At 39.9% G+C, this 72,089-nt stretch overlaps 2 protein-coding genes across 13 annotated transcripts; both read left to right on the top strand.

The window, feature by feature from the left end:
• Positions 1-688: 688 nt before the first annotated feature.
• Positions 689-3,519, top strand: LOC107761733 (uncharacterized). 5 transcript variants are annotated; one of them, XM_016579998.2, is made up of 4 exons: positions 689-862; positions 2,257-2,556; positions 2,876-3,160; positions 3,292-3,519. In XM_016579998.2, exons 1-4 carry the CDS (start codon positions 767-769, stop codon positions 3,298-3,300), a joined length of 690 nt encoding a protein of 229 aa, XP_016435484.2. In that variant the 5' UTR covers positions 689-766; the 3' UTR covers positions 3,301-3,519. The 5 variants fall into 5 exon arrangements, with proteins under 5 accessions (XP_016435484.2, XP_075073478.1, XP_075073477.1 ...); XM_075217377.1 differs by having other exon boundaries at positions 2,257-2,532; XM_075217376.1 differs by having other exon boundaries at positions 2,260-2,556.
• Positions 3,520-4,231: 712 nt separating this feature from the next.
• LOC107761734 (uncharacterized) lies at positions 4,232-26,881 on the top strand. 8 transcript variants are annotated; one of them, XR_012693441.1, is made up of 6 exons: positions 4,232-4,623; positions 15,196-15,612; positions 15,697-16,377; positions 16,452-17,028; positions 17,111-17,200; positions 17,286-17,558. XR_012693441.1 is itself a non-coding variant. In XM_016579999.2 (6 exons), exons 1-5 carry the CDS (start codon positions 4,561-4,563, stop codon positions 25,526-25,528), a joined length of 786 nt encoding a protein of 261 aa, XP_016435485.2. In that variant the 5' UTR covers positions 4,234-4,560; the 3' UTR covers positions 25,529-25,535; positions 26,415-26,881. The 8 variants fall into 8 exon arrangements, 4 of the variants coding, with proteins under 4 accessions (XP_016435485.2, XP_016435487.2, XP_075073476.1 ...); XM_016579999.2 differs by lacking the exons at positions 15,196-15,612; positions 15,697-16,377; positions 16,452-17,028; positions 17,111-17,200; positions 17,286-17,558 and adding exons at positions 23,570-23,695; positions 24,569-24,835; positions 25,047-25,325; positions 25,478-25,535; positions 26,415-26,881 and having other exon boundaries at positions 4,234-4,623; XM_016580001.2 differs by lacking the exons at positions 15,196-15,612; positions 15,697-16,377; positions 16,452-17,028; positions 17,111-17,200; positions 17,286-17,558 and adding exons at positions 23,570-23,695; positions 24,569-24,835; positions 25,050-25,325; positions 25,478-25,535; positions 26,415-26,880 and having other exon boundaries at positions 4,234-4,623.
• The last annotated feature ends 45,208 nt before the right edge of the window (positions 26,882-72,089 follow it).

Raw genomic sequence — 72,089 nt, forward strand, 5'->3', positions numbered from 1 at the left:
GTATGTTGATTTTGCGCCTCTATATCAATTTTAGAGATCAATTCTAAGACATTTTTCCTTTAACATAACATTATGGCTTCCTGTGATCTAACTACTTCCAATTCCTAAAGTATCTCATCTCACCAAGATTTTTAATCATGAAATTATTTTGTAATGTTTTGTTTGCTTTTGTTTGCCATCTGAGGGCTTCCACTCATCATTAATAGATCATCCACATAAATAAGAATAATCACAATGTCACTTCTCTTTTTCTTAATTAGCGAACAATGGGTAATCACAAATTGCAAAATTAAAGTTCTTAAATTATCACAAAACTACGTTAGTATAATTTCATCAATTTCTTTATTTCTTTTTCTGATTATTTCCTCTTCACTAGCACATATAGTAGCAATTATCAATATAACAAATATGTATATAGTATATGAACAGTACGTCATAGTTTTCCGTGCTTTCTTTAATCCTTTCGGAAAATGCTTTTCTAAAACAAGCAATTAGACATAAAATAAAATTTCTCTACTAAAGGATTCTATTATATATCCAGAGATCTGAAATAGGAAAACGCGCCATAGCCTGTCAGTAAATTTTTGAATTAATCAATTTTTTTTTCCTAAACACGATTTCTACACATGCTTGTAGAAATTATATACCGAGTATACAATATGTCAAAGTTGTTAAAATTAAACTATCACTTAAAAAGTGTATATAATAGTGGGGGATTACTAGCTAGATAGCTAGTTATTTAAACACAAGCTTAGAGAGAGAAAATATGGCGACGGCGAAAATGAGCAGAGGGTTGGTGATGCTCACCTTTACGGTGGTCGCAATCGTACTTTGCAGTCACCGGCTGGCGACGGCTGAAGAGGTAAACTCATGATATAATTAGCTACTCCAATTTTTTTTTTTGGTAATTAGTTACTCCTAATTTTGTTACTGTGTAAAGTTTCTTTTCTTTTCGGTGTGTTATAAAGTTTCGTTCCATGTTATAAGCTTCACCCCAAATTGTTCCCTCCCTTAAAACTAAACAATATCGATGGTTTTTCTTCTCTGCTAAAACCATGCCAAATAGATGCAAGAAATATGAGATAGCAACTCACTACATTTTCCCCTCTTGCCAAAAATACGGATCAATTTATTTTCTATAGAGAAAAAAGTAGAAACTAATTGCAGTACTTGATAAATCAGCCTTTATTAATTGCTAAAAGAAAGTTGTAATTGGAATGAAGAGTATCTAAAGTTCTAGTCAAATATAAATCAGTTTGCGGAAAATACTTATTCGCATCCATTGTTTATAACAAATCAAATTAACTTAGTATAGTTAAGTGATAGATTGAGCTGAGAATCATGGGTGTCCGGGCCAACTTGTGTGCACCTCGACTATTTAACTAGGTATCTTATACCTCCATACGACCAGCGCCGAAGCCACATGTAATCAAGCTATGAGATAGCAACTATCCCTTCATAAGAAAATTACTGTGTCGCTAGGTAAATTTTATATATATATATATATTGACATCCCTTGGCTTCTTTACGGATTTACTTATTTATGTTTTGACCCCCTTAGTGAATCTTAGCTCCGGCACTCCTTCCCACCAATGTAGTTATCGTGTAATATTTCCTATCAAGAATTACGCACCTAGCATTTTTGATATTGACTGGAATTTAAACTATGATTTCTACTTTTTGCACTCATGGCTTCTGCCTGAGAATGTATATTTATTAACCATTATCAAGTGAAAAGAAAAAATGTATGTACAAATACATGTCATGTCATGTTCTTGTATGTATGTGCGAATGTTCCTTTTCTTATTACTCCGTATTTGAAACTTTGGACTGTATGTCAACCATGCATGCTCCGTGAATGGCACAAAAAAGCCCAAAATCTTGTTATTGGCATCTGGTGTATAGCTCATAATTTGTTTTTTTAGCTAAAGCAATTGGCAGCCTATAGCCATTATCAATTCCCCATCATCCTCGTTGCATATCAGCCTCCATTGCAATTAATCCGTTTTCTTCCTCTAGCTTTTGAGTTCAAAGTTGTGTGAATATTTGCTGGAATTTGAATCCTTGTCTCCAAGTTTTCACCAATTTCTGCCTGAGAGGTGAGAATGTATATTATTAACTGTTGTCAATTGAAAGAAAAATATCTATATAGTATAAAATACATGTCATGCATTTACTAATTTAATGTATATGTTTGAATGCGGATAAGTTTTTTTTCTCGGTGATGCTAAAAACTGCTACGGACATGTAAAGCAGCAGGTGCAATTAGCAGATGTCAACAAGGGCGCCAATAGCACCACATCACCATGGACATTATTTGTACCTAGTGCAACTGATAATTGCTTGAAAATCTACAATTGCGCGAGGTACGCAACTACCAGTTGCATAACCGAATGCTGCGCGTTATTCCCCTTCAGTACTATGCCTATACGAAATTGCATTTGCTGGCGTTTGGCCGAGCATGTGAATAAAGAAGCGTTTACTGCTCTTCAAAAATATTGTGGCTTCAAGAATCCTTGTCCACATAAGCAAGTTAGTTTTCCGCCTTCTTTGCTTGTACGTATTCTTTATATCATATTGTTGATCACTCTTTTATGATAAAATGGGTTTAATTTCTATAGAGCGATATTTATATAATCATGTCATATATAAGGTAATTATAATTTCACGTAAATCTTTCTATGATAAGCTTTAATTGATAATTTAGTAAAATGTAGAACCAATCTACCACCATAGGTTAAATTATACTGAGAACGTAAAACGGAAACACTGATAAAAATGCTCAGAAAATTCTCTTTTAGATTTTTTTCCCTCAACTTTTCCCCCTAAAATTGAAAAGAAATTAATAACTCATCCCTAGTTGTTATTGATGCAGGAAATGAAGCAGCTGGAAGAGGTGGTTGAAACTAGCAAGGCCATGGACAACAAGAGTAGTTGCAACCAACAACTGCAAGAACAGCCAACTTGTTGTGCAAAGGATAAAGAAAAGATAAAGAATTGCATGTTGAACACTGCTTCCATAGACCAATGTTGCCCAACATTCAGTATTATGCTTGGCCGTAACTGCGACTGCTATAATTACGCCAAGGATTTAGACAATCAAGCTCTCATCACACTTGAGAGTTACTGTGATGTCACCAATCCATGCAGGAGTGCTCAAGTAATTACTCCTCTTTCTTCTTAATTAATTCTTTTCATATTTGAGTGAGTCCTCCATCATATATGCCTCTATATCATTTTGCAAATTTCCTTGCGTATTGACTAATGCATGTGTGTTTTTGTTGGTTTCAGGTGATGTAGAATTCTGATATGGGGATGGAAGTAATCTTAAAAAATGTTTAATTTGTTCTATTCTATGATGAACAATTGTCCCTCTCTGTAGCATAGTTTCGTCATGTTTGTTTAGTGCTCCATATATGATGTTGAACATAGTTGTTTCTTTATAAGCGAAAATGTGTTTTTCTGTTTGGCACTTGAGCAATGATGAGGTTAACATGTGATTGTTTTCCCAAGCCCAAATTAATTTATTTCAAAATAGGATTATGATTGGCCAAATTCTTTTAAGGAAAATTATACAGTGTAGCCGCTCAAAAAAAATAATAATCGCAAAATATATAAACAAGTTTTTACTGCTATTCAACAATATTGTGGCTTCAAGCAGTATACTGTTTGTCCACATATGCAAGTTAGTTTTCTCCCTTCTTTACATAATACTAAATATTGATCACCCATTTTATATATGTATGATAAAATAGTTCTATATAATGGTATAATGTGTAATATTCTACCAATTTATAGAATCAATTGATACGAAAATGGAAGTTTTATTGATCACTCAAATGGAATTACAATTCACTAATCAACTGTTACAAGATTAGAAAAGAAAACAATTGGTAAGAACTCCACTCATCTCGATCATCACCTTTAATGGAGATGGAACTGAATTAGGTCAAACGACTATAAATGAAGAAGGAAGAAGGAGAGTGAAAGGAGAGAATGAGAGAATAACGGAGGAAGAGAGAGAAATTACCGATCAAAAGTTGAATTCTCTTTCCCAACCCAATTATGTTATAACGGCTAAGCCCACCAATTGAACGACTGAGCCCACTAACTAATTAGCTGGAGTGAATCTGGGCCTTTAATTTGTATTAAGCTAGATTTGATCTTGGCCGTTGATTTGCATTGCACATGCCCTTCTTCTCTAGTCATGTGGCCTTCAATTTAAAGCCCTAATATACTACTTTCCTAATTCATTTCTTCTCCGACAAAGAATTCGACCAACTCCTAGAACATTACAATACCCCTCCTAAGAAAAAGACCTGTCCCGAAGGTCATAGTTGTGCGACGAACTCCAAAAATTGACGCATCACATGCCCCTAGTCTTCCCAAGTAGCTTCTTCTTGGCCTAGATTCGCCCGTTGAACCAAAACCTTGACCCCCAACGACATTATTAACCTTTACCATCTTCCTATGTAAAATGGCGATGGGTTGCACTAAGACTCGGCCATCTGAGTCACAAATCAGAGTCTGGAGCTGAGGAGTGATATGTAGATCTACACGATGCTTCAGCTGAGAGATGTGAAAGATATGATGGATCTGCGAGCCTGTAGGCAGTTCAAGCCAGTAAGCCACTTCTCCTATCTTCTGTAGAATCTTGTAAGGCCCGTAGAACTTTGCACTTAGCTTTATATTTTTTCTGATTGCTAAGGAGGACTTTTTGCAAAGGTTGGAGTTTGAGGTAGACATAGTCACCCATTTCTAGAACTCGGTCAGGTCTATTCCGATCTGCATAGAATTTCATCATGGCCTGAGCCTGTGTGAGATTCTTCTTAAGTATCTGTAGCATTTGTTATTTTTATGCAATGCATGTGCCTGCTTGAGTCTGGTTCGAGTGGGGAAGAGACCCTAGAGGGGCCTGGGGTGGGTAAAACCAATACAAGACTTGAAAGGGTGTAGTGTTTAAGGAATAGTAGTGGTTGGTGTTAAACCCCACTCAGCGAGTGGTAACCACTTGACCCATTGTTTGGGGTTGGTAAACATCATAGCCTTGAGGTAGGACTCCAGGCACTTATTCAGTCTTTCAGTTTGCACATCGTTTTGTGGATGGTAGGCTGGTGACATTTTGAGCTTAGTACCTGTAAATTTGAACAGTCTTTGCCAGAACTAGCTAGTGAATACTGAGTCACTGTTAGTGACAATTGATTTAGGTATGCCATGAATCTTGTAGATTTCCTTTAGAAACAAATCAGCAACATCCTGAGCATTAAAAGGGTGCTTTAGTGATAGGAAATGGCCATACTTAGTTAATCCATCTACAACAACTAAGATGACATTCTTGTGTCTGGACGAAGGCAGACCTTCTATAAAGTCCATGGCTATATCTTGCCAAGGAAGGTCGGGAATGGGCAGTGGTTGTAGGAGGCCAGTAGGGTGTGAGTTGGTAGTTTTGACCCTCTAACAAGTGTCACATGCTCAGATACCCACTTGAAAACATCGTGTTTCATGTTAATCCAATAAAATATCATCTTTATCCTTTTGAGAGTGCCTTGCTATCCTGGGTGTCCTCCAGAGGGGAATGATGCAGCAGATCAAACATTTTAGTTCTTAGATCAGAACTTCTGCCCATATAGATCTTCTGTTCATACCTCAAATTCCTTGTGTAAGAGAATACTTAGGGTTGCTGCTAGGAGTGATTATCAGCGCAGTGATAAGTTAAAGAGCAGTAGGATCATGCTCATAGCTGAGCTCAATTTCTGACATCCAGGTTAGTAGGCTAGGTTCAATTTCTTGTACTTTAGATAAGGCATCTGTCACCCTAATTTCAGTGCCCTTCTTGTATTGTACTTCATAATCCAACCCCATCAATTTAGCTTAACCCTTTCTGCTGCAAAGTTGTGGTAACTCTCTGCTCCAACAAGTATTTTAGGCTTTGTGGTCTGTTTTGATTATAAAATGTCCCTCTTGTTAGTAGTGTCTCCATTTTTTCACAGCTGACAAAATAGCCATGTACTCCTTCTCATATGTTGACAAGCTCATGTGGCTTGGTGCTAGTGCTTTACTGCAGAAGGCTGTAGGTCTTTCTTCTTGCATTAATACAACTCCTATGCCACTGGAGCATGCATCAGTCTCAACTATGAAAGGTTAAGTGAAATCAGCCAAAGCCAGTATTGGGGCAATTGTCATGATTGTCTTCAATGATTAGAAGGTTATGGCAGCTTCTGTGTTCCCCTGGAATCCTTTCTTCTTGAGTAAATTTGTGAGGGGTTTGTTGATTACCCCATATGACCTAAAATAATTCTGTAGTATCTCATCAACCCAGAAATCCCCTAAGTGCTTTCATTGTTATGGGAGTTGGTGAGTTGGCCATTACTTCAATCTTTGAGGGGTATGTGGCTACTCCTTCTTCAGTAATGATGTGTTCCAAGTATTCCACTATATACTTCCCAAATGAGTACTTAGAAAGTTTGGCAAAAAGCTGCTTCTTCCTTAGTATATTCAGCACCACCTAAATGTGTGTGACATGATCTTCCAAAGATGCATTATTGATAAGAATGTCATCAAAGAACACTAGCACAATCTTCCTCAAATATGCCTTAAATACATTATTCATAAGTGATTGATAGGTTGCAGGTGTGTTTGTCAAGTCAAAGGGCATGATTTTGAACTCATAATGTCCCAAATGAGTTCTAAAGGTATTTTTATAGATGTCTTCTTCTCCTATTCTAATCTGGTGGTAACCAATCTTTAAATCAATCTTAGAGTATATACAAGAGCCATGTAACTCGTTCATCAGTCATCTACTAAAGAATTTTGAAATTTATCCTTAATAGTCATGTTGTTGAGGGCTCTATAATCAATACAAAACCTCCCGCTACCATCTTTTTTCTTAACTACTAATACAGGAGAAGAGAAAGGGGAGTGACTATGTTGAATTATGCCATTACTAAGTGTCACGATTCGAAATCCACTATAGACCGTGATGGCACCCAATGTCGCCGTTAGACAAACCAACAGTGAACTATCTAAGCTGTCACGACCAATATACTATAGACCATGATGGCGCCCAATGTTGCCGTTAGGCAAGCCAGCGGTGAACTATCTACATAATTATCCATTTTAATTTTTAAAAATCAAGAGTTTCATTAAATAAATAGAATAAAATCTAGCACTCATAGAAGCCTATGCTTTTCTTTACAAAATTTCAAATATAAATAAAACATAAAGAGAAACGATAATAACAACGTAAACTACAATATTGAACATCAACTAGGAACCCCCAAAACCCGGTGTCACAAATGCATGAGCATCTACTAGAAGGTACAATAACAATACAACATATGTCTGAAATGCAAGATATATAGGATAATGTAAATGATTATGATGGAGATTTTATACTGCGGATCGTAACATGGGATGCAGTTCACCGTAAAGTCCTCGCAATAGTTGCGCCCTAGCGCCCAAAAGACCACAAAAATGTATATACCTGCACAATAAGTGTAGAAGTATATCATGAGTACATAAATCAATGTGTACCAAGTAAGTATCTAGCCTAACCCCAGAGAAGTAGTGACGAGGGGTCAACATCGACACTTACTAGTTGTCCAATAAATCAAGTGCAGTAAAAGTAAACAAGTATGAAGCATGGTAATTAAACAGCAAAACAAATATAGGTACATGATACAATCCTCCTCTAAATAGTAAACACAAGTCCTCAAATATCGGTTACCTCCTCAAATGGAGTACATATAATATGGTCCCCACCAGATAGGTCATCACAACTCAAGTCAGGAAAAATCACGGATACAATGGCTTTTTGTAAGATATTACGCACGATTCTGCCGAGGCGAACAACCCGATCCCAAAGGAGTATTTCATGAAGTTGCCGAGGCAGACGGCCCGATCCCATAAGAGTGTAATACATGACATTGCCGAGGTGAATGACCCGATCCCATAAGTATGTTTTATAGAAATGCCAAGACAAACAACCCGATCCCATAAGAATATGATACAATATCCTGCCAAGGTGAACGACCTGATCCCATAAGAGTGTGTTACAATATCCTATCAAGGCAAACAATCCCATAAGAATGTGTTACAATATCCTGTCGAGGCAAACGGTCCGATCCCACAAGAATGTGATACATAATCCTGCCGACGCGAACAACCTGATCCCATAAGAGTGTGATACATAATCTTGTAGAGGCGAATAGCCCGATCCCATTAGAATAAGAAGCTTTAACTGGTCCTTTACCCCACTCACGAACATACGTGTGAGTTATAAAGTTTAAGAAAACTTTTCGACGAACATGCAAAACGTGGGAGAAATTCGTAAGAGAAGCATAATTTCCATGTCTAATCAAGTGGCTCATCGAATATCTAAAATAGGGAGTCCATTACTCTATGCATGTCTAATCTCGGGCCGTAATGCGAAATAAAGAAATTAAACAGGGAAGGATGACTCAAATAGTACATTTAAAGCATGGCGTGAATCTAAGTCTACCTGGACATAACGAGGAATTCTAGCATACGCACGGACACGTCCCATCTCATACATGCATAGCTCCCACAACATGTAACGGATAAGACATATAACACATACGGGTTAAATTTTCCCCTCACAAGGTTAGACAAGAGACTTACCTCGCTCCGAAGTTCCATAACTAGCTCCAACGCCTCTCTAACACCTTAAACTGATGCTCATCGATCCGAACTAGTCAAACAATTGGAAAACATAAAAATATGCCCCGACATCATAATTAATTAATTTATAACAATTCCCAACTCAGCTCAAAAAGTCAACCAGGTCAACCCTCGAGCCCACATGCCTGGATTCTAAAAATTTTCAAAGATGAACATTACCCATGACACCACGAACTCAAATACATAATTTATTCCTAATTTCATTCCCAATTTCGTGGTGAAAATCCAAAAATATCAATTCTAGGTTTTTCTTCAAAAACCCACAATTTTTTACAAATTTTCATGTTAAATCCTTATGAAATTCATGAAATTAACTTACAATATGCAGGAATTACTTACCTTGCAATAGATGAGGAAAATATCCTCTTCAGTAGATCCAAAGATCTCCCAACCAAGAGAAAATGAGAGAAGACTGAGCCAAATCTCGTACTTAACAAAGCATTCTACCTAGTGATCATTGCACCTAAGACCAAACAGTCGCACCGGCAGAAATTCCATCGCAGGTGCGGCTTCTACTTAAGCCTAGGCAAATCCGCTTTTGCGTACCAAATCTGCTCCTATAGTCATGCTTCTGCGGAGCACTGACCGCATATGCAGTGCTTTCTCCGCTTATGCGGATGTGCATCTGTGTGCCAAACTCCGCACATGCAACCCTTCCCATGGATGGTCCTCTTCGCTTCTGCGATGACCCCCCTTGCACCTGCGTGTACGCACCTGCAACCAACCCCACCGCAGGTGCGATGACACCAGACTTCAGCAGTCTTCATCAACCAACAAGCCCAAAAATGATCCTAATTTCAATCGGATTCAAACCCGGAGCCCTCGGGACCTCGTACGAACATACTAACAAGTTCCAAAACACATAGCAAACCTACTCGAGGCCTAATATCACATCAAACAACATCAAATTTTACGAATCGACGGCCAAAACCTTTCTTTCAACTTTCCAACTTTCAAACTTTGCTGAACACGTGTGAATTATACTTAAACATCCCGAAACAATGCCAAACTTTACGTTCAGGTCATAAATTACAATGCAAACCTATTCCAAGGCTCAAAATGCCAAACAAACATCGATAATACCAAATTCCACTTCAAGCCAAACTTAGGAATTTCTAAAACTTTCAAAATGCCAACCTTCCACAATAAGCGCTGAAATGCTCTCGGGCGACTCGATATTCAACCCGAACATATGCCCAAGTCTAAAACTATCATACAAATATATTGGAACCTTCAAATCCTGATTTCGTGATCATTTATTTAAAAGTAAAACCCTAGTCAACTCTTCTAACTTAAAACTTCTAAACTGAGAATTTCCTTCTGAATCAACTCCGAACTTCCTGAAATTCAATTCCGACCACACGTAAAATTCATAATACATGAAGTGAAACTACTCAATGCCTCAAACCGCCAAACAATGCGCTAAAGCTCAAAATAACCAGTCGGATTGTTACGCTAAGCATCTCATTCACTTGTTTCCCAATTTTATTCATTTGAAAATAAATGTACCTGTATGGTCTTATGCTAACTGGTGTGGCTTAAAGTTTCATGGGAATAAAGTAGGCATGATTTCTCCTTGGTATAAGTGTCTTTGGATAAGAGAATATATCTGAAAATTGCTCCAAGACCTTGCTGGAGACAAGTATCCTTTCCGTTGTCTGTAATTCTGTGGTTGGAATTGTAAAGAGGTGAGCCTAGATAGCTTGACACTTTTTGAGGAGGTGTTTGACTCCAGAAGTGGTCATGCTCTTCAGCTCAGCTTGATTGTAAATACCCCTAAGTTCTACTCTCTTACCTTTATGTGTCACCTAAACTTTATATTCCACAAAGTCCAAGAGGACAGGATTGTATCCCTTCATCCAATCTCCCCCTAAAACCATGTCATTACCCCCTAACCTGAAGAGTCTCACTGAATTTCAAAAACCATCCCTTGTATGCTCCAGTTGAAATAAGGACAAGTGTGCAGACTGATGAGATGGTTCCCATTTGCCACAGTAACCCTCATTGGTGCTACTTTTTTGATTAGACATCCCATTTTCCCGGCAGTTTCTAAATATAAGAAGTTGTGCATGCTCCTTGAGTCTATAAAAATGGTCATGGTATTCCTCTTAGATTTCTCTCTGAGCTTGATAATGTTAGGCACCTCAGTCCCTGATAAGGCATTTAGACTTATGGCTTCATCCATAATCTATTCTTCTGGTATCTCCATATCCCTTTCCCACACTTCTTCTGTGTTGGTGTTAGGATCCTCATCAGTCTGTTCTGTGGAGCAGTCATAGCATTCAATTGTTTATTTTTGCATTGGTGTCCTGGATAGTAACTCTCGCCACACTTATAGCAAAGACCTTGAACTCTTCTTGACTCAAACAACTTATTACCTTGACTAGCACTCCATGCACTCCTAAAAGCTGGGTAGAACCTTGTAGGTTGGTCTGTGTGGCATTGCTAGGATGAAACCCCTTCCCACATTGTTTTCCTTTTTTCTGTTCCAAGTCTCTATCACCTTCTCTTGCATGGCCTTTCCAAGTGCTTGGCTCAATTTGTAAGGATTGAGCATTTTGATAGTATGCGTTATTTCTTCTTTCACTCTTTCCACAAAGAATTCCAAGAAAAAATCCTCCGGTATGGTAGGACTTCTAATCTCAACCCAGGCCTTCAACTCTTCAAACTTCTCTAGGTACTCATTGACTGTACCTTTCTGCTTAATATTTTTAAATTCACCAGTAACGTTGAACTTACTATTTTCAGCATCTTGAAATCTCCTGCACAGTTCCTCACAAAATTCTTGCCAACTAACATGCTCTTTACTTAATTGATAGGAGAAGTACCATGCCTCAGCCCTACCTTGAAGATGAAGAGCAACTTCTTCCATCTTCTGGCCTTGATCAACTATGTGGTTGTAGTCTCAACCATGAGCATGGATCTCCCTCCTCCCTCAATGCCTTCAAAATATGAAAACTCCAATAGAGAATTGGAGCTATGGCTTGGAATTCTTTCCCCTGTTCTAGGAGAAGCCATTTGATACAAAAATGGAAGTTTTATTGATCACTCAAAGGGAATTACAATTCACTAATTAACCAACTGTTACATGATTAGAAAAGGAAACAATTGGTAAGAACTCCACTCAGCTCGATCATCACATGTAATGGAGATGGAATTGAATTAGGTCAAACGAGTAGAAATGAAGAAGAAGGAGAGTGAAAGGAGAGAATGAGAGAATAACAAAGGAAGAGAGAGAAACTACCGATCGAAAACTGAATTCTCTTTCCCAGCCCAATTCTATTATAACGACTGAGCCCACCAACTGAACGACTGAGCCCACTAACTAATTAGCTAGAGTGAATCTGAGCATTTAATTTGTACTAAGCTAGACTTGATTTTGGCCGTTGATTTGCACTACACGTGCCTTTCTTCTATAGTCACGTGGTCTTCTATTTACATCCCTAATATGCTACTTTCCCAATCTACAAAGAATTCGACCAACTCCCAGAACATTACATAATGGAGTTTAGATAGCTTGGAAAACAAATGAGCAGTATTGTCAAATTTGCCATCTAATGTTTGATACATACCAACCAAAAAAATAAAGTCATGTTTTTCATTTAAATTTAAAATTACAAATATATAAATAATAAAGCAAAAAGGGGGGAAAAATGATATGGGGGGGGTGGGGTTGATGCGGGAGAAGGTAGGGGGTTGAAACTACTTAAAAATGTTATGGTGCAGAACAGGGTGGGTTGAAATTTTTGTGGATTATCAAACCTGTCCTCCAGCCCGCCCCGCTGTTGCCAGGAATATACCACACCTCACGCAATGAGCTCAATGTGCGAGAGGCTTCAATCAACAAGAGTTGGGCTAGTAGAGTTTGGTCAATCGAGAGCTTATCGCGAGAAGGAAGCTTGAGCAGGCTTCTCGTGATGGCTTTTGAAGGAGGGGAAAGTTAGGCAAAATCTTTAACGCCCGGCAAGCACGCGCCACAAACTTATTATTTCAAAACAAGCTGATGAACTAGAAGTCCTAACAGGAAGGGCCTTCTTGCTTGCATAGCTAATGAATAAATTGAACACAACTGTGCATTATTCCTATTTACATGGCTTTTAGTTTCAGTATCTTCCCTCTTAATAACTTCCATTAGAGCATGACCAAGTCTCCTGCACAACCTGTCACAAATTATGTAAAATTCTCATTCTTTTTCATTCATTCCTTTTTGTTGGATATCTTGTTTTTCTTTTTTTCTTTTTTTGTGATAGAAAAATTATTCCTCTTTCACTTGATTGAATTACGAGTATCCCTTCAGCAAACAAGATAGTTCAAATGTAAACACTGTATCTTTTTTCAATGGGAATACAAAAGTTCATAATTTATCACAAAATTACATAAGTATAATTCATCAATTTCCTTATTTCTTTTTCTGATTTCCGAATTAGTAACCAAAATGTGATTCTTTTGGACTCAAAGAACAAAAATATGTGAGAAAAATATAGTTACCAAAATATATATAGCATTTTTTTGAAATACGCTATACTTAAAATGGCCGTTTGGCCAGTTAATTATAGCGTCTTTCAAAAAAATGCTATAGTTGAATTAAAAAAGCGGAAAAATATAGCGTCTTTTGTTAATATGTTATATATAACAAAAGATGCTATATATATATATATATATATATATATATATATATATATATATATATATATATATATAATATAGACCATCTTCTATCTTAGTGGTTCCAATCGACATCGAACCCCCTCCCCCCCCCCCCCCCAAAAAAAAAATTAAAAAATCAAAACGATCCTCCCCCTCCATTTTTAATCAAAAAAAGCTTGAGTGGAGCTCACTTGTCCCACAAAAAGTAAAGATTCTCGGTCCCACGTGCTAGCTAAGTCATTATCTCGGACATTGTTGCTTGTTTCGGCTCCAAATCATAAATCTTCGACTTTCTAAAAATCTTAAATCGAGGTATTCCTACTTAGTTTTTTTTTTAAAAAAAAACTTATATAAAAAATGCATATTAGTTGTTTTTTATGTGCTCTATGTTATTTTGTGATTGTTTTGCGATTTAACTAATTTGTTATTTTCTGTCCGGACTATAGTATTAGTTTGCTAATATATATATATATATATATATATATATATATATATATATATATATATATATATATATATATATATATATTCGTAAAATAGAGAAATTGTTATTAGTTGTTAAAAAAATGTTAATTAGTTACTTTTTACTGTGGTCTATGTAATTTTGTGATTAAATTATTTTGTTTTTATCCAGTTTAGATTATTTATTTGCTAAAAGACTAGTAAACTAGATACATTATTACTTTAGTTCCCTGTAGTGGTATATTGTGTCGTGTGCAGTGCTCGTATTTGTAATGTAGTGACCTTTTAGTGTAGTAAAATGTAGTGTCCTTTAGCGTAGTATCCTTGTATTTATAGAAATTAATCATTTAAGTATCTCTTATTCCCAAAAATACGTCAAAAAGCTAATAGTTCAAACACAAACTATCTCCAATTATAGTCAACAAATGTAAGAACATAAGAATTCAGGATACATTGGTCCTACTGTGTCTCAAATATTGTGTCCGAAACCAAAATATGAATATTTAATAATTAAATCATGTATAGTTATGAAAATTAATTATTTAATTTTAATATAGTAAAAAATAATTTAGTAAGGAAACAATAAACATATAAAATAATAAAACTAACATATTAAATAAATAAAACTAACATATAAAATAATAAACTAACATATAAAATAACAGACCTGTTGAGTGAAAAATCACAAAAAATTTCTCATCTTGAACATAAGAATTCAGGATACATTGGTGCTACTGGTCCTCAAATATTGTGTCCGAAACCAAAATATAAATATTTAATAATTAAATCAGGTATAGTAAAAAATAGGTGAATAACTAACAAAAATATAAAATAATAAAACTAACATATTAAATATAAAATTATACTATTAAAAATGTATCAACCTAATAAACAATATAGTAAAAATATCGAATAAAATTTAATATTCAAGGTATTGCAATATATTTAAGCAGTGGAAAAGAAAAATAATGTAATTAATTTAGTTCATTTACAGTAGTTGTCATGGAGGTTCCACCTTTGCATCTGCGACCTGCCTCCCTAAAGCTATTATTGCTATAGGCCGAGCATAGGTCCTCTTACATATGGGAGGGGAAGTTATTGGCCCAGACTATACGTTCTAGGAGAATAGACGATATGTGGGACTTTCTTAAGGATCGCCAGCTCCATCCTCGTATAGTCAGACGCCTGCAGGATATGGGTTTTATAGGATTATTGAGATCGGCTGGCTGCAACTAGATTGGTCGTTGATCACGACTTTGACAGAGCGGTAGCGACCAAAGATGCACACATTCCATTTGCCCATTGGCGAGGCCACTATCACGCTGCAGAATGTGGAGGTTCTGTATGGATTGCCGGTTGATGGACTTCTTGTTGCTTTGGTGCAAGGCATGAGAGATTATACGGGAGATCAGTACCTGGAGACATTGCAGCGGCTCACCGATTTCCGACCAAAGGATGAGGGTGTATTGGTTGGGGCTAGTCGTCTTGCATTTGGAGGCCATGTTGATTGAGGCTAGTCGTCTTGCATTTGGAGGTCATGCATGATGACATTACTCATGATACACCGGATGTTCATATTAACCGATACACGAGGTCGTTATTGTTGCTTATGTTTGAAGGCGTATTGTTCCCGAGCACTTCAGGAAACTTAGTCAGCTTGAGATTTCTTCATCATCTTGAGCGGCTAGTTGATTTACATCAGTACAACTGGGGGCTGCTGTTCTTGGTTACTTGTACCGGCAGATGTGCCAGGCATGCATGGGCATCCAGTGAGACGTTGCAAGATTTATGCCGCTACTGCAGGTGAAAACATAGTCAAATACTCTCTTTATTATAACATACATCTTAAAAATATACCTTAAATTTTACGTCTAAATTGTTTATTAGGTTTGGGCCTAGAAGCGGTTCTTGCAGTTTCAACCACGTCTACCACCAATTGCCCAGGATGCACTACCTCCGTCGTTTCTCCCTTTGGCTAGGTGGTGGGTTGATAGGCAGGGATACGGACGTGAGTACGAGGCTCGACATAATCTCCCCTATTGTAGAGATTTGTTGGATTTGCTGGAAGATGCGCAAATAATTCTATACTTAAGTTTACTTGGCCTGGATTTATATGTGTTGCGTGTACTCATGGTTCCTATTTTTACGTAATAGTTCATTTAGAGTCCATACAGTGACGAGCTAATTACGGGTTTACCCAATTATTGCTCGACCGGGCGACTTATCTGGATCGCTTCCGATATTGTTGAGCATCATGCCACCGAGCAAGTCCTTCGCCAGTTTGGTCGACCGCAGCTTGTACCTCCACCGCCCGCTTGGGTTAGGACACATTACCAGCGGGATGATCGTTTGAGAGCTGACTAGGCATAAGAGGCATAACTAAAGGAGCAGATCGAGACTTGGTACCAGCGGCGTGACCTGATTCTGTCACCCCCTCCACCCGATCTTATGGATGGTGAGCATGCGTATATGGGCTGGTACCGCAACATTACCCGGTTTATCATCGGGAATCCCATTCATCACGTTGGCAGTCGGTTCATTCCATACGCCGAAAGGCATGAGGCGCTGGTATGTTATTTGGTATACTTAGTTATAATGTTAACATTACTGTTTCACAATTAATATTTTATATGTTGTGTAAGTTATTGGACTACATATATTCCACAAGTTGGGACTGCAGATGCAGCAACATACCGGCGAGGGAGCGACCGCTTTGCACGACTATGGCCAGTAGGTTACAGATTTGGCTACCCGGACATGGCAGCGAGCCCGTGATAATGAGCGCTTAGGACACGAGGCTGATTATATGGCGCCAGAGCAGTACCATCGTGGGCCAGCAATGCAGCCTGAATGTGATCGACGTGGTAAAGGTGCGCCGCGAGGCGGGGGTGTGCCATGAGGTAGGGGTGTCCCGCGAGGTAGGGTGTCCCACGAGGTCATGGGGTCCGCGAGGAGGTGTTCCCCAGCAAGGAGGCGTTGAGGCACCTGTTGAGGATGTTGGAGTTGATCAGCCGTGTGACCATCCTGATCCTAGTGATATCCCGTCATTTAGTCCGGGGCTTACTCTAGGGACTTCGCAGGTGACCCCATCAGCTCCATTGTCAATTGCGGGCACGGCCTTTACCTCACATTATTTGTCCAGTACGAAATGTAGATATTGGACGCCGACTTAGTTATGGCTCACCATTGAGGGATGCTGAGGATCTTCCACAGGATTTGGTTAGTTTGTATTACTATTACTTATATTTTATGTTTATATCATTGATTAGTCATAAATATCTAAAGCATATTTTTTTTGAAGCCATCATCCTCGCCCATCGCGGAGGCCACTAGGTGCGTCACTCACATGCCTGAGACGGATGAGTATATTTAGGAGCCCACTGTGACCATGGTAAGATATTTTAATTATTTTTAGCAGTCAACCCCCACATTACTATTATATATTTTATATACTAAAATATGTCATTATTCTGTAGGTCACTACTGCACCGACGACCCCTTCTACCGACATGCTAGCCTTACTGACGATCATGTTGTAGCTCATCCTCCGATAAAGAGGCGTCATGATAAGGATGATCCTGATAGTGTAGTTAGGCGGCATGGGATGCGCCTGAGGCCAGTGGCTGGTTTAAAGCATAAAGGTTGTGGGACACATTGATTTTTTGATTTTATGTACATATGACAATCAGTAAATAATAACAACTTTATCTATGGTTTAGCATTATATGTGCATTACGTTTTTATTTCAATATGTCATTGTTATTTTAATAGTAAAAATGGGCAAAACAAACATAACAACTTAACATAATTTAAAATCGATATAACTAATGAAAATACAACACTCAACACATACATGTGTTTGTTTAGTCACTACCGCCCATTATTTTCTGCTCCAACTACTTAAATTTCTCTTCCATTTTATTTTTTTATTCTTCCTCCTCTTTTAGTTTCTCCTGCAGTGTCGCAATTTGTTATCGCATCTCAGAGATCTAACATTGGTATTCAGCGTTCATATTCCAAACATACTGCAAAATTGATTTGTAGTATTCCTGGTTAATGAGTTTATCATACCATTCCTCAAACATACAATGATTTCTGTCATTGTCTCCAAACCTGTATAGACACATCCAGTATTTGTACCAACATTACCATCGGACCAACATACCTTCATAATCGCACGTTTTCCATAATAGCACTGTGGTGCGTCATTGCGTCCAGACATTTGTTAATGCAAGAAAAATGAAAAAATTATGGAAAGTTTTGCTATTTGTTTTGGTTAAGTGCAGAAAATAATTAAAATGCTCTAGTCATTTATAGGCAAGAAAAAAACACATAACATGGTATGTAACCGCACTATGCTTCGCGTGCTAACAATTCTTTACGGTATAATACAGCTTTTCGAGAAGACAACTTTTTTAGAACGATAGCTTTATCAAGTCGACAAGACAATACACATAACGTGGTATGTAACCACGCTATGTTTCACATGCTAACGATTCTTTACGGTACAATACAGCTTTTCCAGAAGACAACTTTTTTTCAAAACGGCAACTTTATCAAGTCGACGAGACAATACATATAATGTGGTATGTAACCACGCTATACTTCGCGTGCTAACAATTCTTTACAGTACAATACAACTTTTTCCAGAAGATAACTTTTGCAGAACGATAGCTTTATCAGATTGTAAAAATCAGGTAAGTGGTCTACTTGATGATAGCGATGAAATGCGAGAAATGTGTGTCAACTGGGGCCTAGATTACGATGCCCTCGGTCCCGAAGGGTACATACACGATGTTGACGAAGAAGTTAAAGACAGTGACAATGAAATAGTGCCAGCGACGATAATGGCGAATGACAATTTTTTGGTTGTTTAAATGGGTTTATGTTAGATTGTTGTACTAAAGTATTAATGTTAAATATCAAAAAGATATAACAGTAATGGAAACATAATTTTATTTTATATATTCTGCAAGATAAACAAATACATATACTTATTACAACCACATTACAGAAATAAAACACTACGTGCATCCTTGATAGTTGGGCACATTAGATGAACTTCCACCAGAAGCTGGATTACCACCGCCACCCAAACCAGCTGAAGGACATTTACGACGGTCGTGTCCTGTTTAGGAGCATATGCCATATTTGCGTGCATAAATTGTATCATCAACATCCATTTGATTTCGTATACGCGTTCTTTTTTGCACGTATAGCTTACGCAAATACTCCTTGTTACACACAATTTTAAATGGTTCCGGTGGTTAATAATGCTCAGCACCCACTAGCTGCAACTACCCACTATATGTATTTAAATATGCAGCAACACTATATTCCTTAACAACGTATCGGGTTGCCGCTAAACCTGTATGTTGAAAGCACTTCATGGCATGCGAGCACGACATGTGGTAGATGGACCATTTCCCACTAGAACACAACCTGCTGCCTTCATTTACGGTGTGTGTATTATTTTCCCGATTTTGATAGATAGCGGTGAGAACTTCAAAAATATTTTGCTCGTTACAATACTGTAAAAATGAATGTCATTGAGCTCGCCTCCTGTATTTCTCAAATCTTTTCATTGGTATTGGCATAAATTCAACACCCCTCTCCATCAATTACGATGCACCTTTATGCCTTTCAACAAACCTCTCCGTCATATGTTTGAATGACATCCGCACTATGGCAGTGATAGGCAATCCACGTGCAGACTTCAATAATCTGTTGAAAGATTCTTACACATTTGTAGTTAGGGTTCCCCATCGTCTGCCACCGTCCGCATGCAATGTCCACTTGTCAAGCTCATGTTGCATCAACCAATCATAGGCTCTTTCATCTTCCTGCCTGATTGATTCCATGCACCTCCTGAATTTGCACTCCTGGTGATCAGTTACAACCATCCACATTAAATCATGTAAGTCCTTGTTGAGATGTGTCTTCTGTAAATTGGCCTTCATGTGCCTCACACAGTAACGATGGTATGCATAAGGTTCCCGCCATTCAGGCAAATGCTGTATATAATTTAAAACACCACCATACCGATCAGATATTAGATAAATACCTGAACGTTGTTTGACAACGTGCTCCTTCAAGTGGTTCAAAAATAGTGTCCACGTCTCTTGGCTTTAATTGGCACAAATAACAAAATCTAAGGGAAATATTTGTCCAGTACCATCTACTGCAACGACGATCAACAACTTAATATTATAATTACCATAGACATGAATGTCGTCTATAGATATTACCGGCCGACAATGCACAAAACCATCAATTGTTGGTTTGAATGCCCAGAACACGTATCTAAATATATATTTTGGTATTCCCGCACTCGCTCAAACTTCCATTCAACAACAGTCCCGGGGTTAAATTGTTGCAATACGGCCATGTACCTGGGTAGAGATGCAAATGATTTATCCTAGTCACCATAAACAATTTCAAACATATGTTTGCGCTTGAAAAATATCTTTCTTTTGGTAATGGTATACCCATATTCCTGGTGGACAGATGTAATACACTCTCTGATCTTGTACCTTATGGAGGCTTAAATTTGTAGAATCAAAACAAGAGAAATCAAGTCAACATCCAAGTTAAAGTGATTCCCACTCAATGTGTTCATTTCACAATTGTGAGTGCCAAAGTATTTACCCACAACCCATATAAATCTTCGTCCTCGCATGCAGCATCCAATTACAACCCGTAAATAGGGGTGGGCGTTCGGTCGGTTCGGTTCGATTTGAAGAAATTCAGTTCAGTTATTCGGTTTTCGGTTTTGTAAAAGTAGTAACCGAAACCGAACTGAAATAAGTTCGGTTCCGTTCGATTTTTCTAATTTCGGTTCAGTTATTTCGGTTCGATTTTCGGTTTGAGCATTATCATATTGAACTCCTTCTATGTAATAATATGACCGATGAATTTGTTGATTTTTCTCAAAACTTCGAAATTGTTGGAATATAGTGTTTATAGAAGAAAAAAATAGACTAAACTTTGCACACTATTATGGATTATAAAATTTAAAAATAGTGTAAATTACAACTCTGTGTGAAATCCTCCCGGTATCTATCATATATGCTATGGAAGTTCTAATAGACTGAAAGTCTTTAAGATTGAAAAATTGATGGACTTAATTAATTGGGTTGAGTCTTTGATAGACTGGACCTAATAGTATTAATTTATTACATATGAGCTTAGCCTATATATGACTTAAAGAACATATATGCTAATAATTCGGTTTTTCGGTTAACCGAACTAAAAAAATTAATAACCGAAAAACGAACCGAAAAATCGAAATTTTAAAATTTTAAACCGAAACCGACCAAACAAACAGAATAACAGAAACCGAAATAAAAAAAATTCGGTTCAGTCGATTTATTCGGTTCCGGCCGAAATATGCCCACCCCTACCCGTAAACCATTTACGACAAACAACCTTGTATACATTCGGAGATGACTCTCATACCATCATCTCACGGCACTCTTTTACGTTGTACATTTTTACCGCCCTGATTAGGCACATCTTATCAGGAAAAAGCATGCCCTTTGACAACATCGTTGGTCTAGATTTATCCCACATTACTGTCCGAATTTTGTCAATATTCCTTGTGAGGGCATCCACATCCGGCGTACTTGGCAAATGATCAAGGTAGGGAATATGCCTTGAATGAAACGGCACGTGGGACTCGTACACTCTTGGTATAACGGGAGGTGGAGCATGCTCCCTCGTCAATTCAGGTTTGGCATTCTCTTCCTCCTCGTCATCACCCTCGTCAAGGAAGGGTGTGTCATCTCCAGACTCATCAACATTGTTATCATAATCACTATTCTCTTCCTGACTCTACGCATCTGACGGATCCCGAGTAAATATGTCGTCTTTGGGCAATTGAGTGAGGACAGGACCATCAAGTTGCTCGTTTTTACTGTACATCTAAAGAAATAATGAGTTATTGAAATTGGTCCAAACAATACATATAACTTTATATATTCATTTATAAATCATAATGTGTTGATATCCCATGATGCAGATTATCTTGTTAATGCTGACTCCCGGATGGACCACCATGATCCAACACACCAAAACTAGGCATATTTCAACTGGCCGTTGGTTCATAACTTGTAAAATTCATATCTGGCGATAACCCATGCAGAATATATGAGTGTTAATACAAATACAACACACAAAAATATACATCGTAACACAAGGAAAAATTAAAGTTTACCACCCAACTTGTGTATTATGTATACTAGGGGAAAAATAAATTCCCCGCTCCTCATTCGTTCGTGGAGATAGATTTAGATCTGGCCAAACTCTTTCAGCCAGAACCTATTCGGCTAAAACTGCTCCAAAAAAATCACTCGATGATTGAGGGATTTTCTTACTTTGCACAACCTCATTATTGCGAACGTCTTCAGCCTTGACGTACATTTCCAACAGTTTTATCACAATAAATTTTCGGTATTCATCCGGAGTCCCCAAAAAATCTCTCAGAGTTTCATCGTCTTCGATGTTGAACTCAGCATAACAAGCAACCTTTGCAAAGTCATAGAATATGAATATCTTCCGGTTATTTTAAGATTCACCGAATGTTTGCTCACACTCATTTTTTTATATATCTACGATACCAATTTATCGTACTCTATTGTAAGTGACGACTTAACATAAGACTGTGGAGATAAACTATAGCTTACTACAACCTCATCCCCCTCCTCCCCAATATAATGAAACCCTAATTCTTCGCTCTTCAGACATTATGACAAAATGCAAAACAACTTAACAAAGAAAAATTTCAGAAAACTTGAAAATGTTTATGAATGGATTTTTACAAAATCCTCCACCTCTTTAAATAAGGCAAAAACCAGTCCCGAGGTTCAATTATTTGAGGTATAACGTCTTAGCTTAAAACACTATACCCAATTGAGTTATTATTATGTCAGTTAAGCACAGAAGAATTATTTGTAGGCCCACTTAATATGAATAGCGTTTTAGTAAAGAGTGTTATATATATAGCATCTTTTAAAAAGACGTTATACTTAACTGGCCAAACAGCCGTTAAAGTATAGCGTCTTTCAAAAAAACGCTATATATATATTGATATTGGTTACTATATTTTTTTCCACATATTTTTATTCTTTGAGTCCAAAAGAATCACATTTTGGTTCTGGGCTCTCCGATTTCCTCCTCCTTAGCACATATACCAACATTATAAATATGTATAATCGTACATGAACAATCGTTTATCTGTGCTTTTTTATCCTTTAGTAGTTAAGGAGAAGTTTTATTTTGTGTCTCATACAATTCACACTAGTTATATGAGGCTCCTTTTTGTCTCACAAATTTGTGGACTCCAATCTTACAATTCTGGGTCTACAGAAATCTGGGTCCACAAAACTGTGAGACAAAAAAATTATCTCATACAACTAGTTTCAGTTGCATGAGACATAAAATGAAATTTTACCGAGTTAAGTATCTCGATTAGGACAATGCTAGTAGCATTTTGAATTGCCTTTCTCTGCTTTTGTATAAAAAGCAAGTAGACATAATATAAAATTTCTCAGCAGGAATCTCTTATCTGCAATTCCTTGGCTTAGATATATCCAGATCTGTAATAGGGAAACGCGCCATTTCCTGTCATTGAATTTTTCAATTAATAAATTTTTTTTTCCCTCAACACGATTTCTGCGTATGCTTATAGAAATTGTATAATATGTAAATTAAATTAAAAGTATCACTTAAAAAGTTTATATAATTGTGGGTGTACTACTAGCTAGCTAGTCATTTTAACACAAGCTTAGAGAGAGGAAAGATGAAAATGAGGAGAGGGTTGATGATGCTCACCTTTACGGTAGCCGCAATCGTACTTTGCAGTCATCGGCCGGCGACGGCAGAAGAGGTAAACTCATGATATAATTAGTTACTCCTAATTTTGTTGTAAAATTTCATTGTTTCCTGTTATGAGCTTCACCGCCAAGTTGTTCGTTCCCTTACTACTGAAGAAGATTGATTATTTTTCTTCTCTTGAGTCAGCGCACTCACTACATTTCCCCCTCGCCATAAAGCAAAGATCGATTTATCTTTTTAATATTCCAGTAGTTGGGAAACATACGTTTATTAATTGTTAAAAGAAAATTATAATTGGAATATAAAATTTTCAAAAGTTCTGGTCCGATGTAAATTTGTTGACGGAAATGCTTACTCCTATTTGCAATAGTATTTTCATCATACCAAGCTTTTTCAAATCTAGAAACATTTTTTTTCTAAAGTTGAGTGTTTGTCAAGTTTTTTGAAGAAAAAAAAAATTATTTTGAGGAGAAATTGAAGCAATTTTGGAGAAGCTTAAAAAATTAGATTTTTCCTAAAATTGTTTTTTTGAAAAACAGTTTTGAGAAAAATACACTTAGAAATACTTTTTAATAGTTTGGTTAAATATTAATTGCTGTTCAAAAATACTTTTTAAATTAATTAGTTAAATATAAACTAACTCTTATTAAAAGTACTTTCGAAAAAAATACTTTTAAAAAAAAAAATACTTTTTAGAATTAGTGATTTTAAAAGGTTAGCCAAATAGGCTATTAATATTGGGTATGAGATACATTGAGGTGGGAATCGTAATGTTCCGTCGGTCAACTACCTTTTACCTTCCACCACTGCCATTGCTATTGAGTAACTTTGTCCACCAAAATTTTGAATTTGTTGGAATACGAACTCCCATCAAATTTCTTTAATTTCCTCGGCACTAAAAACTTGCTATGGACATGTAAAGCAGCAAGTGGAATTAGCAGAGGGCGCCAATAGCACCACGTCGCCGTGGACACTATCTGTAGCAGAGGATAAATTTGGTTGCTTGAAGTTGTTCAATTGCGCCAAGTACGCAACGACCAGCTGCATAACTGAATGCTGCACTTTATTCCCCTTCACTACTAACCCTACACGAAATTGCATCTGCTGGCATCTGGCCGAGCATGTCAATAAAGAAGCTTTTACTGCTCTTCAGAAATATTGTGGCTTCAAGAATCCTTGTCAACATAAGCAAGTTAGTGTTCTGCCCTTCTTTGTCTTCTCTATTAATCACTCTTTTATGATAAAATAGGTTTAAGTTAGTTCGTATATATACAATGATATGATATTCTTTAATCGGGTCACTTATAAGTCTTTCTATGATATTCTTTACTCAATACTAGCTACCGACAAAGTATATAAAATATAGTTTTAACCTCACAAAATCATCTAATGCGAAAATCTAGCAGGAGGAAATAAACCAGCAAGAGGTGGTCAAAACTAGCAAGGCCATAGACAACAGGAATAGTAGAAACCAAGGTGTGGCAACTTGTTGTGCAAAGGATAAAGAAAAGATAAAGAATTGCATGTTGAACACTGCTTCCATAGACCAATGTTGCCCAACATTCAGTATTATGCTTGGCCGTAACTGCGACTGCTATAATTACGCCAAGAATTTAGACAATCAAGCTCTCATCACACTTGAGAGTTACTGTGATGTCACCAATCCATGCAGGAGTGCTCAAGTAATTACTCCTCTTTCTTCTTAATTAATTCTTTTCATATTTGAGTGAGTCCTCCATCATATATGCATATATATATATATTGAGGCCTAATTCAATTATTTTACCCTTTCGATGCCTAACTCATTGAAGAAATTATATAATTTGAATTGCAGAGAGATTGTACCAATAACATTTTCAGCAGGATGGAACTTTTTGCTAATTAAATTAAGAGTAAGAAATTTTGCAAATTTCCTTGCGTATTGACTAATGCATGTGTTTTTTAATGGTTTTATCAGGTGATGTAGGATTCTGAGACGGGGATGGAAGTAATCTTAGAAAAAAATCTGTGGTTCTACTTTGTATGATTTAATTGAATGCGACAGTCTCGCGTGAAATTGTTCACTTCAATATTATCATGCATGAAATGAATTTTCCTTTTTTTTTTCTTTCGTATATTTCCTCTTTCCGTAATAACTACTCTTTCTTTTTCAATTTAGATGACACACTTAACTTATTAGTCTGTTCCAAAAAAAATACATTTTTATAATTGGAAATAGTTCAACTTCAAACTTTTCATTTACACATTTTATCCTTAATGATAAGCTTTCATAACCACACAAATGTTATGGCCCCACAAAGTCTTTATCCCTTTAAGATTTTAAAACTACAAGTTTTAAAAGTTCTTTTTTCCCTTAAATTTGGTGTCGAGTCAAATGACCTCGCCTAAATTGAAACGGAGGGAGTAGTTCTTAGTAATAATTAGTAATACTCTTGCTCCGTCTTAATTTGTATGGCGCGAAATTATGGGAGATCCTAAATTGACACCATTCCACTAATAATTTATTTTGTGCAACTAACTTCAAAACGTATGTAGAAAATTTATTTCTTAATCAAATCTAAGTGTTGAAGTAAATAATATAATTTCTCTTTAATCAACTTCACCGTATGGTCCTGATCCTGCATTGCGAAAGCGATTACAGAAAACCAATTGATGTTTAACTTAAAGTATATATATTTGTATGTATATCACCTCATATTTTACTTTTGTTTCATGGATTTAGGATGTGAAATGTATTGATTTATGTTAATTTGATGTGTTTTTATGTGTAGGAATAATCCGGGAGAATCGGGGGCGATATGTGCGAAATTAGAGCCAAAACGGACGAAAACAGGGAAATGACATATTTCAGCGCCACAGGTTGCGTCCAACCCTACATATGGCGCCAAAAACAGAAGCTAAAACATTGGAGCGTCGTGGAGGGCGCCTGGCGCTAGCCAGGGCGCCAATGACGTGAATTTTCTCCAATTTTGCTTGGGACAAGGTTATTTCGGCCCTAGACATACCCAACATGTATAAAAGCAAGACTAAATATATTTTTAGAGGGGGAGGACGTTTTTTGAGAGTAAAACACAAGCACAAAGCCGCCGTGGAGGCCGAAATTCATCAAGTTCCATCTTTCTTCCTCCAAACTTAGTAATTTTTATGTTTCTTTGTATGATTTGTTGTTTTGCTACCATGTCTATGTGGAGCTAAACTTCACGTTCTAGGGTTGTGGTTCTTTCATGACTATTATTATTCGGATATTGATTTTGATTTCTTAGTTAATCATATTGGTTTATTTATTCAATCCTGCACTTAATTATATGATTGTTTGATCACCAATTGAATATTTTCTACGAATCTAGAGTTGAACTCGAAAGTGGGAATTCTAGATTGCATATAGGATTAAGTAGAGCAAGTTCTTGAACCTGGCATCGGGGAACGGATTCGCGGTTAGGATAGACATATACCTAATTGCCTTACTTGGTTGATTTACAGGAATTATAAACGTGTTCTTGTTAGTTCTAATTTCATAGACATATAGGCGTTAGGCTAGCTTGAATAGGCGAGTAAGAACTCGATAGATTCTTATGAGCAATATTAACCATGTCAACCAATAAACCAGATAAATTAATTAGTCAATTCAATTGAAGAATACAATAGGAATGTTAGATAGCCCATAACCCTAGATCGTCTTCATTACATTGATATCATAAAAATTTGCTCTTTCTCTATTCAAAGTTCATTGTTTATATTTTTTTACTTAATTAGTTTAGAATTAAATACTTCTAGGTTTAATTCTTGTTTAGATAATTAGGATAGTCTAATTTAGTTAATAGTTAATCACAAGTCCTCGTGGGATCGACATCCGACTTTTAGTCACTTTATTACTTGACGACCGCGTATACTTGCGTGTGCGTTTGGCCGCAACAAGTTTTTAGTGTCGTTGTCGGAGACTTAGAAATTAACTAGTCTACTAGATTAGATTTTTACTTTTCTTATACTCAAGTTTTTTTTCTTCTTATTTTTATCTTAGTTTAATATTTACTATCTTTGTTGATATGACATCTTCGAATGATAATTGGTCGAATATTGGTTATTCTTATTTTAGTGATCCATGTCCATATTGTGGAGAACCACACTTCTGGTAAAATTGTGAATCTCAATCTTATGGGTGAAATATTTGTAATATGTGTGGTGGTCAAGGTGGCCATTGGGATGGTTGTCCTAATTCTTCTCATCCTTTTCTGAGCCCTTTTTATGATCTTTCTAACAGTGTTTGTGAGTTTGACAGGGGCAATGAAGTGCAGGATATCGAACGTGATGCATATATTAGGGATATTCTGAGGCAAATAGCCGAGCAACAAGATGAAAATCGAAAGGCTATACAAAAAATTAGTGCAACAATCATGAGAATGAAGGCCGAGGCGGAGGAAGTGGCTGAAGAGAGCGAGTTCCCACCAGAAGATAATTTAAAAGAAGCAGATATAATGAGCCAATGTTGGCTAGAGGAACAAGCTCAACTGATAAAATCTTAAGAGTTTCTCTGTGATGATCTTTCAAATATGACAGAACAACTCATAGAAGGAAGAACTGAGCTCAAGCAAGAGATAGACCAATTTGGCTTAGATATCCATGACCTGCAGGCTCAATTGAATAAAAAGGTTGAGGTGTCTGATGCCCTACAATCAATTGTCGTAGATACTGGCCAACTTATGGAGCGGAAAGAGGAATTTCAACAATTCAACCAAAATAATATTAATGATGTCTAGGTTGACGAAGAGTGCAAAATTGAGGATGTCAAAAATAATGCAATTTTGGAGTTGGAGAGTACTAGACCTCATTCTAAACACTTTTCAATATTGTGTTTGGTTGATGACATGGGAATTGATTCAGTTGAGCATATAGAGGAGTCAATGGATGAGGAACAAAGTGTTTATATTCTGAAATTTGTCATACCAAGGAGGCAAAATGACATTCCTCACTTAAGGGCCAAGAAGTGCAAGATGTGATATCTATTGCTTGGTTCCTTTATTTTCACACCACAACCCCAGGAACGTGACAGAAAAATTGATGCAAAATTGGGGGCGCAATTCATATCCTCAAAGTGGAAGGAAAAGTGGTGAAAGTGATGAAGTCGTGCCACGACTATAAATAAGGCATTTGTTGGGAGGCAACCCAGCTTGTATTTTAATTTTTTATTTTTTATATAGTGTCAAGTTTCGTGTTGTTTTTGTTTTGCAGAGTAGGAAAAGTCTGAGTACCCGAAGTTGAAGCTGAGGAGCATGTTTGAGCTTAAGTGTGGGGCGCCCCGCCCCTTAATATTGAGGATCATGTTCGAGCTAGGCCCGAAGGGGCCTCAGGGAGTATTTCTCACCCTTGTTTTAATATTTTTCTCTATGATCATGCATCGAGGACTATGCATAATATAAGTGTGGGGTGGGGAAACTACTTTCTGAAGTGTAATTGTATAAAACTATTTTTTTAATTTAATTTTTCTTTTAGAACTCGTAGTAGACATAGTCTAGGTAAATAAAAATAAAAATTGAAAAAAAAAATTAGAAAAAGTTCGGACTTTTCCCAACGATGAATCTTTTAGACAATTTTCTTGAGGGATAAAGTCTGATTGAAAACACCAAAAAGTTTTTTTTAGGATAGTTAAGTAGTATTCTTTGGTTTTTCTTCGGGCGCCGGTTCTTTTCCAAGGATGTAGCTCGAACCGGGTAGTTTATTTATTTATTTTTAGGAGTAGTTTAGGAAGAAACTGAGTCACTCTGAGATACTCATTGACATGGTTGATGCTGGCACATTAGGCTATGACATACATTCTATTTTCCCATGTATTTGGTTTGAATTGTGAAGCCTAAGTAAAGTAAATAGCCTATTTTGTGACGCATTTTCTCATTTGTTTGACTCGTATGCCACATGGTGCAATATTGCTTAAATTTCTCTATTATGTGTGCTTGCTAGACTTGAGAGTTGAACAGAACTGTTTTGATTGAGTCATGTGCAATGTGTGTATGAGGATTTGTGATTTTCTGTGCTATCCTGTGTAGTCTAGAACTTGCCCCGTGTGTTAATTGAAGCAAAATTATAAGTTGTGCTAATCTAGGAAATGACGTAGGCATTTTCGTGCTTGATCATGGATGTGCTTGTCACATAAAAATAAAATTTTCCGCTGCTAGCCCCTTTGAGCCTATAGACCTTTCTTTTGTTACCCACATTACAAGCCATACCCCTATTTTGTTCTTAATTTGAAATTGATTGAACCTTTACCTCCTAAGGCACTTAGTCGCTAAAAGAAGTAAGGTGAGATATTGGGGAGTAGTTTTCGAGTGGAACCATGGAAGGGCCCGTTGGTGCACTAAGGTTGAAATTAAAAGTCACTAGCCGATGAATTTTAATGTATGGAGTGTGTGAAGAAAAGAAAAAAAAGAGAGAAAGGAAAAGAAAAATTGCAAGAAAAGAGAAAAAAATATGATAGTTCAAATAATGGAGAAAATACACACCTCCAATTCTTAATGATTTGTGCTAGTGGAAATATAAGTGCTTTATTGAAAGAGAGCTATGTTGTATATGGCAAGTAAATTGGTTGAGAAGAATATGTGCTTGAATCATGAATGTAGTGCATTAAAGTGCTTAGGAGGGTTAGCCACTATTTCTAAATGTATTATACCCGTCCCTTAGCTTATATTATAACCTTAAAGTCCTAATTGATCCTAGATTTGGCTAGCTTAAATTAGCAGAGATATACACTACGGGCAAGCTTATGGTACGACCACGGGATGCATATGAATTCTTTGTGAGAGTGAGCAAATTTTGTTCAATTGTGTGATGTCCTTAATCTATATTCAAAAGTATATTTGTGTGTGGACTAATCTATCTTCACTCTTTGTTTGTTGGTAAGGGCACATGATCTCATGAATGATTGGTAATGTTGTAAACTTTCTTGTTGGGTGAGTATATGAATTGAGGGTGCTTAGTGGTTACAAGTCGGCTTTTGAGGTTGGGTGGTGACAAATAGGTTGTTGGAATTGATTGAATTGAAATGTTATACTTGGGTGTGTTTAAACAGGAAGAATGTGAAATTTTGTGTGTTCATGCTTGTGTGCCGGTATTGATAATAGTCAAGGGTATAGTGTGCGGTTAAAAGTTAAGGTGCTCCTCTATAATTGAGACTTGTACGTAGTTGAGGGTTTATTTGATAGTCCCATTGCTCGAGGACGAGCAAGAGTTTAAGTGTGGGGTGTTGATGTTTAGCTTAAAGCATATATATTTGTATGTATATCGCCTTATATTTTACTTTTGTTTCATGGATTTAGGATGTGAAATGTATTGATTTATGTTAATTTGATGTATTTTTATGTGTAGGAATGATTCGGGAGTAATCGGGGGCGATATATGCGAAATTAGAGCCAAAACGGACGAAAACAGGGAAAGGGCATATTTCAGCGCCACAGGTGGCGCCAAGCCCTACCTGTGGCGCCAAAAACAGAAGCTAAAATATTGGAGCGTCGTGGGGGGCGCCTGGCACTAGCCAGGGCGCCAATGATGTGAATTTTCTCCAATTTCGCCCGGGACAAGGTTATTTCGGCCCTAGACCTACCCAACGTGTATAAAAGCAAGACTAAACATATTTTTAGAGGGGGGAGGACGTTTTTTGAGAGTAAAACACAAGCACAGAGCCGCCGTGGAGGCCGGAATTCATCAAGTTCCATCTTTTTTCCTCCAAACTTAGTAATTTTTATGTTTTGCTACCATGTCTATGTGGAGCTAAACTTTACGTTATAGGGTTGTGGTTCTTTCATGACTATTGTTATTCGGATATTGATTTTGATTTCTTAGTTTATCATATCGGTTTATTTATTCAATCCTGCACTTAATTATTTGATTGTTTGATCACCAATTGAATATTATCTACGAAGCTAGAGTTGAACTCGAAAGTGGGAATTCTAGATTGCATATAGGATTGAGTAGAGCAAGTTCTTGAACCTGGGCATCGGGGAACGGATTCGCGGTTAGGATAGACATATACCTAATTGCCTTACTTGGTTGATTTACAGGAATTATAAATGCGTTCTTGTTAGTTCTAATTTCATAGACATGTAGGCGTTAGGCTAGCTTGAATAGGCGAGTAAGAACTCAACAGATTCTTATGAGCAATATTAACCCTGCCAATCAATAAACCAAATAAATTAATAAGTCAATTCAATTGAAGAATACAATAGGAATATTAGATAGCTCATAACACTACATCGTTTTCATTACATTGATATCATAAAAATCTGCTCTTTCTCTATTCAAAGTTCATTATTTATATTTCTTTATTTAATTAGTTTAGAATTAAATACTTCTAGGTTTAATTCTTGTATAGATAATTAGGATAGTCTAATTTAGTTAATAGTTAATCACAAGTCCTCGTGGGATCGATATCCGACTTTTAGTCACTTTATTACTTGACGACCGCGTATACTTACGTGTGCGTATGGACGCAACTCCAAGTAATTGAATTATTCCGCCAACAAAGATTCTTTTGATAAAGAATAAATACATTACGGTAAATCTTAGATTGTAAAGGGCAAAACTGTTAAGTTACAAACTACTTAATGCATTATAAGCAGAATTCATGCAGGTAAAAATTTTAGTAAGGAACAAGGAGCCAATGGTCTTAAAACATACTCCTTTGTCTCATACGGTTACTAAAAATATTTGTTTCAAATTATTTCCCATTTTAGAAATTCAAGACAAAGTTAATTACTTTTTTTTCTTTGTTACCCTTAGTAATAATTATTCTTGAAGATTACAAAAATCTCAATTATGAATAACATTCTTCAAATACCAATAAATCAACCTTGTTTTCTTAAATACTTTATGATGTTTTGCACAAATACAATCAATAACCACCCGAAACCTAACAACTTCCACCATTGTATTATAAAATCTATTCTTAAACCAAAATTCTGCTACTATATATATATATGTTAATGAAAGAATGTGGTTGATTATAAATTTGATTTAACTAAATTTGATTTGAATGTCGAAGATTCAATTAAAAGTGTCCGACACGAGTTTGCTTTGAATGTGGTTGGTTATGAATTTGATTTAAACAAATTTCTGGACGAAGGAGATGAGGCATTCGAGGACGAAGAATTACAACGAACGTTCCGGACTATGTTAAAAATTTTATTGCCCAAATTTTATTAATGAATCTCTTTTAGTTGGATATTGTTTGACTCAAAAGATATTGAAAACTTTTTTAACAAATCAATCAAAGATGAAGAGATAAATCTTAGCTGAGAATAATAATCTCTAGAAAGAATGATAGATAAAGAGAAGACGGATCACAAGACTTCTTTTACATCTATTTTTCTCCAAACCTTTTAGAAATCTTTTCATTCACAAATAGTAATGTAGCCAATATTCGGAATTCCCCCCTTCCCTACAAGGTTATTGTCCTCTATATATATAAAGAACAAGACTCTTCTAAGCAGTAAAAGACAAATTATAAGGAATATTCTTAATGTCCTATAATGGGCCTACATTATTACAAGGGTCGTCCAGTCTCTTGTTTGTCTTAAGGTCGTCTCCCTAAGAACATCGATTCAAGGAAACCTTGTCAATTGTCGTGCTCGTCGTCGGTCGTGGTTGGTCAAATTTGGACCCATACAGTTAGTCCCTCCGCTTGTCGGGGTCGCAATTGGATGCGTCCTCGATGAGCAGACATCATGCGTTCCTATGGAGAAATTTGAGCTGTTGAGACATTATGACGCGGCCAATGGGGGACGGTCAGCATGCTTAGCAACACATCAGGTAATACACTTTACCGGGAAATGACGTGATCTTCACGTGTATCTTCATTACGCATGTTTTCGAGGCAGGAGTTGATGGCTTGATGCTTCGATTCCAGCGCTACTCTGTGACCCTCCGCTTCGGTTCTGGCGCCACCCAACCCGATAAATAGGTGAAGGGTTTGTTTTTTCGAAAGTTCTTGGCCATTTCACTCCTAATAACCTCTTTTATTCCTCTGAGCTTGCTCTCATACCTTCCTGCTTCTTCTTCTTGCGTTCTTCATTCGTAGCTTCTTCCTCCTCCTTTTTTGCATTGATACTCCTTTGAACGACATCATGTTAAGATCTCATTGTTCTCGTGAAGGGGTTCCTGAGGCCACCCCATTGTCCACGGCGCCCCCTTCAGGCGGTGAAGATACGGTGTTAGAAGAGGGTGATAGTCCCCCCACGGTGGAGGAGTTATTACCGAGACACCCCATGTCTCGGAGTGACTTCTTCAAAGACCCCCCCCTCCTCCTACCCCCGTACTTTCTGAGATGGAGCAGGTTCACCTTGACGCTCTTTGTATAAGATATAGCATCCCTGCTCACGTTGACATGATTCTGGCGGGGAGAGATTTTGTAAATGTCCACAGGCCTGGGTATTGCGCTTTCTATGAGTACCGTTTCGTGATTAGCTACACTTTTCCTCTCTTCCCCTTAGCGGAAGAGTTTTGTAGGTTCTACCAAGTTTGTCCGGCACAAATTTCACCGTATACCCTTAAGGTGCTCCTATTGTTGACCAAGTATGTGGAATTGGCGGAATGTAATGTTTTTATCCACCACCTTTTGTACCTGTTTTCTCCTAGCTTCATAGAGGCACCATGGTGCATTTGAGGCACCATGGCATGAAATGGTTGGTGGTCGGGACAAACGACCAAGCAAGTCGCAAGTTTTGGCACAAGTACTTCTTCAAAACCGAACATATTGTCTCCTACTCTGCCAGGTTTCCGGAGCGATGGAATGAGACTCGTAAGTGTCGCCACTCATTTTATTCTTCCTTCGTCTGTATTCATTATAAAGTTTGTTTGTTTCTCGTCTGCATCTATGGGACATCTGCCGCACCATATTGCGGGCATAAGGGACTGGGTAGCTCATTTGTTATCCCACGTAGCGGAAACATGTGATTGGCCTTCCTTCGTAAAGTGCTGCGACCCAAAAGTTCCAACTAGTGAGTGTTTTCCCTTTACCCCTTCATTGGTTATATATCGCCGTCCATTAATTCGACTACTTCGTGATGGTAGGTTGGGGAGCTTCCAGGTGGAGGGCGCCAGTTCCCGCATTTTGATAGGCCGTTGCCACCGCGGACATGCAATTTATTTTGAGTGAATTTGTTTGAGAAGGTCGTCCTCAACTTGCTCAATTAGAAGGCCCCTCTCGGGTCATGGTCGTGAGGGAGGAGGATTCTTCAATGCTGGCTCCCCACCTTTTGGACAAATCCTACAATGGGGATGAGCTGTTATCGAGAAAAAGGAGGAGAATGGAGCCCGGAATGGTGTGGCTGTCAATGCTGATAGAAGTAGGGCGTCGCAGATGGTACCTATGCCTATATTCATAGCCGATGTCATATTATCAGGGAGATCTCCTCACACAAAGGGGTTTTGTCTAGGATCCGTCTCCGTACACTCTGCTGAGGGCGGCACATCATCTAATGTTAGAGGCCGTTGCATCGAGTTCAAAGGCTCAGGCTCAGATGTCGACCCGGAGGAAGTCAACGAGTTTGTAGGTCGTCACACTCACATGGAGGTCAGAGCGGAGGGGTTTGATTGTCACATAGTCATCCCTCGGGACTATAACTTATTGTCAAACTGTGAGCAAGTGGCATCTGTTTTAGCTCCTCTATGTGCTGCCCCTGAAAACGAGGTGCTCAGGGAAATGAGTGACGTGGAATTGTCTCAGAACGTCGTCGGTATCGCTTTGTGGGTAAGTTCCTTTCTTTTTCTTTTTGTCGCGGGGCTTGTACGGTGATTGTCGACCTGTATTTCGTTTTAACTTCTCTTTTTCTTTTATGCTAGACCCTCATCATGGAAACTAAACGCGAGTGTCGGGAGAAGAGGAGGACGACCGTATATGGGAAGATGTCGTCCAAGTATCAATGGTATCGTGCTAAGCATCGCGCGATGGCTGATATTTATACTGAAGACCCTGAATTTCAGTTGTTTCTCAAAGGGCTCAAACAGAGGGAGGACCAACTGGAGCGCAAGGCCGAAGAGTTGAAGGAGCGGGATGGGGAGCTCATGAATGCTGTCGCCCGTAATAGTGAACTTGAGGCCTCCCTTAGGGCGAAGGAGGATGAGCTTGAGTTGAGCAGGGGGGTGATGGCCGAGAATGCCGATTTGCAGGCGAGAGTGGTCGGTTTGACCGCTGAATTGAGTGCGAAGGCGATGGAGATTGAGGGGCTTAAGGGAGAGCTGAACGTTGGTACTTATAAGCTGGCGACTGCTATTTCTGAAACGGTGTCGTTGGAGGATGCCCTCCGTATTTGTAGGTCGGAGATAACTGGAGAGAGGGAGGCCTTTAATCTTAAGGCCGCTGGACTTGGAGGGTGTGTTAAAGAGTTGGAGGTGGAGTTATCTGTATTGAATGGGCAAGTGGCCTCGCTGAGAGCGGAGGATGCAACTCAACATTCTCAACCTTCCACATCCCATGCTTCAACTGATCCGGTCGTTCCTCGTCACTTATATGAGTTGTGGGTTCTTGCTGAGGTCCGACTTGACGTGTACAAAGATTTCCACACCAAGGGGAGGGCAACTGAGGTGGAGCTTCAAACCGTGTATAACGAAACTCGTGCAGCTTGTGAGGCATGTGGGTACGACCCTCATACTCCTGATGGAGATGATATCAACTCGGATGAGGCGAACCGTCTTGCTTCGGACTCTTGGTATGAAGAAGCTTACCCTACCGGGGATGATGTGTAATATTATGATTTATTTTTGCTTTGGGGATTTTGTGGGAAGGGGCATGCTTGAGCCCATTTTGTAAGGGTCAGTGTAAGTTATTTTGATGAAATGTAGGTTTTATTTTGTCGATGGGTTATTCCTCTTTGTAATTTCTATGGAATCCGAGATACCTGTCGAGCTATTGAGTCGATTTATCTTTTGGGTGTGGTTGATTTCTCTTTTTTTTATGGCCTTGACCATTGGGATGTTTCTCCGTACTTTTGTCGGAGTAGGATCCTATCGTGGTTCGAAGAAGGTCGAACCCACATTTTGTCGATGGCCTTGGCCATTGGGATGTTGCCTCGAGCTGTCGTCGAAGTAGGATCCCGTCGTGGTTCGAGCGAGTTTGTACCCGCATTTTATCGATGGCCTTGGCCATTGGGATGTTGCCTCGAGCTGTCGTTGAAGTAGGATCTCGTCGTGGTTCGAGCGAGGTCGAACCCACATTTTATCGATGGCCTTGGCCATTGAGATGATGCTTCAAACTCTCATCGAAGTAGTATCCTGTCGTAGTTCGAATGAGGTCGAACTCATGCTTCGTCGATGGCCTTGGACATTGGGATGTTGCTTCGAACTGTCGTCGAAGTAGGATCCCATCGTGGTTCGAACGAGGTCGAACTCATGTTTTAGTCGATGGCCTTGGCCATTGGGATGTCGCTTCGAACTGTCGTCAAAGTAGTATCCCGTCGTAGTTCGAACGAGGTTAAACTCATGCTTCATCGATGGCCTTGGCCATTTGGATGTTGCTTTGAACTGTCGTCGAAGTAGGATCCCATCGTGGTTCGAATAAGGTCGAACTCATGTTTTAATCGATGGCCTTGGCCATTGGGATGTTGCTTCGAACTGTCGTCGAAGTAGGATCCCATCGTGGTTCGAACGAGGTCGAACTCATGTTTTAGTCGATGTCCTTGGCCATTAGGATGTCGCTTCGAACTGTCGTCGAAGTAGTATCCCGTCGTAGTTCGAACGAGGTCGAACTCATGCTTCGTTGATGGCCTTGGCCATTGGGATGTTTCTTCGAACTGTCATCGAAGTAGGATCCCATCGTGGTTCGAACGAGATCGAACTCATGTTTTGTCGATGGCCTTGGACATTGGGATGCTTCTTCAAACTGTCGTCGAAATAGGATCCCATCGTGGTTCGAACAAGGTCGAACTCATGTTTTAGTCGATGACCTTAGCCATTGGGATGTCGCTTCGAACTGTAGTCGAAGTAGGATCCCATCATGGTTCGAACGAGGTCAAACTCATGTTTTAGTTGATGGCCTTGGCCATTCCATGTTGGAGGTATTATCGTATTCCCGTAGGAAGGCACATGTCGACTTCATCCATGCAATGGAGATTCGATTATATTCTCATAAGAATCACATGTACATAAAATGGAGATTTGATTACATTCTTGTAGGGGTCATATGCCAACTCTGTACATAATATAGAGATTTGATTATCTATATCCAGTCCCTTCATTACTCTGTACTGGAGATCATGTCGATGGACGGGGTAATGAACAATACTTCGAACCTCGAGACGTCGCCCTTGTCGCTTCATTAACAACCTCACCAAGAAACCCGATTGGGACAAAACCTAGGTGAGGGAAAAAGAGTACGACTTAGGTGGCGCTTCATCTCAGAAGTGGAAGTATTTGAGGTAGGTGACATTCTAGTTGTTTTGGAGTAGTTTTCCCTCCATTGTCTCTAAATGGAATGCTCCTTTGTTTGCTGCGGCCATGATTTTGTACGGTACATCCCAGTTTGTTCATAGTTTTCCCTCATTAAGGTCTTTTGCGGCTTGTGTTTTAGCCTTGAGGACATAGTCTCCGACTTTGAGTGGGCGCACTTTGGCTTTCTTGTTATAGTATCTTTCTATTTGTTGCTTCTAGGCCACCATTCTTACGTAGGCCATGTCTCTACGTTCTTCGACTTCATCCAGATCTTGTAGTCTACTTTTGTCGTGGCTCGGTCCGCTTTCGTTGGAGTATCTCAAACTAAGCTCTCCGACCTCGATGGGTATAACTGCGTCAGTCCCGTAGACCAGTGAATATGGCGTCTCACCTGTGCTGGTTTTTGGCATAGTGCGGTATGCGCATAATACTTCTGGTAGTAGTTCCGGCCATAGGCCTTTAGCATCTTCGAGCTTCTTTTTCAATATATTTAGTATTACTTTAATACTTCTGGTAGTAGTTCAATATATGATGTGCCATTTTTCGAAAAACTTGGTCATTTTCTTTCCGACGAACTGAGGTCTGTTGTCGCAACTGATTTCTATGGGGATGCCAAAATGGCATATTATGTTTTTCCATATGAACGTGATGACCTCTTACTTACGTATCTGAGTATATGCACCTGCTTCCACCTATTTAGAAAAGTAATCAGTTAAAACCAAAAGGAAACGTACCTTACCTCGTCCTACTGGAAGGGGACCGACTATGCTCATCCCCCACTTTATGAATGGCCATGGTGAAGTGACTGAATGAAGGAGTTCCCCTGCTTGATGTATCATAGGGGCGTACTTCTGACACTATTCACATCTCCTGACATAGTCTGTGATTTCTTGTTTCATGGTGGGCCAGTAGTATCCGGCGCGGATGAGGCATCGGACGAGGGCGCAATTTCCTGTGTGGGCGCCACAGTGCCCTTCGTGTACTTCTTCCAGTACTCGCTTGTTTGATTTGGACCAAGACACTTGGCTAGGGGGCCGCTGAACGTTCTTTTGTAGAGATCGCCATTTATGAGACTGTATCTGGTTGCCTGTACCCGGAGCTTTTTGGCTTCTTTCTTATCTTGAGGGAGCGTTCCATCCTGCAAATATGCTATGAGGCAGTTGCGCCAGTCCCAAGTTAGGTTTACATAATGTACCTCGACGTGTCTATTGCGGAATGGAGAAGGGTGACCACGTTTTCCCTGTTGATATTTTTGGTGGCCGCCGCTAGTTTGACGAGGCTGTCTACTTCGATATTCTGTGCCCTGGGTATTTGATCGAGGAGGCATTCATCAAATTCTGGTAGCAATTTGTAAATTTCTGACTGGTAATTTGTAGTCTTTGTTCTTTGATTTGGAAAGTCCCAGTGACTTAGTCACCATGAGTTGAGAGTCGTAATAGAGGATAAGTCGTCGAGCGCCATATTTGAGGGCTAACTTCAAACCTGCAATCACAACTTCATACTCGGCCTCGTTGTTAGTCATCTCGGGGCATCGTATGGACTGGCGAATTACTTCGCCTATAGGGATTTCGAGGAAGAGTCCCAGTCCCGATCTTGAGGCATTAGAGGCACCGTCAGTGTAGAGGACCTAGAGGTCGGTATGTGTGGAAGCGTGGAGCGCTTCCTGTTCTACTTCAGGCAATATTTCCGTGCTGAAATCAGCGACGAAATCGGCGAGCACTTATGACTTAATGGTAGTACGCGGTTGGTACGTTATATCATGCTCGCTTAGTTCTATGGTCCACTTGACCAGTCTACCCGATAGTTCGGGTTTGTGTAGGATACCTCTTAGGGGAAAGGTTGTCACCACCTTTATGGGGTGACATTAAAAATACGATCTAAGCTTTCGTGAAGCTATGACTAATGACAAAGCTAGTTTTTCAAGGTGAGGGTACCTTGTTTCGGCATCGATTAAGGTTTTGCTGATATAGTAAATCGGAGATTGCGTACATTTATTTTCACGGACCAAGACTGTGCTTACCGCGACTATGAACACTACTAGATACACAAGTAGACATTCACCTAGGTCTGCCTTGATGAGTAGTGGTGGCGACGATAGATACGCTTTCAGTTTTCTCAGGGCGTCGACGCATTCTTCATTCCATTGCAGTCTGTGGTCTTTCCTTAGCACATTGAAGAACTTGTGACATCTATCGGAGGATCGTGAAATGAACCTCGACAGGGCGGCTATTCGTCTTGTTAATTTTTGCACCTGCCTTTTGCTGGTCAGTATCTCCGGTATTGCATCGATGGCCCTAATTTGATTTGGGTTGACCTCGATACCCCTTTGTGACACTAGGAAACCAAGGAACTTTCCTGAAGTTACGCCGAAGGCACATTTTTCGGTATTCAGTTTCATCCCGTATTGCCTTAATATCTCGAAGGCTTTCTTCAGATGGCCGATGTGATCCTCTTTCTTTGTCGACTTGACTAGTATGTCGTTGATGTAAACCTCCATGGTCTTACCGAGCTGTTCTTTGAACATCTTGGTAACTAATCTTTGATACGTAGCCCCTGCGTTCTTGAGCTCGAACGACATTAGCTTATAACAGTATGTTCCTCGGTGAGTGATGAAAGTTATCTTTTCTTGATCCTCTTCAGCCATTAGAATTTGGTTATAACTGGAGTAGACATTCAAGAAGCTCAGCAGTTCGTGCCCCACTGTTGCATCGATGAGCTGGTCGATGTGGGGTAACGGAAAGGAGTCCTTTGGGAATGCTTTGTTTAGATTGGTGAAGTCGACACACATCCGCCATTTCCCGTTCTTCTTTTTGACTATGACCACATTGGAGACCCATTGAGGGTATTTCGACTCTCTGATGGAACCGTTAGCGAGTAATTTATCAACCTCCTCACTGACTGCCTCATTGATGGAGGCATTGAACTTTCTCCTCATTTGCCGTACTGGCGGGTAAAGCGGATCGACATTCAGTCTGTGTGTGGCGATATCCCTTGGGATTCCTAGCATATCTGAGTGGGAAAAGGCAAACAAATCGGCGTTGTTAGTTAAAAACTCACGATATTTACCTGGTTCCGAGAGGTAGTTTCCAACATAAGCCTTTTTTGTGCTATTAGTGTTGTCTAGTTGGACGAGATCGAGATCTTCTACGGTTACCTTGCAAGCTTCTACGATGTCCGAGTCTTTGATGACCTCTACTTGTACGTCGGGTTTGGTTCCCGACATGGCTGATTGCTATGCCTCTGCACTTGCCCCTTTTAGTTGTTTGGTGTGTGTGTAATCTTGGGCGATCCGATAGCATTCTTGGACGGTGTGTGGCTCGCCTCGGATGCTGAATACCCCCATTGGGTGGGAAATATGATTACTTGATAGAAACTTGATGGGACGGCTCGCATGTCGTGTATCCATGGGCGTCCTATGATGGCGTTGTAGGCTGTTTCCTGATTCATGACATGGAATGTCGTTTCCAGGGTGACCCCTCATGCCATGACGAGTAGCACTATTTCCCCAGATGTTCGCTCCACTGCATTATTAAAACCCATTAGTATTATGCAACATGGTATTATTTTATCCTCGAGCCACATCTGCATGAGAACTCGTGGGTAAACAATACACGCGTCGCTTCCGTTATCCACCATTATTCTTTTTACATCGGTATCCGCGATGCGTAAAGTTATAGCCAAAGCATCATAGTGAGGGAAAGACAAATTGTTGGTATCTGACTTATCGAAAATGATAACGTCTTCGAGGCCGTCATAGCGTTCGTGGGCAACTGTCCGTTTGAGTTTATGCGTGGTGGTGAATTTCACATGGTTGATTACTGTGTCGTCGCTGCCGCCAATGATCATTTGTATGGTACGAGCTGGTGATGGTGATTTTGGAAGTCCTTGAGGTTGATCGCGCCCTCGAGCGAAATTGGCCCGTCCTCTGTCGCTCAGCAGCTCTTTCAGGTATCCTTGGTTTAACATTCTTACTATTTCTTGTCGCACACCTATACAGTCTTCGGTCTTGTGTCCTCTTTCCTGGTGGAATTCACACAGGACGTTTGACCTCCTTGTGCTCGGACCCGACTTCATCTTTTGCGGCCACTGCACCTTCGTGCCGAGCTTTTCCAGTGCGTACACTATTTCTGAAGGAGAAACACAAAAATTATGAGCGGATAACAATAGAGGCATATCTCTTTCGTTTCGGAGGGGTGCGGTGTGTCGAGGCGCGACATCTGCATGTCATGGAAGAGGCAGATTGGATGTTCGGATATAAGGCTGGTGCCTTTCTCGATTGAAACGTGGTAGTTGATCCCTTCGCCTGTCGTTGCGACGATCTCTCCTTCTCTCGGTTTGGACTGATGTTAATCGCTGAAGCGGGCCATTCAAGTCATCCTCGTCTGCCCTCACTTCGGCACAATAGGCATTGTGTATCTCTTCCCACGTTGTAGGGGGTACTTCATGAGTCTACTGATTAGCTTTTTGGTTGTTTTTAACCCGTCTCTGCTTAGCCCATTTTGAAAGGCAGCTATTGCCATCCCTTCTGACACGTTTGGTAGGCTCATCCTTACCTTGTTGAATCGGGCTAGAAAATCCCGAAATCCCTTACCCGTCGTTTGCCTGACGGCGAAGATATCATTGACCCTAGCCTCGGCCTTTTTCGCTCCCGCGTAAGCGTTAACAAACTTATCTGCCATATCTTCGAATGTTAATATCGATCGTGCTGGTAGTTGGAAATACTATGTCAACGCTTCTCCTGTCAGAGTTTTGCCGAACTTTTTCAGTAGCACAAACGGTACTTGTTCTTTTGATAGATCGTTACCTTTTACTGCGGTAACGTAATGGATTAAGTGATCCTCTAGGTCCATGGTACCATCATATATTTTCAAATATGGTGGCATTTGAAGGTCTTTGGAATAGATTGGGGAGCTGCCCCTTCCCTATATGGCTGTTCGACGAATCGAACCACATAGCATTTTGGTAACAACTTCAGAACACCTGGTATTTTATCAACCCTCTCCTGATGTTTCTTCATTTGGTTGCGGAGTGTTTTGTTCTCATTTTTCATCTCTTCCATTTTCTTTAAGATGACCGTAAGTGCATCGTTGCCTGTATCGGCAACAGTACGAGTGTTACCCATTCGCATAGTGCTTGGCTCATCGGCGACAACTGCGGTTTCTGCGGGTAATGTGTCTTCGATATCTCCCTGAACGGGTTTCTCGAGCATGCTGCTCAAGGTGTTTGTTAGCCATTCTTCTAATAGCTTTTTCACGGCCGATGGTGTTTCTCCTGCTGTGGATGTTGAGGTTTCCCTCTCGCGTGACACCGTTACACCTTCGTGCGAATGAGGTGAGATTTCTCCTTCAGGTGTAGCACTTGGTGTTGCGTTTTCGTTATCTTCCCCACTGGCATCATTGAGGGAATTTAGGAGGTTGTTCGTGACACCAACTATTGCCTTTAGCTTTGCTTCTCCCTTTCTTGCCATTGTTGGCCTTTGTGGAGCTAAAGAGAGGTGGTTATTTCTTTCAAGAATCTAGATGAAAGCTACGATTTCAGCTATAGAAATCCCCACAGACGGCGCTAAATTGTTTGACTCAAAAGATATTGAAACTTTTTGGAACAAATCAATCAAAGATGAAGGGATAAATCTTAGATGAGAATAATAATCTCTAGAAAGAATGATAGATAAAGAGAAGACAGATCACAAGACTTCTTTTACGATCTACTTTTCTCCAAACCTTTTAGAAATCTTTTCATTCACGAATAGTAATGTAGCCAACATTCGGAATCCCCCCTTCCCCTTATATGGTTATTGTCCTCTATATATATAAAGAAGAGACTCTTCTAAGCCGTAAAAGACAAATTACAAAAGAATATTCCTAATGTCCCCTAATGAGCCTACATTATTACAAGGGTCGTCCAGTCTTTTGTTTGTCTTAAGGTCGTCTCCCTCATGACATCGATTCAAGGAAACTCCGTCACTCGTCGTGCTCGTTGTCGGTCGTGGTTGGTCAAATTTGAACCCATGGAGATATAGCAATGTATCTCTTTTAGTTGTTCTTTAGCATAAAGTCGTTATTATGATGAGGGACGAATATGAATACATTCAATTTGATATAAAAAGCTAATATAATGCTCATTTCATATTTCTCGTTGTTTCAATTTTTTGAAACTCTGATGTGTGGAATGAGGTACTGCAAAATCCAACCCTTCAAGAATTTGTGGAGTCGCTGAAGCATTACATTTATCATGCTATTGAGCATCTCCCATGCTTATCCTTGTAGTATTTAGCAAACAAGCTGAGTTCGACAGATTCAAACAGGAGCTAACCAAAAAAATATTTACTGTAAAGATTTTGAAGGAAAGATGAATTAAGTTCCGTTTCATGCAATATCTGTCGGAAGTGTTGATTTTAGTGATTCTTCAAATTTGTTAATTTAGTTTATCCTACGTGTCTGTTCAGATAACCCATAGAGTAAATCGATCATTTGCATACACATGTAGTAGTAAAAATTTGGATAATGAAATTAATGGAGATAGACTCATAAATTAAGAAAATATTTAATAACGAAAAAAAATAAAAAATTAAGACACAAATAAAAATAAAGTAGTCAAAATTTCATTCTAATTAATGAGTATCCGCTAATTTGACATAATTCTCATTCAAAAGTCAAAACTGAGTAGTATAGGGAACTGTGAATATTGAAAGCTTGGATCTAGTATAGGGAACTGTGAATAATCAATCATATATCAACTTGTACAGTACGTACTACGAAGATGATGCACTGCCCAATGTACATGTACCTACTCAGCTTGCTATGGCGTACTGTACAAGTTGAATCCGGATAAATTCAATTTAGGGTGGGCATCTTTAAAGGTGGGTGCGGAAGCTAGCCCAATAAATTTTAAACGAAGATAAATAGGGGCATTTGTATCTATACTTGCTTTTTAGGTTACGTTTTAACTTGTGCTCACTTTGCAAAAAAAAAAGAAAGTAAACGTATTTATTTTTTTGCGTAACTTCAGCATACAGGTCTGAAGTAGCAAAGACAATCACGTAAAACTTCAGCATTCTAGTAGACGGGCCTGAAGTAGCAAAAATTGCTAAACCAAGTGTGCTAAAGTTTTTGTTTGTAATTGCCGAACTTAAGCATTCTAGTAGCTGAAGTTTTTTTTTGTCCTGGATTCATTAGTTCTGTCATTAAGATTTTTCAAAAACAACAGCAGAAGATGCTGAAGTTATTTAGTTCATTTATAAAAACTTCAACACTGAATAAGCTGAAGTTTTTTTTTTGCCCTGTATTCATTAGTTTTGTCACAAAGCTTTTTCAATAACTTCAGCAGAAAATGCTGAAGTTATTTAGTTCATTTGTAAAAACTTCAGCACTATAGAAGCTGAAGTTTTTAAAAAAGCTTTCTAACATACTAGATAAATAATCACCTTATTCTTTCACATTGTATTACTACTATAAAATAATCAGATTGCCAACAGTATCTAAATCATAAATTTTTGAAATAATAAACGTGAAAAGAACAGAATTATCATGAAAAGAATCACTAAGTGTGACCTTAAACTTTCGATACGTGGAAATATTCACATATTATTGTCTACTAACTTACGTAATAATTTATAATTTATTTTTAAATAATTTGATAAACATAATTATGTAGCAGCACCAATAGCAGCAGCAGCAACAACAGAAGAAGAAGAAGAAGAAGAAGAAGAAGGAGGAGGAAAAAGGGGACTGAAGTTATTTAAAAAGTGAGTACAAATTAAAACTTTTAAAAAAATAAGTATAGGTTAAATGGGGGCGACCAAATAAGGTGCCCCGTATAATTTTTACGATAAATAGTAAGACAAAATATCTTATAAACTAAACAATGTTAACAAATTATTACTATGCCATTGTTGACTTTCACTAGCCCCGTCCTTTTATTATGGGATATCCTTTTTTAATATCACCTTAATACTCTGTTTGGTTAGTAAACCAGGTATAAGTTATCTCGGTGTTAATTTTAACATCGGGATAACTTATACCTTATAGAGGATGGGGTAATTAGCACCGGTATAACTTATACCTTCTTCTTAAAAATTTTGCAATTGTCATTCTTAATACAACATACTAAACAGTGAATAAACAACAATCCTAGCATAAACAATCCTAGCATAACTAATCCCAACATAACTTATCCCAACAGAACTTATATCGGCATAAGCCGTATTCCAAACAAAAGACCCCTAAGTTGTCTCCATCCTATTAAAGATTGTACTATCCAATTTTAAAAAGGTTTTTAAGTTAAAAATAATTATTTATCATTACAAAAATGATTTTGACATTTCTTTCAAGTTAGGTTTTCAATTATTATTTTAGTGCTACTTAGAGTAGACAAAGGATTGAATGATCTCTTACATATCAGTTTGCTCAAGAGTCGAGACGTCATCACTTGTTTTAAAAGTAAATTATATGTTCCGAGGCATTAAAAACCTCTTTCGGCATCACCTTGATTTGCGTGCACAGTCCGAACGCGTAGCCGGAAAACCATTATGTGAAAATCTGTGAAAAATGATGAATTTTGCCTTTAAAATGAGTTTGAGTTGACTTCGGACAATATTTAGGGTAAACGGACCGGGACCCGTAATTTGACAATCCCGGAGGGTCCGTAGGAAAATTTGGAACTTGGGCGCATGCCCATAATCGAATTTGGTGGTCCCAAACCCGAGAAATAAATTTTTGAAAGAAATTGTTTTGCTGAATTAATTATGAAGTAAAAAAGAGAATTTATGATTGAAACCATTGGTATCAGATCCGTAATTTGGTTCCGGATCCCGGTACAGGTCTTATATATGATTTGAGTCGAACCTGTGAAATTTGGTAAGAAACGAACTTGAAATGACGTGAAACGGACCTTATTTGAGAAAATTAGAAAATTTAATGTTCTTAAGTAATTTCATGATTTTGATGCTAAATTCATAGTTGTTGATGTTATTTAGTGATTTGAATGCACGAGTGAGCCCGTATGATGTTTTTAGGTTGGGGTGCATGTTTGGTTTGGAGCCCCGAGCGCTCGGGTGAGTTTTGTATAGGCCATAGAGTGAAAATTTTGCTTAGGAATTTGCTAGTATGTTGCAGGCTTGCAGGCTTCTCATTTGCGAAGCCTGGCTCGCAAATGCGAGCATTGTATCGCAAATGCGAGAAGTGGCCTGTGCTGCCTTATTCGCAAATGCGAAGAAATGGTCGCAAATGTGAAAGCGCAGTCGCAAGTGTGAAGAGGCCTGATTTTCCTTAGGGTTCACAAATGCGAACGCATGTTCGCAAATGCGAAGTTAGCAGAAGTCTGGGTTCGCAATTGTGAACCTGGTCGCAATTGCGACATCTGCAACCTGCAATTTTATAACTTAGCCGAAAATCTTTCATTTTTCACACTCTTTCAAAACCAAAACGCTCTTGGGCGATTTTTCAAAGACAACTCTTCTTCCAAATCGATTGTATTTCAATTTTAACTCGTTTACTTCAATCATTAACATCTTTTCACATGATTTTAACTCAAAATCAATGATTTTCATGGGGAAATTAGGTGTTTTGGGTAGAACCTAAGTTTTTCAAAAATTGGGGATATGGACCTCGATTTGAGGTCCGATTTCAAAACAAATTATATATTTGAGTTCGTGGGGGAATGCGTAATCGGGTTTTGGTTCGAACCTCGGGTTTTGACCTTGTGGGACCGGAGGCGATTTTTGACTTTCTGGGTAAAACTTTGGAAAACTCATTTTCATGCATTAGAATTGATTCATTTAGCATTTATTGACGTAATTAAGTAACTTGTGGCTAGATACGAGCAAATTAGTGGTGGAATCAAGAGGTAAAGCGATACATAAGACTTGAATTGTGTTCGTGGTATCGAGGTAAGTGTTTGGTCTAACCTTAGCTTGAGGGATTAGGAGTCGAGTCCTATTTGTAATGTGGTATTTATCGAGTACGACGTATAGGCATGGTGACGAGTATCTATACATTGGTGTCTAGCATGCCCGTGAGTCTTATATTGTGATTATTATGACTTCGTGATATTATACATGCTTTGATGATTATTTCTATTGTTGGGCAAAGTTTGTGGAAGTAGTTGTGTCATTTGAACATTGAGGAGGGTTGGCTCAAGTTGTACAATGAAATGTGTGAGTATAAGTGGTAATTGAATCTTTTAGAGCATTGGCTCAAGTTGTGCAGTGAGTTGAGAAGTAAAAGGGAAAAATAAAAGAGAATCATTATATTATCTCTCTTGCCGGGAATTTGTTGCTTTTAATGTTATCTCCCTAGCCGGGATGTTGATGCTTCCTATGATATGGTTCCCTTGTCGGGACTTAATTGTTGAACTATTGTTCCCTTGCTGGGATTCTTATTGTAATTTCATTTATTCCCTTGCCCTATTGTTTGTGATTGTTGTTTGGGTGAGGAAGAGTGCAAAGCACAAAGGGTGAACAACGTCACTCCTAACGTATGTGAGAAATCAATACAGTCAGTTTAAAGGCAGGTTTAGAAATAACAAAGCCTTGACGTGGTCATAATAAGTGGTTAGATAAAGCCAACTAGCGTAGTTCGAGAGAATATGTCTAGTAAATTGTTGTAGTTGCTCGAGAGAAAATTACGGCATTTAAAGTGCTCATGATCAGTAGAGAATACATTGGAAAAATTATAGGGAACATAGATAGAAGGATTCCGACAATTGGGGAAATCATAACTCTAGACCTCCTTAATTTAGTCTCCAACCCTTTGTCTCGTTAGTTGATAATTTTACCGTTTTCTAATATTTGCTAGTTAATTAGTTATAAATATAAATCTCAATCTTTATAATTTAGAAAATTGTTCAAACTTGTCTCTTTAGTGATATTAAACAGATATAGCTAAGTCTTAGTTCTCTGTAGAATTCGACTCCGAACTTTTAGACCGGATTATATTTGCAGTGACCACTTATCCTTTTTAGGACTAGAGTTGGGCGTGATCAAATTTTGACGCCATTGCCGGGGAACTAACGGTGTAGTTGTAGATGCATATATTGCTAGGGTTCAAGTTTGAAATTTTTTTTTGTATCTTTTTATAACTGTTGATTTGAGAAACATGACATCTTGGAATTATGGGAATTTAGGTGTAGATAATTCTACTATTGATCTCCATACATATTGTGAAGGAAACCACCCGTGGCAAAATTTTCAAAATGTTCCTAAAAGCGAGTTATATGCACCAACTTAATCTTATTTGTGGAATGTGTGTGATGGTAAAAATGGTCACTTTTATGGTTGTTGTGCTTATATTTCTTATGTTCCTGCAACCCCTTACTATGATGGTTCTACCTTTTCTTGTGAAGTTAACAGGAATAAAGAACATGGGGATGCAGACCTAAAAGAGATCAATGATATGTTAAAGTGCCTTCTGAAACAAAATAATGAAAAACAATTGCAGATAGAAAGACAAGAGGCAACTATTCGCAAGTTGGAGGCTCAATTGAGTCAAGTGGTTGGAGCTTTTAATGCTCAACAAGCCAATATTGAGGATAGTAGCCAAGAAGAGCATGAATTTCAGGTGTTAACTGGGGAGGTCAGAGTAGAACATCAACAACCTAGCCAACTACAATTTGAGGATGTCAATGTTGAAGAAGTGAGACTAGAGTCAGCCAAAGACATTGAGGATACAAATTTTATTGACTCTAGTATCATTGATGTTGAGGATGCTGAAAGTCCTGAAGTTCATGTGTGTGAGCGCATTGGTCCTCACTCCAAATATTTTTCTACATTGTTCTTGGATGACGATATGAAAATAGAGTCATCCGAGCCGATTGAGAAGTCAAGGAATGAGTAACAAGGTGCCCACATTCTGGAATTTTTCTATCCAGAAAGACAGGACTACATACCTTATCTAAAAGCCAAGAAATGTAGAATAGTACAATGGTTGCTTGGACCAATTAGATTTGTTCCTCCACCCCTGGAGCATAGCCAAAAACTTGATGCCAAATTGGGGGTTCAATTCATAATCTCGAGGTGGAGGCAAAAAGTGATTCGCGCCATGCCGCGACGTTAAATCAAGCGTTTGTTGGGAGGCAACCCAGCTTTATTGCTTTCTTTTATTTATTTTTTTAATTGTATTATTTTTGTAGTGTCAATTTTTTTTAGGAGCATGGAAAGCAAATGTATTGGAAGGATGCAACATCAAACCAAATGGTTGAAACTAAGTATGAGGTGCCCGCACGAAGGACCAAGCTTGGAAGAAGTCTGAGTACCCCATGAGCTGTTAGTGCTTTGGCCTTTGGCCTACCAAGGAGTCTCTTTTACCCTTTTATTAGTTATGGTGTGCATTGAGGAGAATGCACAATTTTAAGTGTGGGGTGAGAAAATTGTCTGGGTGACTTTCTATGCTATTTTAGCTATATTAGTTTAATTGAATAATTTTTTTTAAAAAATAGAAAAGATTGGACTTTTCCCTACGATGGATCTATTAGACAATTTTCTTGAGTGATTTAAGTCTAAAGAAAAAATAAAATAAAAGGATTTTCTTTTGTTAGGTAATGTAGCAATTCCCCTTGGTTTTTCTTTGTGCCGCAGTTCTTTTCCAAGAGTTTTATTTGAACCAGGTGTAGTTAGTTTTTTAGGAATAGGAGCCATTGTGTTGTGTTTTGAATTGAAGCAATATCTCTTGACTTTGTTATGCCTTGAGAATAGTGAGTACTTTGGTTGTGACACTTAGGCTAGGTTTTTGACTCTTGTATAAGTACCTTAAATTTGCTTAAATGCTTTGACTAGAGTGTCTTGATGAGTGCAATCCTGAGTGAGTTATGTGCCATGTGTGTGTAAGAATTTGTTATATTCTGTGCATTGCATTTGATGCCTAGAACTTGCCCTGTGTGTTTGCAACGCGAAATAATAGTTTTGTTCAGTTTTGGAAGTGATATAAGCGTTTCTTTGTTGAGCCAGATATGTATATTTTACCCATATAATTGTTATGTATCGTAGTTAACCCCTTTGAGCCTGTAATCTTGTTTATTTGGCAACCACATCACAAGTCATGCCCATTTGTTTGAATTAATCATCTATTTGAACCTTTTAACCTCTCATGAGCACTTGAATTATTATGAACTGTGTAAAATTTAAAGTGTGGGGTGGTTGGTTTGACTTTTGAGTGGAACTAATGAAATAAGGAGAAAGGTACACTGTTTTGAAAAAAGTAAGAGCCACTTGAATTGGAAAAAAAATAGTTGGATTGTTGTGGAAAAAATAATTCCTTGATAAGTGGTGGCTCTCGATGTAAGTGTGCTTAAAGAAGAATGTGGTAATATACATTGATGTGAAAGTGGAGTTTTGGTTTGACGTAAGTATGGGGTTTGAATGTTAAAGTATATGTATTAAAGTGCTTAGGGAGGTGTAGTCACTCTTATATCTAAATGTATCCTACACGTCCCCTAGCCTACATTACAACCAAATAAAGTTCTAACCGATCCTAGATTGAATGGGCTCGATTAGTGGAGTAGTACACTACGAGCAAGCTTATGGTGCATCTTTTGTGGCATATGAATATTATTTCTGAGAGTGAGCGAATTATTTCTATCTTGAGTTCCTAAGTGTTCTTAAATTTTATTGTGTGGAACTACTCTCTTTTGTTATGTGAGGGTACTTGATTCATGAAGGAAAGGTAATGTCAGTGACCTTTATGTTAGAGTAAGTGGGTGAGTTGTGAATAATGCGTGGTACTTGTGAGTCAAATCTTGAGGTAAATATGTTACGCTTTTGTGCTTAGTCTATTTTAAATACTCTTGGTGTGATGAGTTAGGAGAATTGTTTAAAAAGGCCGTGTCTATAAAAAAGTATAGTTTGATTGCTCGAGGATGAGCAATGGTTTAAGTATGGGGTGCTGATGATAGGCTATAATTAAGTATTTTAGTCGCTTATTACACTCAAATTTACTGCACTTTAATTGAGTTTGAGCTTTAATCGCCAGTGTCTTGCACTAATTGTGTGTTTTATGCCTTGTAGGAGTGATTTTGAGATATGTAGATGTTATGGAATTAAATCAAGTGATTTGGAGCTTTGAAGTCTGAGTACAAGCCCAAGGAATTAAGTCGAGATCGTATTTGGGGATCGACAGATGATAGAGTAACAAAACGAAGAATCGAGTAGGCATATTGCGCACTGTCTAGTAAAATAAACATAACGTTTTGATCAGAACTCCATTTGGGCTCCACAATATATGGTTGGAATTTTAACTCAAAGGGCTACAACTTTCATGTTTTACATTTTTCCAAATTCTAAACGGAACAGGGTGAAACATGCGGGCGAAACCGCGAACGCAGACCTGAGAGGGGTTGAGGCAGTATACTTGCCAAATACCGCGTCCATGCCACGCTCGGACCACGGCCGCGGCCATCCAGGCCTGAAAAATTGTCCTTTTTTAGCATATGAGAAGGTATAATTATTTGGGCCCGACCCTACTTGGTATATATACATGGAAAATGGTATTTTTTAAGGAGGAGACGTACTTTTGGCATAATTTAGACCTAAGGAGGAGATGAGACCAATTTTTGACACAGATTCAACCTAAGGAGGCAGAGACACAATATGAGCAAGGCGGAGAATTCTTCTACGAGTTTTTCCTTCCTCTTCTTATTTTTTCATTGTGGTTATGACTTTTAGTATTGTAGTTTTACATACTATTATGAATAGCTAATGTGTTATCTAGGGTTTTGATAGAACCTTTTTTAGGATAAATTCTTGTTATGTTTTTATATAATTGAGCCGTTGGATTTCTCTACTTGTTCAACTACGTGTTTGTTATTGTTGATTGAATGACCATCAATTGACTGTGCCTATTTAGTGTGTAGTGCTCGAGAGAGAGTACATATTTAGGTAGTTGTTGAACAACGTCACTCCTAACGTATGTGAGAAATCAATACAGTGGGTTTAAAGGCAGGTTTAGAAAAAACAAAGCCTTGACGCTGTCATAATGAACGGTTAGATAAAGCCAACTAGTGTAGTTTGAGAGAATATGTCTAGTAAATTGTTGTAGTTGCTCGAGAGAGAATTACGACATCTAAAGTGCTCATTATCAGTAGAGAATACATTGGCAAAATTGTAGGGAACATAGCTAGAAGGATTCCGACAATTGGGGAAATCATAACTCTAGACCTTCTTAATTTAGTCTCCAACCCTTTGTCTCGTTAGTTGATAATTTTACCGTTTTCTAGTATTTGCTAGTTAATTAGTTAGAAATATAAATCTCAATCTTTATAATTTAGAAAATTGTTCAACCTTGTCTTTTTAGTGATATTAAACAGATATAGCTAAGTCTTAGTTCTCTGTAGGATTCGACTCCGGACTTTTAGATTGGATTATATTTGCAGCGACCACTTATCCTTTTTAGGACTAGAGTTGGGCGTGATCAGCAGGCTTGCTTCCTATAGCACCAGCCGTCTCTCAGGCTGGAGGAAGAGCCCAGACTCCTTGTACTCGCACTCCGGAGCAGGTAGCTCCCTAGTTCCAGACTCCAGTAGTTCAGCCAGTTGGAGCAGTTCAGCCGGGTGTGGTAGCTCAGACCGGTGATGGAGCAGCTATGTCTGGTGATGCTTTTTTGAGGTTGGACAAGTTCACCAAGCTCTTCACTACTACTTTTAACGGTGCATCTTCTGAGGATCCCCAGGATTATCTAGACAGCTATCATGAGGTTCTTAGGAAAATGGGGATAATGAACACCAATGGGGTCGATTTTGCTACTTTTCACTTGTATAGATCCGCCAAGACTTGGTGGAGAGATTATTGCTTGGCTAGACCAGCTAGATTACCAGCTTTGACTTAGGAGCAGTTTACTCAGCTATTTCTGGAGAAGTTTCTCCCCATCACTCAGAGAGAGATCTATCGGAGTCAGTTTGGGCGTCTCCAGTAGGGTTCTATGACTGTTACTCAGTATGAGACCAGATTCATGGACTTGGCCCATCATGCTCTTATCATACTTCCCACCGAGAGAGAGAGAGGGTGAGGAGGTTCATTGAGGGACTTATTCAGCCGATTCAACTTCAGATGGCCAAGGAGACCAGGAGTGAGATTTCTTTCTAGGAGGCGACCAACGTGGCTAGGAGAGTTGAGATGGTTTTATCGTAGGTAGGTGGTCAGGGGTTTGACAAGAGGCCTTGTCATTCAGGCCGATTCAGTGGTACCTCATCTGGAGGTAGAGGACATCCTCCTAGGCCTTTTCAGTTAGCGCTTCAGGTTTCTCACGGTGCTTTAGGTGGTCGTGGTTCCTATATGCAGTATTTTGATCAGTAGTCCTACAATGCACCACCAGCTCCTGTCAGTGCACCGCCACTTTAGTGTTTTTGGGGTGGTCATTCAGGTCGTCAGGCTCAGCAGTATCAGCAGCTGAGGGCTTGTTACACTTGTGGTGATATGGGTCACATTTCTAGGTTTTGCCCTTGAGCACCTAGTAGCTCTTAGCATCAGGGTTACCGTGCCATGGTTCAGGCACCGAGTGTTCCACAGCCCGCCCAGCCAGCTAGAGGTGGGGGTAGATGTGCTAGAGGTGGAGGTAGAGATGGAGCTCAAGCCACTAGATGTGGAGGCCAGCCAGCAGCAGGCCATCCCAAAGATGTAGTTTAGGGTGGTGGGGCCCAACCTCAATGTTATGCTCTTCCAGCCAGGCCCGAGGCTGAGGCTTCCAATGCAGTTATCATATGTAATATTCTGGTTTGTAGCAGAGATGCTTCAGTTTTATTTGATCCGGGATCTATGTACTCCTATATGTCATCTTATTTTGCATCGTATCTGGTCATTCCTAATGATTTTTTGAGTGCTCCTATTTATGTGTCTACACCGGTGGGTGATTCTATTGTTGTAGATCGAGTCCATCGTTCATGTGTAGTTGTGATTGGGGGTTTTGAGACTCGTATAGATTTGCTTCTTCTAGACATGGTTGAGTTCGATGTCATATTAGGGATGGACTGGTTATCACCTTATCACTCTATCTTGGACTGTCATGCCAAGACTGTGACCTTAGCCTTGAGGGGTTTACCTCGTTTAGAGTGGAGAGGGACTCCTGTTCATTCTACTCACAGTGTTATCTCTTATAATGGTCGAGAAGGGGTGTTTGGCCTATTTGGCCTTTGTTCGTGACTCTAGTGCTGAGGTTCCTTCTATTGATTCTGTGCCTGTTGTTCATGAGTTTCCTGAGGTATTCCCTTCAGACCTGCCGGGTATGACACCTGACAGGGATATTGACTTTTGCATTGATTTGGCTCGGGCACTTAGCCCAATCATATGGCCACGCCTGAGTTGAAAGAGTTGAAGGAGAAATTGCAAGACTTGCTTGAAAAAGGTTTCATTAGACCTAGTGTTTCGCCTTGGGGTGCGCCAATGTTGTTCGTTAAGAAGAAGGATAGATTGATGAGAATATGTATTAATTATCGGCAGTTGAACAAGGCTACAATCAAGAATAAGTATCCGTTGCCGAGGATTGATGATTTGTTTGATCGGCTTTAGGGTGCCAAGGTATTTTCAAAGATTGACTTGAGATCTGGCTACCATCAGTTAAGGATTAGGGCATTCGATGTCCCTAAGATCGCTTTCTGCACTCGGTACGGGCATTATGAGTTCCTGGTGATGTCATTCGGGTTGACAAATGCCCTAGCAACTTTTATGGATTTGATGAACCGAGTGTTCAGGCCTTACTTGGATGCGTTTGTGATAGTCTTCATTGATGATATTTTGATCAATTTCGTTAGCCGGGAGGAGCACGAGCAACATCTTAGAGTGGTTCTTTAGACTTTAAGGGATAGTCAGTTGTATGCTAAGTTTTTGAAGTGTGAGTTCTGGTTGAGTTCAGTTGCATTCCTGAGTCATGTTGTATAAACAGAGGGTATTCAGATTGATCCGAAGAAGATTGAGGCAGTTAAGAACTGGCCTAGACCAGCATCAGCTACAAAGATATGGAGTTTCTTGGGATTGGTAGGCTACTATCATCGGTTTATGGAGGGGTTTTCGTCTATTGCAGCCCCGATGACCAGGTTGACCCAGAATCGTGCCCAGTTCAGATGGTCGGACGAGTGCGGGGCGAGCTTTCAGAAGCTAAAGATAGCTCTAACTATGACACCGGTGTTGATTTTGCCCACAGGTTCAGGGCCTTATACAATTTATTGTGATGCATTTCGTATTGGACTTGGTGCGGTGTTGATGCAGGATAGCAAGGTCATTGCCTATGCTTCACGATAGTTAAAGATTCATGAGAAGAACTATCCGGTTCAGAATTTGGAGTTAGCAGCCATTGTTCATGCGTTGAAGATTTGGAGGCATTATCTGTATGGCATGACATATGAGGTGTTTGTGGATCACAAGAGCTTGTAGTGTTTGTTCAAGCAGAAGGAGCTAAATTTGAGGTAGAGAAGGTGGTTGGAGCTATTAAAGGATTATGATATCACCATCTTATATCATCCGGGAAAGGCCAATGTGGTGGCCGATGCTTTGAGCAGGAAGTCAGTTAGTATGAGCAGTCTTGCTTATATTCCAGTTAATGAGAGACCGCTTGCTTTGGATGTTTAGGCTTTGGCCAACCAGTTAGTGAGGTTGGATGTTTCGGAGCCCAGCCATGTGTTAGCTTGCACAATCGCTCGTTCTTCTTTGTTGGAGCGTATCCAAGATCAGCAGTATGATGATCCCCATTTATGTGTCCTTAGAGACACAGTGTAGCACGGAGGTGCCAATCAGGTTACCTTAGATGATGATGGAGTTTTGAGATTGTAGGGTCAAATTTGTGTGCCTAATGTGGATGGACTCCGAGAGTTGATTTTAGAAGAGGCCTATAGTTCCCGGTACTCTATTCATCCGGGTGCCGCAAAGATATATCAAGATTTGCGGCAGTATTATTGGTGGAGAAGAATGAAGAAGGACATCGTTGCATATGTGGCTTGGTGTTTGAATTGTCAGCAGGTTAAGTACGAGCATCAGGGACCTGGTGGTTTGTTCCAGAAGATTGAGATTCCTAAGTGGATGTGGGAGTGTATCACTATGAACTTCGTTGTTGGACTCCCACGGACTTAGAGAAAGTTTGATGCAGTATGAGTTATTGTTGATAGGCTGACCAAGTCAGCACATTTCATTCCTGTGGCAGTCTCCTACTTTTTCGAGAGGTTAACTGAGATCTATATCCGGGAGATTGTTCGTCTTCATGGTTTGCCCGAGTCTATCATTTCGGATTGAGGTACACATTTTACCTCCCATTTCTGGAGGGCGGTTCAGCGAGAGTTGGGCACACCGGTTGAGTTGAGCACAACATTTCATCCTTAGACGGAAGGGCAGTCCGAGCGGACCATTTAGATTTTAGAGGATATGCTCCGAGCTTGTGTCATTGACTTTGGAGGCTCGTGGGATCAGTTCTTGCCTTTAGTAGAGTTTTCCTACAACCAAAGCTACCAGTCGAGTATCCAGATGGCTCCTTATGAGGCTTTGTATGGTAGGCGGTGCTGGGTGCCAGCCAGTTGGATGGTTTGAGTCGGGAGAGGCTCGGTTGTTGGGTATGGATCTAGTTCAGGATGCCTTGGACAAGGTCAGGATTATTCAGGATAGGCTTCATACAGCTCAGTCCAGGCAAAAGAGTTATGCCGACCGTAAGGTTTGTGATTTGGCATTCATGGTCGGTGAGCGGGTATTGCTTCGAGTGTCACCTATGAAGGGAATTATGAGATTTGGGAAGAAGGGAAAGCTTAGGCCTAGGTTCATTGGCCCATTTGAGATTCTTGATCGAGTGGGAGAGATGGCTTACAGACTTGCATTGCCGCAGAGCTTATCAGTCGTACATCCTGTTTTACATGTGTCCATGCTTCGGAAATATCATGGCGATCCATCCCACGTGTTATATTTCAGCATTGTTCAGTTGGACAAGGACTTGTCTTATAAGGAGGAGCTGGTAACTATTCTAGACCGGTAGGTTCGTCAGTTGAGATCGATGAGTTTTCCTTCTGTTCGTGTTCAGTGGAGAGGTCAGCCCGCTGAGGCATCGACCTGAGAGTCTGAGTCTGATATGCAGAGCCGTTATCCCCCTCTTTTTCCTGACTCAGGTACTTCCTTCTTCTATTCGTTCGAGGATGGACGGTTGCTTTAAAGGTGGAGGATGTGATGACCCAAAAGGTCATCACTTGTTTTAAAAGTAAATTCTGCATCCCAAGGCCTTAAAAACCTCTTTTCGCATCATCTTGATTTGTGTGCATAGCCTAGGCACGTAGCCAGAAAGCCATTATGTGAAAATCTATGAAAAATGATGAATTTTGCCTTTAAAATGAGTTTGAGTTAACTTCGGTCAATATTTTGGATCAACAATTTTGCCTTCATAGTTGTTGATGTTATTTTAGTGATTTGAATGCACAAGCGAGTCCGTATGATGTTTTTAGGTTGGGGTGCATGTTTGGTTTGGATCCCCGAGGGCTCGGGTGAGTTTTGGATAGGCCACAGAATGAAAATTTCACTTAGGAATTTGCTGGTATGTTGCAGGCCTGTTGGTATTTGCGAAGCCTCGCTCGCATTTGTGAACTCGCAAATGCGAGCATTGTATTGCAAATGTGAGAAGTGGCCTGGTCTGCCTTATTCGCAAATGCGAAGAAATGGTCGCAAATGCGACATCGCAAATGCGACATCGCAAATGCGACATCGCAAATGCGAAGAGGCCTGGTTTTCCTCAGGGTTCGCAAATGCGAACCCATGTTCGCAAATGCGAAGTTCACAGAAGTCTGGGTTTGCAATTGCGAACCCTGGTTCCAATTGCGACATCTGCAACCTGCAATTTTATAACTTCGCTGAAAATCTTTCATTTTTCACACTCTTTCAAAACCAAAACACTCTTGGGCGATTTTTCAAAGATAACTCTTCTTCCAAATCGATTGTAAGTCAATTTTAACTCGTTTTCTTCAATCATTAACTTCTTTTCACATGATTTCAACTCAAAATCAATGATTTTCATGGGGGAAATTGGGTGTTTTGGGTAGAACCTAGGTTTTTTAAAAATTGAGGATTTAGACCTCGATTTGAGGTCCGATTCAAAACAATTCATATATTTGAGTTTGTGGGGGAATGTGTAATCGGGTTTTGGTTCGAACCTCGGGTTTTGACCATGTGGGCCTGGGGGAATTTTTTTACTTTTTGGGTAAAACTTTGAAAAACTCACTTTCATGAATTAGAATTGATTCATTTAGCATTTATTGACGTAATTAAGTAACTTGTGGCTAGATACGAGTGAATTGGTGGTGGAATCAAGAGGTAAAGCGATAGTATAGACTTGAATTTTGTTCGTGGCATCGAGGTAAGTGTTTGGTCTAACCTTAGCTTGAGGGATTAAGAGTCGAGTCCTATTTGCAATGTGGTATTTGTTGAGTACGACGTATAGGCATGGTGACGAGTATCTATATGTTGGTGTCAAGCATGCCCGTGAGTCTTATATTGTGATTATTATGACTTCGTGATATTATTCATGCTTTGATGATGATTTCTATTGTTGGGAAAAGTTTGTGGAAGTAATTGTGTCATTTGAACATTGAGGAGCATTGGCTCAAGTTGTACAATGAAATGTGAGAGTATAAGTGGTAATTGAATCTTTTAGAGCATTGGCTCAAGTTGTGAAGTGAGTTGAGAAGTAAAAGTGAAAAAGAAAAGAGAATCATTATATTATCTCCCTTGCCGAAAATTTGTTGCTTTTAATGTTATCTCCCTAGCTGGGATGTTGATGCTTCCTATGATGTTGTTCCCTTACCGGGACTTAATTGTTGTACTATTGTTCCCTTGCCGAGATTCTTATTATAATTTCATTTATTCCCTTGCCCTATTGTTTTTAATTGTTGTTTGGGTGAGTAATAGTGTAAAGCACGAAGGGTGATGCCGTGTATTACTTTGGTGAGAGAGTGTTAAAGCACGAAGGGTGATAACGTATATGATTTATGATGAAAGAGTGTAAAGCGCGAAGGGTGATGCCATGCCGCACGATGTACCATTCCGTGCTGATTATATTGATTATATGGTGAGGACGAGAGTAAAAGCACGAAGGGTAATGCCGTGTACATTTTCATTACTTGATTGCTTTGGTGAGGACGAGAGTAAAATCAGGAAGGGTGATGCCGTGAACATTTTAATTACTTGGTTGCTTTGGTGAGGACGAGAGTAAAAGCATAAGGGGTGGTATCGTGCACTTATTGATTTCTTATTCTTTGTTGATATCTGAGATATGTTGTTTCTTTCAATTACCTGTTGTCTTTCTATTCTAAATTGATAGTTCCCCGCAACATGTTACCCCTCCCATACTTGGTTGTATATTACTATTCTTCTTTTCCGCTGTATATAGTTAAATTGTACAGGTTTATTTGGTAGTCTGGTCCTAGCCTCGTCACTACTTCGCCGAGGTTAGGCTAGGCACTTACCAGCATATGGGGTCGGTTATGCTGATACTACACTCTACACTGTGTGCAGATCCCGGAGCAGCTACTTTTAGACCATAGATTGGGTGGCTGCCTTCAGTACACACGGAGATCCAAGGTAGTCCTACAAGCGTCCGCAGGCCCTGCCGTCTCCCTCTATCCCTTACTCCTGTTTTATTTACTTAGTTTAGAAACAATGTATCTTTTATCCTTCAAACTTTGTATGTAGTATTCTTAGATCGTCTGTGAAACTGTGACACCAGTTCTGGGTGGTCGAGGCTCAAACAGTTGTATTAGATATATATTTCAGATAGCTTACTGCATTTCTTCCGCTTATTGTAATTTCTGCTGTCTACACGTTATTGCTTTATAATTGTTAAAGAATATAAAATTGGTAAAAAGGTAATTTGTTCAAACAGTCGGCTTGCCTAACTCACATTAGTAGGTGCCATCACGATTTCCGAGGGTGGGAAATTCGGTCCGTGATAGTCTTCCTTTACATCTCAAATATTATTCCTTTGTATCTCAAATATTAATTGCTCCGCGAAGACATCAGAGACATATTTTGTCAAAGGGAATTGATATAATTAATCAGAATTAATAGAAAAAGGAAGAATATGTACCACATGGTCCACATCATGCATTGAAAAAAAATGCGATTACAGAATCCCAATGAAACTACTCAACCGACAAGGACTTAGATTTTAATAGGCATTTATGTCACGTCCTTAGTTGTTAACTAAGTACACGTGCAACACTTGACAACTCGCTCACGATCTTGCACAACTTGCTCATGTTCTTGAAATGTCAAGTCAGCCTTACTACACTCAAGATCGCTAAGAGAATGAAAGAAAGAACACAAGAGAATTGTTAAAGGAAGCTTTGTATTAGAGAGAACTTGAATTGTTTGCTTGATGAATTACAAATGAATGACCCCCTTTATATACTAGTCTCCTAGGGCTAGTGTGTAAATATTAATTATTACACAAGTCCTTGATATTTACAAGATAAGGGATTTTTCTAGAATTCTCTACAAGCCTAGAAGATTCCAAGGACTTTTCTAGCAAATCCATAAGGATCTAGGTTCTTCCTAAGGAAATATCCATACCCCTCTAGAATCTTATCACAAATGCTAGCCTTCTTCTTATGTAAGCTTCCACATGTCATTAATATATGCCAAATGGCGCCTATGTGACATGATGACATGGCAGGTCATCACACTCTCCCCCACCCAATATTGCGATGCGCAATGCTGCTGCATAAACTCTTGGATCTTATCTTTGAATTACCACAAGTCTTCATATCGTTCCCACGTGGCCTCCTCCGGTGATTGCCCTTCCAATGGACGAGGAACATAGCGATGGCTTTTTTCCCTTGTTTTCACCTAGCCTGGTAATCTATGATAGCCTCAATCTCTCGATCATGCGAGGTGGTGATAGTCATTGGCGCCCGACTTGATTGGCCCCTACTCAAATCATCCTTATCTTCATGATATGGCTTAAGCATGCTGGCATGGAAGACAGGATAGATCTTAAGATACGATGGCATGTCAAGCTTGTATGAGATCTTGCCTACCTTGGTGACGATCTTAAATGGCCCCTCATACTTGCAAATCAGATTTTGATGCATGCCCCATAGTGCCTTGAACTGTCTTGGGTTAAACATCACCATGACCATGTCCCCAACTCTATAGTATATGGGACTCCGCTTACGGTCTGCAAACTTCTTCATCTTCTTAGCTGCCTTATCCAAGTAGGACTTAGCAGTGTCGAGCTGCTCCTCCCATCCTTTGGCCATATGATAAGCCCCCAAACTCTTTCCCTCGAACGCAGCTGGTAAGGAATGTGGAGTTTGTGGTTGTTATCCTGTGGCTAGCTCAAATGGTATCCATCCCGTGGACTCACTCCACTGCAAGTTATAAGAGAATTGGGCGATGTCTATGAGCCTTGCCCAATATTTCTGATGCATGATTACATAATGCCTCAAGTAGCATTCTAGTAAGGCATTGACTCATTCCGTTTGTCCATCCGTCTGTGGGTGGAAACTAGTAGAAAAGTGCAGCTTCGTACCAAGTATGTCAAACAACTCTCTCCAAAAGTTTCCAGTAAAGCGGGAGTCTCGATCACTGATTATATGCCTTGGTAAGCCCCAATACTTCACCACGTTCTTAAAGAATAGCTTGGCGGCTTCCTTGGCTATGCAACTTGGTGAGGCGGTCATAAAGGTGGCATATTTGGAAAATCTATCCACGACCACCATAATAGTACCATAATGTGACGACCCAAAGGGTTATCACCTATTTTATTACCCATTATGTGCTTTTGAAGCCTTGAAAACCTCATTTAGAGTCGCTTCAATTTGCGTACGAAGGTCCGGGCGCGTAGCCAGAAAGCTTAAATATGAAATTCTGTGAAAAAATGTTAAGTCTTGACTTTAAAATGAATAAATTCGACTTTGGTCAACATTTTGGGTAAACGGACCCGAACCCGTGATTTGACGGTCCCGGAGGGTCTGTAGGAAAATATGGGATTAGAAGTATGCCCAGAATTGGAATCCGAGGTCCCTAGCCCAAGAAATAAATTTTTAAGTGAAATTGTTTAAGGAAATTGAAGTGAAAACTGATTAGATAGCAATGGTATCGGGCCCGTATTTTGGTTTCGGCGCCTGGTACAGGTCTTATATATGACTTGAGTCATTCCTGTGAAATTTGGTTAAAAACGGACATCGTTTGACGTGATCCGGACCTTAATTTAGAAATTTGATGTTTAAAAGAGTTTTTAAAATTTTTATTGACCTCGAGGTTTAATTCGATGCTCGTGATGTTATTTTGGTCATTTGAGTACATGAATATGTCCATAGGATATTTTTGAGGTTGTGTGTATACTTGGGTTGGAGTTTCGAGGGATCGGATGAGTTTCGAGTGAGCTCCGTAATGCCTTAGCTTAGAAAGTCAAATGTTGCAGGTTCAGGAAGTTGCAGTCTCTGAACCCTCTAGTTCGTCCGCAAGAAATCGCGTGTGACTGCGGAGGGGCCAGCGCGATCGCGATCGCCTTTGTGCGGTCTGCGGTGGAGGCTGTGTGGCCACAGTCGCCTTTGTACGGTCCGCCTAGGGTGCTGAACTGCAGGTTTTCAGGGAGGGGCTAGCGCGGCCACGGTCGCTTTTGATGCGGTCCGCACTGGGGACTGAGAGGGGTATAAATAAATGGAAATTTTAGTTATTTTTCACTTTTTCAAAACCCCAAAACATAAGATGCGATTTTTCAAACAGCCTTTCTTCTCCAAAACGTTGTTAAGTGATTTCTAACTCATTTTCTTCACTCCTTAACATCTTATAACATGATTTCAACTTCAAATCAAAGATTTTCATGGGGGAAATTGGGTGTTTTGGGTAGAATCAAGGTTTTCTAAAATTGGGAATTTGGACCTCAATTTGAGGTCCGATTTCAAAATAAATTATATATTTGGAATTGTGGAGGAATGGATAATCGGGTTTTGGTCGGAACCTCGGATTTCGACCACGTGGGCCCAGGGGGTGATTTCTGACTTTTGGGTAAAACTTTAGAAAACTCATTTTCATGCATTGGGGTTGATTCATTTAGTACTTATTGATGTAATTAAGTAACTTGTTACTAGATTCGAGCGGATTGGTGGTGGAATCAAGGGGTAAGGCTATAGTCGAGACTTGAGTGGTGATCAAGGCATCAAGGTAAGTGTTTGGTCTAACCCTAGCCTGAGGGATTAGGAGTTGAGTCATACCTGCTACTTGTTTCTTGTTGAGTACGGCATATAGGCATGGTGACGAGTATCTATACGTTGGTGTCAAGCATGACCGTGAGTCTTAAATTGAAAGTTGTTGTGTTCTTAAATGACACTTGGGTGTTTTACTTAATGATCTTCTATGATTGAGCATTTTTAATAATTGAACTGAGTACAAGTTGAGTTGAGGTTGGTTATTGCTGATTCTCCTTGCTGGGAAGTTATTATATTATTTATGTTCCCTTATCGGGATTTCTTGTGATTATGTGATGAAATGTAAAAGGGAGCAGGTGGTACGCCTACCATAAAATATAATGAAATGGGAGCGGGTGGTACGCCTACCACGGGTGGTACGCCTACCACGGGTGGTACGCCTACCACGGGTGGTACGCCTACCACGGGTGGTACGCCTACCACGAGATATAATGAAATGGGAGCGGGTGGTACGCCTACCATGAGATATAATGAAATGGGAGCGGGTGGTACGCATACCATGAGATATAATGAAATTGGAGCGGGTGGTATGCCTACCACAAGATATACTGAAATGGGAGCGGGTGGTATGCCTACCATGAGATATAATGAAATGGGAGCGGGTGGTACGCCTACCATGAGATATAATAAAATGGGACCAGGTGGTACGCCTACCACGAGATATAATGAAATGGAAGCGGGTGGTATGCCTACCACAAGATATACTTAAATGAGAGCGGGTGGTATGCCTACAACAAGATATACTGAAATGGGAGCAGGTGGTACGCCTACCACAAGATATGAGAAATGGGATCGGGTTGCACGCCTGCAACTAGATGAAACTGAAAGTGAAAATTGCCTTATTTCTCTTTATCCATGTTAGAAGTTAAATTGTAGTTTCCTTAGTATTATTTGATATTCTATTTTATCTGCTACCCCCGGAGCATGTTACCCCTTTCCCAGCTTTGATTGCTTATTACCTGTTTACTTTTCCGCTATATAGTATATAACTGCACAGGTTTATTTGGAGTATGGTCCTAGCCTCGTCACTACCTCGTCGGGGTTAGGCCTGACACTTACTAGCACATAGGGTCGGTTGTGCTGATACTACACTATTTGCTCTTTTGCACAGATCCAGGTCTTGGACAATAACAGTAGCGCGGGAGCTAGCTTTCAGTCCAGTAAGGCACCTAGGTAGCCTTGCAAGTATCCGCATGCCCGACGTCTCCTCTATCTTTATTTCAGTCTGTTATCTCATGTATTCGAGACAAACAATTTATATTTTTCTTTCAAACGATTGTATTTAGTACTCTTAGCTGTTTGTAAGTAATATGACACCAGTTTTTGAGTAGAGGCATATGTTGATTTCCGTATTATTGTTCTGTTTCTTTAATTTAAGTCTTCCGTACATTTATTAAATTCCGTTGTTTTTATACTATCACTGATAATCATTAAAGAAGTGATTTGTTAATGAAGTAAGCTGTTAAGAATTGGCTTGCCTAGCTCACATTAGTAGGCACCATCATGACTCCCGAGGGTGGGAATCCAGGTCGTGACAAGTTGGTATCAGAACTCTAGGTTACATAGGTCTCACAACTCACGGACAAGCTCAGTAGAGTCTTAGGGATAGGTACAGAGATGTCTGTATTTATCCCTAGAGGCTACAGAGTTAGGAAAATCTCACATTTGTTCTTTCTTGTTGTGCGGATTTGTTCCTCAAATGCTAATTGGATTTCTACTCTGTTCTCTCGTAGATGGCGAGAACACGCGCTTCCTCATCTACCGCTTAGCAAACCGAGCCCCCAGCAGAAGCTCCCACCAGGGGCAGAGGCTAAGGCTATGCTAGAGGCTGAGGTAGGGGCAGAGTTCAGCCCCGAGTAACAGCACCGGTAGCGGAGCCTCAGGTTGATTTTGAGGAGGAGGTTCCGGCCCCAGTAGTTCCGGTGGGCCAAGCTTAGGTCCCAGAGGGGTTTATTGCTACCGCAGTTCTTCAGGACACTTTGGTCCGATTGGTGGGCCTCATGGAGATTGTCACCCGAGTAGGTTTGCTTCCTGTAGAACCAGCCACTTCTCAGGCTGGAGGAGGGACTCAAACTCCTGCTACACGCATTTTGGAGTAGGTAGCTCCTCATATTTAGATTCTAGCAGTTCAGCCAGTTGGAGCAGTTCAACCGGGTGTAGTAGCTCAGACTGGTGATGGAGCGACTATGTCTGCCGATGCTTTGTGGAGGCTAGATAGGTTCACCAAGCTATTCACTACTACTTTCAGCGGTGCTTCTTCTGAGGATCCCAGGATTTTCTATATAGCTGTCACGAGGTTCTCAGGAACATGGGTATTGTTGAGACCAATGGAGTCGATTTTGCTATATTCCGCTTGTCTAGATCCACCAAGACTTGGTGGAGGGATTATTGCTTAGCTAGGCCAGCCGGCTCGCCATCTTTGACTTGGGAGCAATTTATAGTATTGTTTCTGGAGAAGTTTCTCCCCGTTACTTAGAGAGAGGCCTATCGGAGGTAGTTCGAGCGCCTCTAGTAGGGTTCCATGACGGTCACCCAGTATGAGACCAAGTTCATTGACTTAGCTCGCCATGCTCTTGTCATACTTCCCACTCGAGAGAGAGAGAGAGGGTGAGGAGGTTTATTGACGGTCTTATTCAGCCGATTCGTCTTCAGATGGCCAAGGAGGCCGGGAGTGAGATCACTTTTCAGGAGGCGGCCAATGTGGCCCACAGAGTTGAGATAGTTCTGTCGTAGGGAGGTGGTCAGGGGTCGGATAAGAGGCTCCGTCATTCAGGTAGATTCAGTGGTACCTCGTTTGGAGGTAGAGATTCATATGGTAGAGGCCATCCTCCTAGGCCCTTTTAGTCAGCTCTCCAGGTTTCTCATGGTACTTCAGGTGGTGTGGTCCTCCGATTCAGTATTCTGATCAGCAGTCCTTCAGTGCACCACCAGCACCTAGCAGTGCACTACCGCTTCAGAGTTTTCAAGGTCGTCAGCCCCAACAGCCGAGGGCTTGTTTTACTTGTGGTGACACGAGGCATATTGCTAGGTATTGCCCTCGGGCTTTGAGCAGTTCTCCGCATCAGGGTTCCCGTGCTATGGTTCAAGCACCAGATGTTCCACAGCCCGCCCAGCCAGCTAGAGGTGGGGGTAGAGGTGTTAGAGGTGGAGGTAGAGGTCCTAGAGGTGGAGCTCTGGCAGCTAGAGGTGGAGGTCAGCCAGCAGCAGGTTATTCCAAAGAGGTAGTTCAGGGTGGTGGGGCCCACCCCCGATGTTATGCTCTCCCAGCTAGGCCCGAGGCTGAGGCTTCAGATGTAGTTATTACAGGTATGGTTCTGGTTTGTGATAGAGATGCTTCAGTGTTATTTGATCCAGGGTCTAGATACTCGTATGTGTCATCTTATTTTGCACCGTATCTGGTCATGCCTAGTAATTCGTTGAGTATTCTTGTTTATGTGTCTATGCCGGTGGGTGATTTTATCGTGGTAGATCGAGTCTATTGCTCTTGTGTAGTTGTGATTGGGGGTCTTGAGACTCGTGTGGATTTGTTGCTTCTAGACATGGTCAATTTCGATGTCATATTGGGGATAAACTGGCTATCACCTTACCATGCTATCTTGGACTATCACGCCAAGACTGTGACCTTAGCTTTACTAGGTATGCCTTGTTTAGAGTGGAGAGGGATTCTTGGTCATTCTACCCGTAGCGTCATTTCTTATGTGAAGGCTCGACATATGGTCGAGAAGGGGTGCTTGGCGTATTTAGCTTATGTTTGTGATTCTAGTGCGGAGGTTTCCTCTATTGATTCTGTGCCCGTGGTTCGTGAGTTTCCTGAGGTATTCCCTTCAGACCTGCCGGGTATGCCGCCCGATAGGGATTTTGACTTTTGCATTGATTTGGCTCCGGACACTCAACCCATTTCTATTTCGCCGTATCGTATGGCACCGCCTGAGTTGAAAGAGTTGAAGGAGCAGTTGCAGGACTTGCTTTAGAAGGGTTTCATTGGACCTAGTGTTTCGCCTTGGAGTGAGCTGGTGTTGTTTGTTAAGAAAAAAGATGGTTCGATGAGAATGTGCATTGATTACCGGCAGTTGAACAAGGTCACCATCAAGAATAAATATCCACTGCCGTGGATCGATGGTTTGTTCGATCAGCTTTAGGGTGCCAAAGTATTTTCAAAGATCGACATGAGATCTGGCTACCATCAGTTGAGGATTAGGGCATCCGATGTCCCTAAGATAGCTTTCCGCACTCGGTACGGGCATTATGAATTCTTGATCATGTCATTTGTGTTGACAAATGCCCCAGCGACTTTTATGGATTTTATGAACGAAGTGTTTATGACTTATTTGGACTTGTTCGTGATAGTTTTTATTGATGATATTTTGATATATTCCCGCAGCCAGGAGGAGCACGAGCAACATCTCAGAGTGGTTCTTCAGACTTTGAAGGATAGTTAGTTATATGCTAAGTTCTCGAAGTGTGAGTTCTGAATGAGTTCAGTTGCATTTTTGGGTCATGTTGTATCAGTAGAGGGTATTCAGGTTGATCCGAAGAAGATTGATGCAGTCAAGAACTAGACTAGACCAACATCAGCTACAGAGATTTGGAGTTTCTTGGGATTGGCAGGCTACTATCATCGGTTTGTGGAGGGGTTCTCATCTATTGCAGCCCCGATGACCAGGTGACCTAGAAGGGTTCCCAGTTCAGATGGTCGGAGGAGTGTGAGGCGAGCTTTCAGAAGCTCAAGACAACTCTGACTACCGCACCAGTGTTGGTTTTGCCCACAGGTTCAGGGCCTTACACAGTTTGTTGCGATGCTTCTAGTATTGGGCTTGGTGCAGTGCTGATGTAGGATGACAAGGTCATGGCCTATGATTCGAGGCAATTGAATATTCATGAGAAGAACTATCTGGTCCATGATTTAGAGTTGGCAGCCATTGTTCATGCATTGAAGATTTGGAGGCACTATCTGTATGGCGTGGCATGTGAGGTGTTCACCGATCACAAGAGTCTTCAGTATTCGTTCAAGCAAAAGGAGTTGAATTTGAGGCATAGGAGATGGTTGGAGTTGTTGAAGGATTATGATATCACTATCTTATATCACCCGGGAAAGGCCAACATGGTGGCCGATGCTCTGAGTAGAAAGTCAGCCAGCATGAGCAGTCTTACTTATATTCCGGTTGGTGAGAGGCCGCTTGCGTTGGGTGTTTAGGCTTTGGCGAATCGATTTGTGAGATTGGATATCTCTGAGCCTAGCTGAGTATTATCTTGCACAGTCGCTCGATCTTCATTATGGGAGCGTATCCGTGATCGACCGTTTGATGATCCCCATTTGTGTGTCCTTAGAGACACAGTGCAGCGTGGAAGTGCCAAGTAGGTTACCTTAGGTGATGATGGAGTTTTGAGATTGCAGGGGCGAGTTTGTGTGCCTAATGTGGATGGCCTTCGAGAGTTGATTTTGGAGGAGGCCCATAGTTCCCGGTACTCTATTCATCCAGGCGCCGCGAAGATGTATCAGGATTTGCGGCAGCATTATTGGTGGCGTAGAATGAAGAAGGATATTGTTGCATATGTGGCTCGATGTTTGAATTGTCAGCAGGTTAAGTATGAGAATCAGAGGCCTGGTGGATTGTTTTAGAGTATTGAGCTTCTTGAGTGGAAGTGAGAGAAGATCACTATGGACTTCGTTACTGGACTTCCGCTGACTCGGAAGAAGTTCGACGTAGTTTGGGTCATTGTTGATAGGCTGACCAAGTTAGCACATTTCATTCCTGTGGTAGTCTCCTATTCATCCGAGAGGTTAGCTGAGATATATATATCCGAGAGATTGTTTGCCTTCATGGTGTGCCTGTGTCTATCATTTCGGACCGAGGTACACAGTTTACCTCGCATTTCTAGAGAGCAGTTCAACGAGAGTTGGGCACTTAGGTGGAGTTGAGTACAGCCTTTCATCCCCAAACGGACAGCCATTCCGAGCGGACTATTCAGATTCTGGAGGATATGCTCCGAGCTTCTGTCATTGATTTTGGAGGTTCGTGGGATCAGTTTTTGCCTTTACCAGAGTTTGCCTACAACAATAGCTACCAGTCGAGTATCCAAATGGCTCCTTATGAGTCTTTGTATGGTAGGCGATATTGATCTCCGGTTGGATGGTTTGAGCTGGGGGAGGCTCGGTTGTTAGGACATATCCGGTTCAGGAGGCCTTGGACAAGGTCAGGATCATTCAGGAGAGGCTTTATACGGCTCAGTCCAGGAAAAAGAGTTATGCAAACCGCAAAGTTTGAGATGTGGCTTTTATGGTTGGTGAGCGGGTATTGCTCCGAGTGTCGCCTATGAAGGGCGTGATGAGATTCAGGAAGAAGGGAAAGCTTAGTCCTAGGTTCATTGGTCCATTTGAGATTCTTGATCGAGTGGAGGTGGCTTATAGACTTGCATTTCCGCCTAGTTATCAGCCGTGCATCCAGTATTTCATGTGTTCATGCTTCGGAAGTATCACGACGATCCATCCCACGTGTTAGATTTCAGTACTGTCCAGTTGGACGAGGACTTGTCTTATGAGGAGGAGCCGGTAGCTATTCTAGACCGGTAGGTCCGTCAGTTGAGATTGAAGAGTTTTCCTTCGGTTTGTGTTCAGTGGAAAGGTCAGTCTCCTGAGGCATCGACCTGGGTGTCCGAGTTCGATATGAGGAGCCGTTATCCTCATTTATTCCTTGACTCAAGTACTTCCTTCTTCTATCTGTTCGAGGACAAACAGTTATTTTAGAGGTGGAGAATGTGATGACCCTTACGAGGCCTTGAAAACCTCATTTATAGTCGCTTCGAATTATGTGCGCAGTCCGAGTCCGTAGCCGGAAAGCTTAAATATGAAATTCTGTGAAAAATGTTAAGTCTTGACTTTAAAATGAATAAATTTAAAGAGTTGGAGACTACAAGAGTTCGAAATTCTCTCCCTTCTCTCTAGGAAGAAGGGTGAATAGTAAATCCGTTACTATTCACAAGCCATAACTCCGGAATCTGGCAAGGTAAGATTGCAAGATTGGTCTCAAAAGAACCCCCTTCTCTTAGAGAACAATCCCCAGTTGATTTCAACCTCAAATTGCTAACCAATTTGTACAGATCTTAAAATTCAAAGAGCGAGTTACTGTAGCATTCTTTGTGAATATGGAATTTTGAAGATCAATGGCTGCTGCGACCTCTCCCAAGCCTTTGGCTGTGGGAGAGGCAATTCAAAACTCTAATGAAAGGCATCCAAACGTAATCCCAAAATAGTCTTTTGCTGCACAGATTCTGAAAAACAAAAACTGGTGCAATTGCGTCAAAACTGGAATTACTTCCTGTCCATATGATCCATGGAGAACCAACTGTAGAATTCACAGTTGACGAGGTGAACAAGTTCACCATCGAAGAAGGACTGCATCAGGCAGTAATTCTCAAATTTTCCTATGGTAAACCTAATATCCAAGAGTTACGACAGCTTATACCAAAACAATTCGACGTCAAAGGTTATTGCAATGTGGGACAACTAGAATATCATCATATCCTGGTAAGATTCGATCTCTTTGAAGACTTTGTTCAGGTGTTGTCAAGAACAACTAGTTATGTTAAGGCAAAAACAGATGAATATTTCTTTAGGACTTTCCCATGGATAATAGGTTTCAATCCTCGAGAAGAAACCTCAAAAGCTGTGGTTTGGATTTCTTTGCCAGAACTTCCTGCCAATTGTTTTGCAAATAAATCGTTATTATCCATAGCCTCAGCAGTAGGGAAGCCTCTTGCAGTTGACAAGGAGACTCAAGAATGAACACGACCAAGCACAACAAGGGTTAAGGTTTTGATCAATTTATTGGACAAACATCCTAAGAGAGTTAGGATAAATATCGTGGACATGAATTCTGGAAAAATAGTAAAAC

This window comes from Nicotiana tabacum, chromosome 7 (genome assembly GCF_000715075.1).
Source record: "Nicotiana tabacum cultivar K326 chromosome 7, ASM71507v2, whole genome shotgun sequence".
Classification (NCBI taxonomy): domain Eukaryota; kingdom Viridiplantae; phylum Streptophyta; class Magnoliopsida; order Solanales; family Solanaceae; genus Nicotiana; species Nicotiana tabacum.

Excerpts from the sequence above, each read along its gene's own strand:
- LOC107761733 (XM_016579998.2), top strand. The coding sequence starts at position 767 with ATGGCGACGGCGAAAATGAGCAGAGGGTTGGTGATGCTCACCTTTACG. Across the intron at positions 863-2,256 it reads GGCTGGCGACGGCTGAAGAG|CAGGTGCAATTAGCAGATGT; the intron begins GTAAACTCATGA and ends CATGTAAAGCAG. Across the intron at positions 2,557-2,875 it reads GTTTTCCGCCTTCTTTGCTT|GAAATGAAGCAGCTGGAAGA; the intron begins GTACGTATTCTT and ends TTATTGATGCAG.
- LOC107761734 (XM_016579999.2), top strand. The coding sequence starts at position 4,561 with ATGCTTCAGCTGAGAGATGTGAAAGATATGATGGATCTGCGAGCCTGT. Across the intron at positions 24,836-25,046 it reads ATCCTTGTCAACATAAGCAA|CAGGAGGAAATAAACCAGCA; the intron begins GTTAGTGTTCTG and ends GCGAAAATCTAG. Across the intron at positions 25,326-25,477 it reads ATCCATGCAGGAGTGCTCAA|AGAGATTGTACCAATAACAT; the intron begins GTAATTACTCCT and ends TTTGAATTGCAG.